Genomic DNA, 72,089 nt, shown 5'->3' with positions numbered 1-72,089 from the left:
AATGACATGAATTTTTTTTTAACCATTGTTTTCTAAACTTGGCTAAATAAATTGTGACCGATTAATAGACTGAATAAATGAAGTCTGTCTTTGAATTTAGTTATGTGGTTCATACTCAAAGGCATTTCTCCCCCCCCCCCCCACATTCCCCTTTGAAAATGATTACTCTGACGTATGTAGCTAGTACCTGCATGAATTGTTATCCTTGTAAAAAAATACATAATAATATATCTGCCGCGATTTATTTTTTAATGCAGACTGCCCCTGCTGCCTACAAGCAAAAGGAGAGGCTGTCTGCAACGTAGCTACAGAGCACACGCTTGGAGTGCTACAGCTTGGCTTCCGTAGGGCCCTTGTTTCAAATAAGGTCATCAAACATATATATTTATTTATATAGAAGGGTCAAAAATGTGGGCACACCAAATAGTACAATACATTTGTCCTTACTAGCTCAACGTTTCGGCTTCCTAATGGAGCCTTTATCGAGAGCTCCATTGGGAAGCCGAAACATTGAACTAGTAATGACACATTATGGTACCATCAGGCCTCTGCCAGGGTGGCGCTGAGTGGGTGCGCTCACGCTGGCCGCGATGAAACACATTGCGGCAATGTGTGTGGCTAGCGTGAGCCGCTCTGCGGCGCTTACCAGCTTGCAGAGCAAGCAAATTTGAAGCTCGCGCGTCACGTGAGCGGTTCGCCCAATGAGGGGCGAACCAGCTCCGTGACGTCTTGGCCGCGCCACCGCCACACCCCCGCGCGCGTACATAGCCGGCCACGAATCGCCCGGCCGCAACCTTAGGTGTGCCTGCTTTTTTGAGCATTCTACATAATAATAATAATCTATAATAATTGCATGTTCTTGTATAGTGCTGTGAGTTTTACGCAGCGTGTTACAGAGACATTTTGCAAACACAGGTCCCTGCCCCGTAGAGCTTACAATCTATGTTTTGGTACCTGAGGCACAGGGAGATAAAGTGACTTACCCAAGGTCACAAGGAGCCGACACCAGGAGTTGAACCAGGTTCGTCTGCTCCAAACTCAGTGCCAGACAGTGTCTTTACTCTCTGAGCCGCTCCTCCCATGGTACAGTTTAGTACGTTAGCAGAAGCACCCGCTCCAATCTTTTAGACTATTACTGTTATTGTGTGCCCTGACTCCTTTACTATATATACTGTGTATACAGTGGCGAGAGAAAGTTTGTGAACTCCTTAGGATTTTCACATATTTCAAACCTAAAATGTTATTAGATGTTAATCCAAGTCCTAATAATAGCTAAAGATAACCCGATCAAACAAATAACACAAAAACATGACACTTTTCCAACATTTATTTATCCACAAACGACTCAACATTAAATATCCATGTGTGAAAAAGTATGTGAACCTTTAGATTCAGTACCTGGTGGCGCCCCCTTGAGCAGCAATGACTTCAACTAAGCGTTTCCTGTAACTGCTGGTCAGTCTCTCACATCGGTTATGAGGAATTTTGACCCATTTCTCCTTACAGAACTGCTTCAATTCAGTGACATTTGAGGACTTCCTTGCATGGACAGCTCGCTTCAGGTCCTGCAACAACATTTCGATGGGGTTTAGGTCCGTACTTTGACAAGGCCATTCTCAAAAGTGGCATTTCTTCTTCTGCAGCCATTCTTTCTGCTTGTATGTTTAGGATCAATGTCTAACTGCATGACCCACTTCTGCTTCAGCTCACAGACGGGTCGTCTGACATTCTCCTCTAGAATCTTCTGATGCAACACAGAATTCATGGCTGTGTCAATGATGGCAAGCCAGCCAGGTCCTAAGGCAGCAAAGCAGCCCCAAACCATCACACTCCCACCACCATGCTTGACGGTTGGGATGAGGTTCTTCTGTTTGAATACAGCGTTTGGTTTCTGCCAAGCATAACGTTTCTCATGGAGGCCAAAATGTTTTACCTTTGACTCGTCTGTCCAGAAAAAATTGTTCCAGAAGTCTTGTGGATCGTCTACATGCACTTTGGCGAACGTCAGACGGGCAGCAATGTTCTTTTTAGAGAGCAGTGGTTTCCTCTTTGCTATCCTTCCATGCACACCATTCCGGTTCAGTCTTTTTCTGTTAGTTGAGTCATGAATGCACACATTAGCCGAGGCGAGAGTGGCCTGCAGATCCTTAGATGTTACTCTGGGGTTCATTGTGATTTCGTGGAGGATTTACAGGTTTGTTCTTTGAGAGATTTTGGAAGGATGACCGCTCCTGGGTAGAGTGACCTGTGGTCTTGAACCTTCTGTATTTGTAGACTATCTGACAGTGAATTGGTGGAGCCCCAAATCTTTGGAAATGTTTTTTTAACCCTTTCTAGACGGAGCATCAATAACTGCTTTTTTGAGGTCCTTAGAGACTTCTTTTGATCATGGCATGAAGTGTTTCCACACACCTGTATGGAGAAGACCAAACTCACAAAGTTTCTGATCGTTATATAGGTTGGGACCTCCCAAACGTACACCTGAAGATCTACCTAATTATTTAAAACACCTGATTCTCATGATCCCCTTTAATTTAGCTGAAAAAAACAGTGTTTCACTTATTTTTCAACTTACCCTGACTCTTAATTACTCATTGTTGGCCTAATTCATACATCATGTTGTTTCAAAAGACATGGACTTGGTTAATATAAACCCTATTGGATATTTAAGATAAGACTTGTTTTGATTCAAGAAGGTTATGGAAAAACTTCCAATATGACAAAAATACACAGTAAAATACTTATATATTCTCTTGAAAAAGGGTCATTTAGTTGAACTCTTTGGCCAAAGAGTCGTAAGCCTGTGAGCCACATCAAGGCATGACCCTGCTCACAGGTCCTAACACTACTAGATAAAATACTAATACACCTATACTGGGCTTTTTTTATCCTGTTTTGTAAGCAAGACCTTGCCTATTCATACCCAGTAAATCATATGAGAACGGAGGTAACCAGTAGTTTAAATATGTTGGCTAATGATTACTAAAGTCGTTTTTTTTTTTGGTTTTTCATCTGTTCTATGATAGGCTGTCCTAAAATTGTCGACACTGTGCTCGAACGGACTGATAACAAATATTCTCCTGCTGCTTTCCTAAGACGGCTGCGGAAATAATTTCACTCGGAAACAGTCATGACTAAAGCTCTATATATTTAGTTGCCTTAGACGTCACATTCATTTGAAATTGCCATTACCTTGCTGTGCCTCTATTTATAGACTAGACTGCAGAAGTTCAGAAGGATATATATACTTATATAAAAAAGGGATGGCTACTTTTCCAATGAGGTTTCCCCCCCCCCATGAATTATTCCTATCATTTGTTTTTCTATATGGAAACTGTTGCATTCATTACATATTACTGCCTTTTTAATGGTGAAGGAAAGATTGCAATTAGCCAGCAGTAAAGTTGTTAGCAAATAGACGTTGGATTAGCTGGTCTGTTGGGTTTTGGATCAGAGTATTCTGCTTTTCAGGATAAGGTCGAGTTCAGGTGGTTTATTTATAGTTACATGTGATTGCCAACAAGCTGAGCCGCACATTTTACCCAATGTTACCTAACTGTGATAGAAACATTTGACCCGTAGAAGTTGGGGGCAAATAAGATCACTTGGCATAACAGGTCAAGAGTCCCCTAGTGTGTTTATGAACTCTCAAGCTGTGAACAGGCTTGATACTGGCAAGTAATATAACAAAGCAATGGGAAAAGCCAGCAGAATATTAGATGATGTAGGAAGCAGAAAGAGAGAGGTAGCGACATCCCTATTACAGATCATAGGTAAGATGTAACCTCGTCACATTACCGAAATCAGAAATGGATGTGATTTTCTCTGAGGAAACCACGCATGTCCACTAAGCTAATTATATACCAACACAATGGGGGTTGTATATCTCTTTAGTTTAGGCTTAATATCAGTTTATTGTGGCATAATGTTGCGCTATCTTCCATTAACGTGACGTTAAGCTTGTCTTAACGGTACTCATATCAAAAAACGTGAAATAGGGCTGGAACTCACGTTGAGAATCAGAGGAGAGAACAGGAAAATAATGCCATGTTAGTTAACTCATTCTCAACAGTGGCATTATACCCATCCATACACAGCAATAGCCCTATTTCAGAGTCTACATGGGAATAACGCCAAGTTTCCTGTATGGCCTTGTAAGAGACTTGCAGAGGTACAACCAGGGAGACAGTTTAGGGGAAATTAAACCATAACTTTTATTCAGCCTGTCACTTTAAACAATACAGTTAAAGAAAATATACAAAGAATTAAACATCCTATCCCTTTGTAAGGGTAACTCACTTTCCCAGTCCCTATTTGCAGGTCTGGGAGGATAAGCCTCTTTCCAACCTATGACCCCAAAGAGGTACCTGTAAGGATGAGGCACTTTATGTCAGTGTCTGGGTTGGTGTCCTTGAGGGCCCTATGGCGGGTTCCAGGGTCTGCTGTGCCCTGGAATAGGTTGGGTTCCTGATGTCTTGCGGGCAGCACAATCCTTCTGTGCTCAAGACAATGTCTCTTTCTGGCAACACATTCCTGTGCTCAAGTGATCTCTTGCAGTTCAAGCATGAGGTTTTTCTACCTGTCTGATGAGCCAGATGGAGGCTGGTTAATTGTCTCTAGTTGCAATTAACCAGCTCCCTGCTGGATTCCTCTGATCAATACAAGCTTTCTATTGAAGCCCTTTTAGACACGGGTTACGTCCCTGTTACAGACCTCCTAACTAACGTTACATTTACTTTTGGAGATATGCAATGTTAGGGTAACTCCTAATTAGTATACCATTTGCATGGCATTGTCACCAGTAGACGTTATTGTTAACACAATGCCCTTGACAGGAGAAAATATGCCTTCGCATCATGTTATTGTCCTTTGAAGGCTGTTAGGCTTAACATGACGTGAAGTTAGGTTAACATGACATTAAATCACAGAGCATTTTTGATCTGGGCCCTAGAGCACTGTGTTCAGTTCAGGGGACCATATCTCTGAAAGGACATAAATAAATGAGAAATTGTGCAAAGAAAGGCAACTAAAATGGTACCTGGTAATAAAACATACTGTACAGAGACTGAAGGACTTTAATAGTTACAGTACAGCTGGAAGAGAGGAGAGCGTTTGACAAAATCCTTTCCGTTTTTTCACATTCCGGTTCAGGATTTTGCTCTTGCTCGCACTCTGTGACTGGATTGTCCATTTTTGCTCCTGGCAACTCCCTTTAAAAGGACAGCCCTGTAAGCAGGAAGTTGCTGAGCAAAGTTCCAGTTCATGCTGAGTACATGCAACATGCTTACCTATTGTATTCCTCGTTACCAGTCCTGGCTCACGTACCTCGACTATCCTTGATTCCAGCCAGCCTCGACCTCTGCATCCGTACCGACTATGTAACTCTGCTGCCAGCCCTGACCTTTGGCTTACGACTCACATCTCCATCAGGACTCTGTCCCTCGACTCAGGTCGGTTCTTTCACCTTCCTACCTCAGCCCTGGGGGTCCGTTTCCTGCTTGAGACGAGCATCGTTACATTTTGCTCGGCCCAAACATGGACCCCGCTGAGGTAGGGCGAGCCGTTACCAGTACTTGGGGGATCATGAGCAACGCCTTGCTCTACACGATCAACATCTGGCACGGATGTGTGATGCAGTGCAGGACTTAGTCATCGACATAGGCACCCATCAACCGGACTTGAAGGCTGCAGATGCAGTTCCTATACCGCTTCTGTTTTCTCCAGCGATCAGAGAACCTCGGATCCCGACTCCTCAACTGTATGGTGGGGACCCTATGGCTTGCAGGGGATTCCTTAATCAATGCTCTATCCAATTTGAATTATAACCGTCCATGTTCACCACGCACCGAGCCTGGATGGCCTACATCAACTACGGCTTACGTAGTTGACTTACGGCTCACTACTCTATCAGGAATCTGTCCCTCGGCTCAGGTCGGTTCTTCCACCGTCCTGCCTCAGCCTTGCAGGTCCGTTTCCTGCTTGAGACGAGCATTGTTACAATATGATAGGAACTTTCAGATACATAAAGGGGTTTGACAGAATACAGGCAGTGCCTGTTTAAGTGGGCAGGCTGACTAGCAACATGCCCGAGCGCCAACTGAAAAGGTGCGCCTTCTGCAGGCTACCGCCATTTGTGAGCGCACGCACACAGGACACTCAGCTTGGCTGCCAGCAGCCAGGACACGTTTTTTAATTTCCTGCGCAACTTGAGGAATTTTAAAATGTGTCCTGGGTGCTGGTGGCCAAGCTGAGTGTTCTGTCTGCGCGCACTCACAAATGGATCCGCCGCCACGTTAGGTGCGACTGGGGAGATCGAAGCAGTGAGGATACTTAAAGAAGGCAGCGAGGTGACCTGCAGCGATGGTAGCAAGGTGACCTTTGGTGGTGAGTAGTAGGGGCGCCAAATTTTTAGTCTGCCCGGGGCACAATCATGTCTTGGTCCAGCCCTGAGTACAGGAGGGAAGCATATTTCATAGAAAAAGAAATGTTACAACAAATGGTTATGCTCTGAAGCTGAAGGGTGACAGGCTCGGGAAACAGGAGCAAGTGCTTCTACACAGAAAGGGTGGTGGATTAATGGAATAGCCAACTGTAACAAGGACTTATCCCTGTTTAAATAAAGCAGCCTCCGAGCTCTGAGAATCCAGCAGAGAGAGAGTTAATTGCAGCCACTCAATTAGCTAGTCTCCACCTGGACTAATGAGAGCTCTGTAAAAAGGCTCATGTGAGACACAGGAGAGAGATTCCTTAGCTCACATTTTGGCTGGCACAGAAGGAGCGCAGAGAAGCCTGCACACAGACACTGTCTTGAGTACAAAGTCTGTGCTGAGATCAAGACACCCAGTGACCTATATTTCCTGGACACAGAACCTGCGAGGAACCTGCCAGAGAGTGACACAGAGGGCCACCTGCTTCAGGTACCTCCTGAGACTTTGGGGTGATAGGCTGGTAATGGGAATATCCCTCCAGTCCTGCAGATAAAGGGTCTGGGGAAGTAAGTGAGCCCTTACAAAGGGATAGGGGTTTGTTATTTTGTTGTTTTTGTATGTTTTGTCTGGATAAAGGAACAGGCTCAATAAAGGCCAGATATCATTTCACCCAAATCGGTCTCCATTATATGTACCTCTGCACACATCTCTTACACCAACCAACTGAGGTGGTAGAGTTGAATACATTAAGGGAGTTCAAAAATACTTGGGATAGACATAAAGTTATTCTAAATATCAGAGAAAGCCAAGGATGAAATAGGGTCCAAGGTTTTACAGCAGATAAGAGTAGTTTGGTGTTAATGTCACTGCCTATGAAGCAAGTGAGCATGGTTCAAATCCCAGTCCTAGCTCTCCATGTGACCTTGGGCAACTGACTCCATCTCCCTGCTCCTCAGAATTAAATTGTAAGCTCAACGGTGCCAGGACTCCATTTGCCTCCACAATTCTATATACGTACTCTTTTAGCCCTATATAGGAAAAAAATATCTTTCTATTATAGGAAAATGGCCAGGTTCTTATCTGCCATAAATTTCTATGTTTCTATATTTCAAGGTGAAATATCTTTAATGGGACAAGCTATATAATTATTAATTCCAAAGATGCTGCAGTTATTTTATACAGTTCTTTAGAATAATCTTTATACAAGGGGGAGTAGTATCTATGATCAATACATAACCCACAGAGCTACTGTATACATTACCAAGATAAGTCGGTGTAGAGGAAATAAAAGTAGTTGTTCTGAAAGGGTTGTCTTCCGTTGTGCACTAAGTATCCTACAATTAAATATTTCATGAATTGTATTGTCATATAAGGAGGCGCTAACTAGTGGGCAGCTTGGGGATGTAGTAATAAGGGTAATAGGGGTGTTCAAACCCTCTGGATTTCAGCATGGATGCTGAGCCCCTGCTCAATGTATTTTCAATTGGCAAGGATGTCATGTGATTTGCAATGGTTTTTAATGACGGCTGTTTCCCAGCAAAGGCCTAAACCAACAGCAGTCTTAGGCCTCCTCGCCCCCAGTGATCGCGACGGCATGCGCGGCGCGAACAAGAGATGGCCCTCTATGGGGCCGGCCCCAGCCAGTCCGTGCGTGTGCAGGCACAAAGCGCAATGGCGTGACCACATTTTGAAAAGTCAAGAAATTTGACTTGTGGAGCGGTGGACAAGCAATGACGACGTCACGGCGGCGTTCAGCCAATGAGGGTGAACCAGTCGCGTGACGTCATGGCCACGCCCCCGCTACACCTACCCTCGCGAGTGGTCTGAAGTGCTCAGATCGCTCGGGTGAAGGCTGAATTCTTAGCTCCCAAATGTCACCAATTTTCTACGATAGCCATAGTACTGTGTGCAGTGTTTACAGTGCAGACCTCGTCCCCCACCCCCCAATGCATAATAGAGTTGCTCACATGAATTATCTTCCACTGCATGTTAGAAAAGTGGATAGTTGCAGTACAGCTTATGGAAACAAGGTAGGTAACACCAACTTAAGATGAAAGAATCAGGGGGAAGGAGTGACAGGCCGCAACTGGAGATAAACAAGAAGAATGATTGTTCCAAGGAATGGGTGACACAATAAGGAGATAGGCATCCCTCAAAGACAATGGAAGGACACATCAATTAGTGAGAACTCCAGTGAAGAACACAACATTGTTTCTCCAAGATTAACCCCATCAGAGCTGGATGAAGCTGAAGCACATACGTCGGTAAACTGTTCTCTCCGGCATGGAAGGCATCAAAAGTAGACCAGGCAAAAGAAAGAAGAAAGAAAATCAGAGTCGGGTTCTATAGTTATAGTTTACAGTTGACATGTTTCAGCACCATTTCATTCTCAGAATGATGATTAATTTCTCTAAAAGGTTCTTTGGAGTAAGAGGACCATAACTACATCTGTGCTTTCCAGCCAATGTTACTGTGTATCCCGGTGTCAGCTCCTTGTAACCTTGGGCAAGTCACTTTATCTCCGTGCCTCAGGCACCAGACACAAAGATAGTAAGCTCTACGGGGCAGGGACTTGTGCCTACAAAAATGATATGCACAGCACGGCGTACACTCGACGCTGTACAAAAAATAAACTTCAATTATTATTAATTATGTGTATCGAATACCTAGCATTATGTGTGGTCTCCTTTAACATTTAACCCTGTAGCTCTGAAACACCAGTGCAGAGCTGAACAGTGCATTTCAGCCCACTCCCCCTGCCACAGAGAGGGGATATTTTTCAGTGCCAAAAAAACGTTTCTGAGTCCGAGCAGTGGACGAGGGGTTAACGGTATGCTTGAAGTATGGCTGACGCCGTAACCTTTCCAAGGCATGCCAGTAACTGCCACATTCTTCGCCATGTACAATGGCACAAAGCCTACATTGTTTTAACTCTGCAACCCCATAGATACGATCTAATAGTCCGTCCCTTCCTCTGCTCCCTTCCCTGAGCCCTGGCAACTACTCCCTGGCATTTGGCAGAGAGAGCCGTCTAATTATATAACCCCAGTTGGCCTGACTGGTAAGCAGATATGTGGAGTATTGTTTAAATGCCTGGTATTAAGGGTAAACAACGCGCTGGTCCCAGCTGACACCTAGGCTTCAAAACACATTCTTTGGCAAAAAAAAAAGGTCTTGGAAACAAAGACAAATAACACAATGCCATCTTACTGAGAAACTCAAAACCCTGCTGAAGAGATCCATGCAAAGTAGAGACACCAGAGGAATGACATTTCCCTAGTCCCCTGCCAAACTGAATGATAATTCCTCCACTCCTTATTAGCCTGCTCCTCACAAACACCTCTAGGCTCCTCAATGCTGAAGGAACATGTAACATGGGCTGCCACCCGGGCTGCAGATTTGTTAAATTGGCATAGGGGGTGGGGGGGTTGAAAACCTTAAATGAGTGAAGATGTTCTGGTGGGTTATGGGGCAGCTTTGGCCCATTCAGGCATTTAAAGCTACCATTTTCAATTCAAAACCGGGACTGGCTGGGCGGCAATGCAATGAGCCCAGCTTTGAAGTCAGAGAACGTTTCTTGCCGCGGTGTTCAGCTCCATTATTTTTAGGCAAGATTAAAGATCAGATTTACTAAGCAAGGCTATTCTATAAAACATTCTCCTGTGCCAGAAGACCCTTTACGACACATTCAAGTGTAGGTACTGTGTTCCCAAGGATATATGCAGAATTATTCCGAATAATTGAATGAAGAAATGGCTATTGTTGGGCAAAGATGGTACTCGACTGAATTCCAAAGAGAGATTAAAAGACCAAAATGACGACCAAAAGTAAGATGGGAGGGTGAAATCAGAAAATGTGTTGGAGCAACGTGCAGAAGTGAGACTTGCAAACACAGTACCTGGGAGATCACTGGGGAGGCCTTCATCCAGCAGTGGATCAACGAGGGCTGAAGATGATGATGATTCAGAATAAAGTTGTAGTCTTAATGATTTGAGTTTATTTTTCAGTAACGAGATTAGTATTTGTGGCACTTGAATAAGAGAAACTGCAGTGCATTGAAATGAGTTAGGATTAATAGTGACATATTTTCTGCAGCTCTTGGAGCCGATTGTGTCCGCTGCTCAGAACCGTTGCCGCGATTTGAATGGTAAAGATGGACTTCCGTTTAGGTCGTTCAGAAAGGAGGAATCCAGGGCCACTTGAGCCGTGTGGTAATCATCACTTGGCTGTGAATCTCTCTAGTACGTTGGCAATTAACGGGTTAAAAACCTCAATGGGCTCCGGTCATGATGTGACACCCATGTTCTCTTTATTTTCTCTGTTTTTGCCCATTTCCAACAGCCATCTTGATGTGTTCATAGCTGGTTAATAGGGCAGGTATTTGTAACTATTAGGTGCTTGTCAATATTTGGAATGGCCTGGGAAAGCAGTCACCCAGGAATTTCGCACCCTGGTTCTGCTTCTTCTGATCTTGTCTTCCACGTTAAACACAGAGGAGAGTATTGGAGGTCTTCCAGTTGCAAAACTGTGGCCAACATGGTGCTAGGAAACCGTACGAAAATGACCAAAGCAAAGCTGGCACTTGAAAGAAATCTTGCTTATGTTTGAAATGTGATGAATCTCTTGCTTTGTTTTAATATGTAAGAGGCAGGAGGAAGGGACAATGAGTTTTCTGCTGGTTGAAAGATCAGAACGCCGAGGGATTAGTGAACAATCTCAACACACGCCATCCAGCCTGTTGTGTTCTTTCTTTGTTATTAAATACATTACAAACGCTACGTGGTTACCTCCTGTACCCAAAGGAATGGCCACCTCAATCATGTTGTGTGGTATTTAAAGGAGCCATCCACCCTAACCAACCTCCATATTTTTTTTACAGGATTGGAAACGGGGTTCCTCCAAAGCTGAACCGTACTATTTTCAGCTCCGGGGGACGTCGCACTCCAGGCCTTGAGATACTTACTGGTGAAGTTACTGGTATTAGTTTTTGGTTTTTAAAGGGGATTGAAATGGCCATCCAACGGGAAGCCACAACTGATGACGTTGCAGCTTCCTATCGAGCCGAGATTCGGCATCCATTTTGTTTCCACTTAGGGTGATTTAAATCCCGTTCATTTCACCGGTAAGTATCTTGAGAACTGGGGACAACCCCCCGATTCCCACCTTGTAAAACAAATGGGAAGTAGGAGGAACTGCTCCTTTAAGTCTGCTCATTCATTTTTTAAGATTTAGAGGATTGTATATCAGTCCCTGGACTGCAAAACCAGCAAACGTCGAGCAAACTAACTGCACTAGCTCTATCAATGCAAAAAAAAAAAAAAATCTCCTCTTATTTTAATGGGGATTCTCTCCCTTCATTAAATCTGGTGCTGTTTTTGCCCCACTTCTGCCTTCATTTTGCAGCTGGGGTGGAATTGGATATATCCCCCTCAGAAGCTACTTTTACCCTCATGGTTACGCCTTGATTGCAGTGTGCATGTTGAAGCAGGAATGGGAGAGTGTGTCACTCTTCTCCTTCTCCTGCTCACAGTTGGCAGCGGGCACTGCCATCTGCCGTGTTTGGAGTGCTTTCCATAAATAAAGGGCCCTGCCCCGTGACGACTTTGAAGGCCTTGAAGAAATTGTGGCATTTTGTTTTCCGACCCCGGGATAGCATGCTAAGAAGGGTGTGGGGAGCTCGGGCACACGAATCCTCCCAAGGATAAGGTATCAGCCCGTTCCACTTTTAATCACCTCACTCCCTGTAGAGTTATGCGGCAGCTGTGAGGCAAACACGCATATATCTTATCCACAGGCCCGGGTTGAGGCTTCTGATTGGCTGCTAGGGTATCTCCAAAATTCAGCTCATGGTCACTAAGACTAGTGATAGGAATGCTGGAAACATTGTGAGGTCAGTGTGAACACATTGTAAGCATAGCCAGCGACTCGTGGAACACCCCGCGCGAGCTTGCAGCAAATGCCCATGTTTTATTTCAAAATCTGGCATGGCAGAGGGAACACACAGGATGAACCCGTACAGTCCTTCTAGATCAGCGGTGGGCAAACTGCAGTCCTCAAGGGCCACCAACAGGGCAGGTTTTCAGGATATCCCTGCTTCAGTACAGGTTGCCCAATCAGTGACTCAATCGTTGATATCCTGAAAACCTGACCTGTGTGTGGCCCTTGAGGACCGGCGTTGGAACCCCCCCCTGCTTTAGATTGTAAGCTCACGAGCAAGGCTCTCATTCTTTGTATCTGTTTGTCCTTATTTGTATGTAACTATCAAATCTCTGTAACCCTCTTGTACCGCGCAGCGAAATATACAGGCGCTATACATATAAACAGTAACAACAATACCTCACGGCTCAGCGCTTATGTATAGTATATGTCAGGGGAGCGCAAACTTTTGCAGCTGCGCCCCCCTGCCTTCCCTCCGCTGGTGCTCGCGCCCCCTCCCTTACATGGATGCGGCGTCAAATGAGGCCGCGGGTCATGTGATGTCACGTCACATGACCCCGTTGCCATGGACACGAGTGACGCCGGCAAGGTAAGTATAGCGTTGCAGAGGCCTCGGCATTTCATTTTAATGCCTCGGGGAATAGCTCGGGGCCCCTGCAACGGCCCGCGCCCCCCCCCCCCCCCAGAAAAATCTCCTGCCCCCCCCACCCTGGGTGGCGTGCCCCCCCACTTTGCGCACCGCTGGTATATGTCAATGTCTTGTATATAATGTATAACCCTGTTCACTTAATGTAACCATGTATTTGCAGCCATGTACTGTATCTGTTATCTTAACTCTGTGCCCAGTTCATACGTGAAAACGGGAGGTAACTCTCAATGTATTACTTCCGGGTAATACATTGTATAAATAAATATGTGGGAGGGATTATATTAACCCATACATGACTCCCTGCTATGGATAGTGGGCCATATATAGTGGGCAGTCCTGCCCCAGAAGACACTTTCCAGTACAGCTTAGCAAATACGGCCCAGTTGAGTGAATGACATGCAAGGTGTCTTATGCAGTTATACTTCTTAGGCCTGGGACATAGTTGTTTGGCGAGTGCGGAAGCGCGCTGAGGCCTTACACAGTGCGCCATCCGTGGGCGTGTCGGGGGCGGGTCTGGGGGCGGGCCAGTGACGTCACTGAGCTGGTTCGCTCTAATTGGGCGAACCGCTCACGTGACCGGCCCTGCGCTCCAGCGAGCGCTAAATTTCAAACCTCCGCCAGACACACGGTACCCCAAGCGTGCGGACGCGTGCGCGAGCCCCTGCTAAAGCCGCTCTCATTGCGGCTGCAGGGGCTCAGTGCCAAGCAGCAGCACGGGTCAGCACATAAGCGCTGACCATGCCCGAGGCCTTAGGCCGCGCCCATGCTAAGCACGACGGCGCACGCAGCACAAACAAATGGGCGTGCCTCAATGAGGATGGTCATGGAGCGCGCAGTGCGCGGGGGTGACAGGGCGGCCGATTTTTCCCGCGACAAAATAATTTGATTTTGTCGTACGATGGCCGGGAGACGTGAGCGGTTCAGCCAATGACGACGAACCTCTCGCATGACGTCACGGCCACGCCTCCCCCGTGGCCACAAATCGCTTATGCGGCAGGCACGCGTGATGGTATTGTGCGAAGCCGGCAATGAAAAATACCTGTCTTCCTACGGCAGTGTATCCACTGCCGACGCACGCGCCCACGGCAGAGAACGTTGGCGCGGCAGCTTGGTAGAAATACAAAGAAATTTGTATTTTCGAGCGGCTGCCGTGCCACGTGACACTGTGAGCTAATCACAGGGAGGCCTGCCCATGTGACGTCATGGCCACGCCTCCTAGCCGCACGCATCAACGTTTGCCCTATAGGCACAAAACGCACGCGCAACGTTGTGCGCAATGTCGTGCGCGCGCCAGCGCTTGGTATAATACATGCCTTATGTATATACTGTAGGAGACAGAGCAGAGGTTGAAATGGCATCTCAGCTCATTCCACCAGGAGAAAGGTGGAGATAACCTATGCTGCAGCCATAACCTTGGGATATATATATATATATAGCTCAACCCCGTTATAGCGCGATCCGTTACAACGCGAATCCGCTTATAACGCGATGTAAGGGTGGCTCCCAATTTTCGTATTTATGAATACTTTACAACATGATTATTGGTATCTTAAATACTTTATTGTACAATGCATACAATTGTACATTATTTCTAATGCGATCCGCTTATAGCACAATGTGATTCTTTGGACCCCAAGCACAGCGTTATAAGGGGGTTGAGCTATATATATATATATATATATATACAGTATATATATATATATATATATATATATATATATATATATATATATAGTTGCAGACCTGCCTAAGACATTCAGATGAGCATACAGTTATATTTGCATATATATATATATATATTAATATATATATATATATATATATATATATATATATATATATCTCTCAAAATCTTGTGTGTGAGTGTCTGGAGACCATTTGATTGGTCCGTCGGTCCGCCCGCCCTCCCACGGCTCTCATTGGCCGGTGTGTCTACCCCCCCCTGTGTCCCGCCCCCCCACAGCTCTCATTCGCCCCCCAGAGCACACTCTCTCCTGCTCTCTCCTCCCACAGGCCGCTCCCTCCACCCGGCTCTCACCCTTCCCCCCGGCTCTCACCTCCCTTCTGCTCTCACCCTTCCTCCGGCTCTCTCACCCTTCCCCCGGCTCTCACCCTTCCCCCGGCTCTCTCACCCTTCCCCCGGCTCTCACCTCCCTTCTGCTCTCACCCTTCCCCGGTGCTCTCACCCCTCCCCGGCGCTCTCACCCTTCCCCCGGCTCTCTCCTCCCTTCTGCTCTCACCCTTCCCCGGCGCTCTCACCCTTCCCCGGCGCTCTCACCTCCCTTCTGCTCTCACCCTTCCCCGGCGCTCTCACCCTTCCCCCGGCGCTCTCACCCTTCCCCCAGCTCTCACCTCCCTTCTGCTCTCACACTTCCCCCGGCACTCTCACCCTCCCCCGGCGCTCTCACCCTTCCCCGGCGCTCTCACCCTTCCCCCGGCTCTCACCTCCCTTCTGCTCTCACCCTTCCCCGGCGCTCTCACCTCCCTTCTGCTCTCACCCTTCCCCCGGCGCTCTCACCCTTCCCCGGCGCTCTCACCCTTCCCCCGGCTCTCACCTCCCTTCTGCTCTCACCCTTCCCCGGCGCTCTCACCCTTCCCCGGCGCTCTCACCCTTCCCCCGGCGCTCTCACCCTACCCCCGCCGCTCTCACCCTTCCCCCGCCGCTCTCACCCTTCCCCCGGCGCTCTCACCCTACCCCCGCCGCTCTCACCCTTCCCCCGCCGCTCTCACCCTTCCCCTGGCGCTCTCACCATTCCCCCGGCTCTCACCTCCCTTCTGCTCTCACCTCCCTTCTGCTCTCACCCTCCCCCCGGCGCTCTCACCCTCCCCCCGGCGCTCTCACTCTCCCCCCAGCGCTCTCACCCTTCCCCCGGCGCTCTCACCCTCCCACACACCACCCCCCCCCACACACACACACAGAGCACGCTCTCTGCGGATCACTTCACATAGGCCGCTCCCCCAGCTCCCCATCCCCGAGAGCGCTCCTCCGCCTCTCCCGTGAAGGGCACAGCACCTCCTCACCGGAGCGTCTCAGCCTCGCCGGGGGTCACGGACACCGCTGAGGAGCCCGAGGTGGAGGAGGAGGGCGGCCGGGTGCAAGGTGAGGAAACGCAGGGGAATGGGTCCCTGACTCCCCCCCTGCCCTTTGCCCCCTCCCTCCCCTCTGCCCCCTCCCCTCCTCCCTCCCCTCCCCTTTGCCCCCTCCCTCCCCTTTGCCCCCTCCCTCCCCTTTGCCCCCTCCCTCCCTGCCCTTTGCCCCCTCCCTCCCTCCCTGCCCTTTGCCCCCTCCCTCCCCCTTGTCTCCTCCCTCCCTGCCCCCTCCCTGCCCTTTGCCCCCCCTCCCTCCCTGCCCTTTGCCCCCTCCCCCCTCCCTCCCTGCCCTATGCCCCCTCCCTCCCTCCCTGCCCTTTGCCCCCTCCCTCCCTGCCCTTTGCCCCCTCCCTCCCTGCCCTTTGCCCCCTCCCTCCCTGCCCTTTGCCCCCTCCCCCCCGCCCTTTGCCCCCCCTCCCTCCCTGCCCTTTGCCCCCTCCCCCCGCCCTTTGCCCCCCTCCCTCCCTGCCCTTTGCCCCCTCCCTGCCCTTTGCCCCCTCCCTGCCCTTTGCCCCCTCCCTCCCTCCCTGCCCTTTTCCCCCTCCCTCCCTGCCCTTTGCCCCTCCCCCCTCCCTCCCTGCCCTTTGCCCCCTCCCCCCCTCCTCCCTGCCCTTTTCCCCCTCCCCCCTCCCTCCCTGCCCTTTGCCCCCTCCCCCCCTCCTCCCTGCCCTTTGCCCCCTTCCCTCCCTGCCCTTTGCCCCTTCCCTCCCCCCTCCCTCCCTTTGCCCCCTCCCTCCCCCCCTCCCTCCCTTTGCCCCCTCCCTCCCTGCCCTTTGCCCCCCCTCCCTCCCTGCCCTTTGCCCCCCCTCCCTGCCCTTTGGCACCCCCCTCTCTCCCTGCCCTTTGGTGCCCCCCCCTCCCTCCCTGCCCTTCCTGCCCCCTGCCCTTCCACGCCCCTTGCCCCCCCCCGCCCTTCCACGCCCCTTGCCCCCCCCCCGCCCTTCCACGCCCCTTGCCCCCACGCCCTTCCACGCCCCTTGCCCCCCCCGCCCTTCCACACCCCTTGCCCCCGCCCTTCTACGCCCCTTGCCCCCCCGCCCTTCCATGCCCCTTGCCCCCCCCGCCCTTCCACTCCATGCCCCCCCCCACCTTTCCACTCCATGCCCCCCCGCCCTTCCACTCCATGCCCCCCCCCGCCCTTCCACTCCATGTCCCCACCCCCGCCCTTCCACGACCCCCGCCCCTGCAAGCCCGGGCAACGCCGGGTATATCAGCTAGTATATATATATATATAATAAAATTTATTTTTAAAACCGAAAGTGAATCATTGCGCTTCTCCCATTGGGCTAATAATATCTGGTGAAAAATACACATAGTGAAACCTAAGTCTGTATGACAAAGGAGACTTTTGGTTGCATCTTTTGATCACATCATGACAGCCTGCTAACCAACATCAAGGTGAGTCTCAATAGCAGGTCCCTAGGCTGAATGCATACACATTCTAGTGAATTATGTCCTGAAGGGGTTAATAAATAACGCATATGTTTCTGTGACTTAGTGCAGTTAAAGACTGGTATATACCAGTAAAGATACTCACATATAGGCAAGTCATAAGACACTCACTACTTGTGAAGGGGAAAGTGACATAGAAAGTGAACATGCTGGGACCTTACTTGGGGAATACTGTATATACCTTGAGGGGAGGGGCTAAAAACCTCCAACAACTGATCCAAAAGCAGTATACAGGTGGATTGGCAAAATGCATTAATCACACCCTAATAGTGATGCCTGCTGGAAGCGTGCAGCTAGGGATTTAATTTGTCTCAGCAGATACTGTAAAACAAATATATATATACAGTATATTTGCCACGCTTCTCCGTGTAGGGAACCTGCAGCTGGCAAAAAAAAATGTCCATACATTTGTGAAATACAGAAAGTAAAACCCTGCGCTTCTACCATTTTCTTTTAGATAAAACAATTAAATAAAAAAGGTTTCACTATATTTATTAGGGCACTTCTGGTTTTTTAACCAGTTTAACTTACACACAGCACATATAGTGCTGCTAAATTGTAGCCCCTTAGGCACCGCATTAGATGTCACACATCCCATGCTGTTGGCTATATTATTGGTTTGTTTACTCTTCGCTCTATGCAGTGGAAGAAATACAGAAGACACTGTATAAACTGGGTGGTGTAGGACCTGCTGAGAGGGTGTGTGGGTGGTGTAGGACCTGCTGAGAGGTCGTGTGGGTAGTGTAGGAACTGCTGAGAGGGTGTGTGGATAGTGTCAAACTTGCTGAGAGGGTTTGGGTAGTATAGGACCTGCTGAGAGGGGGTGTGGGTGGTGTAGGACCTGCTGAGAGGGTGTGTGGGTGGTGTAGGACCTGCTGAGAGGTCGTGTGGGTAGTGTAGGAACTGCTGAGAGGGTGTGTGGATAGTGTCAAACTTGCTGAGAGGGTTTGGGTAGTATAGGACCTGCTGAGAGGTCGTGTGGGTAGTGTAGGACCTGCTGAGAGGTTGTGTGGGGGGTTTAGGACCTGTTGAGAGGTTGTGTGGGTGGTGTAGGACTTGCCGAGAGGGTGTGTGGGTGGTGTAGGACCTGCTGAGAGGTTGTGTGGGTGGTGTAGGACCTGCTGAGAGGTCATGTGGGTGGTGTAGGACATGCTGAGAGGTTGTGTGGGTAGTGTAGGACCTGCTGAGAGGGTGTGTTGTTAGTGTCAGACTTGCTGAGAGGGTCTGGGTAGTGTAGGACCTGCTGAGAGAGGGTGTAGGTAGTGTAGGACCTGCTGATGAGTCATATGGGTAGTGCAGTACCTGCTGAAAGGGGTGTGGGTGTGGGGTAGGACCTGATGAGAGGTCGTGTGGATAGTGTCGGACTTGCTGAGAGGGTGTGGGTAGTGTAGGACCTGCTGAGACGGGGTGGGTAGTGTAGGACCTGCTGAAAGGTCATGTGGGTGGTGTAGGACCTGCTGAAAGGGTGTGTGGGTGGTGTAGGACCTGCTGATAGGTTATGATATTGACGTGGTTGCAGCTTAACATGTTCAGGGCAAAAGATTGAACTAATTGACCAATAGTTTTGAGAAGAAAAAACATATAAATGAACTAAATCATTTGTCACATGTGCATTGGAGCTTGGAGTGTGTATATAATAGAGCCGGGAGGGTTGAGGCTAACCCCATATCTTACAACTTGGGGTCACCAGTAGAAAACAGTGACATAATCTGGCGAGGACATTGCAGAGTTTTTATTGGCCGAGAGAGGGAGTGAATGTCTGGAACTACAGAAAGGCGGCAAGAGGATATAAATAATGTGGCTGAAACCCGGAGGACCTCTCAGTGCAGACAGTGTTCAGACAGAACCCAGATTGGTGCTTTTAATGGTTCCCTGGAAAAGAGACACAAGTAGTCTTAATATCTGCAAGTAGAATCATTGAGAACGTGTGTCACTTAGCAACAATGTATCAAGCTGCTACGTACCAATATGGTCCCACTAGCGTCAGTGAGTCATTTGTGGAGTGGTTATGGGAGAAATAATTGAGTAGTCAAAGAATGCACCTATTATAATTGTATCTACCCAATTTTGCACCTACTTTGTGGGGGGGAGGGGGGAGAGTGTTGTGGTCCCTAAAGAGGTAGCAATCCCACCTGCCTGTTTTTAACTTTGATCGACCTTTTTACAGAATTCTAACGATGGTGTCTTCCTGGGGCTGAAACGATCTGTTTTGAACTTGAAAGACGCCCTTGTTACAGAGATACTTACTTGTTTTGTCGCTGGTGTTTCTCTCTTCCTCTTACGAACATCCACATGTCTGTCAAATCTCATGTGTCCTGTGGTCCAACAGGAAGCTGCAATGTCGTAGGGAGGGGGAGGCCTACATCATGGGGCCCCTGCAGTGCCAGACCCCGTGGCGTAGCAGGTACGTCTATAGGGCACCCCACCCAAAGGGTTAATCCTTCAAGCCTATTACATTGATAAGTTGTTTACAAATACCTCTTCTTGTGGAATTGCCGGTTTCATGCTAATGCTACAGGTATCTGGTATTTATTTATCTTTCCCATCAGTCTCTTTAAACCAATTATGCTGTCATCAGAAGCCAAATAAAACAGCAATGGGAGAAGAGTCTGGATCAACAGTTTCCGTGCATATGTAATAAGTTTACAAACAGTCTTTTTGCACAAAGACATCAGGTAAAGATGGTAAAATCCCCCTTCCCCCCCAAATGTATTTGGTTACTACTATGGAGAAATGAAAAAAATTATTTCACAATACTAAGGGGGTTATTTATGAAACTGCGATCTATTGACCCCATCAGCAGTATCACAGCTTAATGTATTAAAGTCCCTTAGACTTGTCTAAAAATAAAAGGAGACAATGACCTACTTTTTGGTCCAATAGGAACACTGCCCGTCCCCGTTTGCTTAAATCCCCCAGATCACATGCTCCAATAGGATCCACCGCAGCTTCCTATTGGCCATTTTGTTACCCCTGGGTGGGACGGTACCATAACTAAGTTTACAGGTTCGGTATCTCGGGTATGGAGGTATGTATCTCAGAAATCAGTGGGTCCTTGCAGCTCAAATTAACCCTCATTTCCCCCTATGTAAAGGGGGAAAAAAAGGGGGGGGGAACAAAATGAGTAGGGAGAACTAGAGCTTTAACCGCAGTGAGGTTGATACATAGATCCCAGATCTGTGCAAAAGTAGAACACAACCCTATTTTTAAAGTAGCTTATATGTCAACATCTGTTTGCTAAAATGTGTCTCTCCAGGGCACCTTGTGTGAGACTCTGCGGTGCATTGGTCAGGGATTTGAATGGTATTGTGATCCCAGGGGAAACCAGGTCATCTCTCTGTACCTTATCTTACCCTGGGATAATTGTGTTTGTGTGGTGAGGGGGGAAGGGGAGGCGGGACACAAGGAACTGTATTCCGTTCTGTATTCCGTCCGGCACCCTTTCTTAGGGATCAACTTCATATATGGATTATAAAATGATCAGGGATGGGGATGAAATAGAAACTGGGAGAGAGGGAGGTTTTATTTATTTTAAGTTGAATTCTTTGTTGTCGTTCTTGATTTGGTTTTTTTTCCCGCTTAGGCTTCCTTCAGAAACACCAGCGGCTAATGCGAACTCGAGTAGTAATAATGCTCATTCTCTATCCCTTATTTTTCTTTGAATGCTGCACTGTGCAGGCCAAAAATATGCTGTATGGATGCACTTAAAATGTAGCTTAAAACCTGTCTGGGATGGTGCTAAAACATTTATTTAATGAGGAATGCAGTGCCATAAATAAATAATACTGAACACCATACTTCCTGACGGTATGATAGATTTGCTTTATTGATATGATATTACAAATAAAAAAAGGTACAATAGGTGCAGAATCTGGGCGGTTGTTGAGTTGCATATAATGCTGAGTGCATATAAAGTTTGGGCAAGTTAGGACACACACGTATCCTTTCCTTGACATAAAAAAAAATCCATCACTTAGCGATATATCCATGAAGAGCCAGCAGTCCAATGCCAATGCATATAAAACATTTCCTTCATATAGTGCAGAGGCCAATAAGTCCGCCCACGTGAATAATGAGCGGTTCCAGTTCTGAATAGGCCTCTAGAAATGGCTGACGAAAAAAAAAATGGCACTGCGCTTTGGCTCTACCAAACATAGACCCTTGTAATCAGCTGCATCAATAGTTACTTTGCTTTCATTTTCCAGCAAGTAAGGCAGAACGTGTATGATACAAAATCGTGACATAACATTGTTCAGTAAGATTCAGCGGAAACAGAGAAAAGCCTGAAAATGTCAGTGAATAACGGATGCAGATGCTGTTTGCTTCTGTGCAGTAACCAAGTCCTTTAAACTGCTGTGTAATAGATAGATACAGTTTGGGTGCATATGACTCAAATTGGTCTTGGAGTTGAATTCAGCTGTCCGAATGCTGAATCTCCTTGTGTAAAGACCTGTCTGAAGCATCCCTTGCAGCATCAGAGAACTAGATCTGAGACATCACTTTGATAAGACCAACAAGAAAATGACTCTTCCCCCCCTCTCCATTCCCTGCCATAAGAGGCTACCACGTACTGTATAACATCGGGAAGAAGGACAAGTCCATCCAACAGTTAACGAGCGCTCTCCAATATCAAACCTGAAGGAAAGGTCACAATTTGCATTGCCCTTTAGAAATGGAAACGCACACCTGTAAGAAATCTGCATGCTGACTTCTTACAAAATTGAAATGGCTCAGACCTGCTATTTGGGCTACCAACACCTGTTTTTGCAAAAGTGTGACACGACCATCGCTATATGAAAGGTAACAGTTTAGTGAAACCCGGCCAGCAAACAACATTGTTTTTTTTCTCTCTCTCCCACCATTTTGATTTTGTTGGGGTTTTTTTTTTGTGTGCGTGTTTTTTTTTTTTTTTTTTGGTACAAAGCGTTGACGAAAGTTCTCTTTTAAAAAGTACAAACTAAAAAGTACAAAATAAGACATCAGGGGGGATAGAGGGGGGGGAGAGTTGCTCCCTCTTTCAAAGTTTTGATATTTTACACCTTATTTGAACTATTTTCTCCCCTCTCAAAATCCGTCCTCATTTTGTAACATCAATAAATAAGGCTGTTTTTTCTTTTTTCTTTATTCCTGTCATATTGCAGGGTCAGTTATGTTTTTTTTTTTGTGTTTTTTTTTAAATTTTATTTTAAAAAGGCATCATGGCTCAACATTGCAAGATAATAATATTAACATTAAAAAAAAAAAAAGATTACACAGTAAAAAGAACCTATTACACCCTCCCACCCAAGCCCACATTTCTCCTCCTCCACATGAAATATTATACAATTCAAGTAGTCTTCCCGGGTTTTTCTTTATGTGATGTAGATAAGGCAGCGAAGCAAGAACAACTAGTACATCAGCTCTGCCATCTACTCGCCCGCTTTCACGCTAGTGTCACTGACAGCAATGTGCTGTGGGTGGGCCCCTTCTGCCAGCGAAAAGGCCAGCAAAAGCATTGCAAAGTAGTGAAAACGTGCCTGTTCTGTAAGTGGCAGCAAACAGCGGGCAAGTAGATGGCATCGCTGCTCTAACACAAAGCAACAGGAAGTGTAATATAACGAATGAGTGCAATGCTACTGGTACAGAAGGAACATTATGATGTGAAGGTGCCTTCCCCCGTGCGGGAGATATTGGTCTCGTCCATTGGAATGGAGGTGAACTCTCCCCCAGCACGGGGAAAATGTATTCGCAGCCTATTGAGTAGGAAATCAGAGAAGGGTGAGGTGGTCAAAGTCCCAGTTTTGCCAGTACTTGAAATGGATTTGAAAACATTTTTGAAAGGCAACAGTTTAAAAAAAAAAAAAAAAGGCGAGAAAGGAGAACATGCATTGAACCGAGTCCCATCTCTGCAGGGAGACGAAACCTGGAGACGAGCAAAATATACGCAACAGTTTGTGATGTCGTCATTTCGCCGTTTTTTGGGGCGAAATGTAAAAAAAAAAACAGAAATAAAAGAGGACATGTTCACAGGTAAAAAAAAAAGTGCAAAACGTTTGTGAATTTTGCGCACAGATGGCAAATACACAAACTGCAACGAGATCGGTTGGCACATCTCTGAAGAAATCACTGCCCACCGTTCAGGTAGCTACCCTGTCTGCGCAAAAGACTATGTGCCTTGCATTTGATGAGCCCTGTCTTGTTACGCCTCTGAAACGCGCTGGGGGTTCAATGTTTTGTTTTGCTCACTGAAAGCAGCAGTTCTTGACTGGAATCTGCTTCACCGTGAAAAATGAATACGCAATCCATTCTTAATTTAATTTTCTTTTTGACATTTTTTTTGTTCATAAAAGGGAGACCACCCAAGAAGTTGGATTGAATGGAGGCATACTTTTGAAGATATTCTTTTTCCACGGATAGCAGATTCTTTACAGTACGATATGGTGGCTGCCAGACTGCTTCCTGACAGTATTAGCCACAACAGAAAGCAGACCAAAATGTCGCCACGAGGCGCCTCCATGATGAAAACGTACGCAAACCTCCTCTGAAGTCACCATCGACCTGGGATAGGCAAACATGGCTGCTGGTGACTTCACCTACATCCATCCAATTATTACAACAGGCATCCCACAAAATGCACATGACACTCTTGTGTTTTTGTTTCCCAAGAAAGAGCATTGGTGGGCTGGGAGTGCAGATACCCAGTCTGTTTATTATAAAACGGGGAGAGGTTTTGATCCAGTAATGGCAAATGCGCTCCATAAATGAGAACGTTAATAGTGAGGGGCAGAATTGAATCAAAGGGCCATAGTCCCAGCCAACTGCTATAACCCCATTTTTGGTTGATTGTGATTTTAAACAGGGCTACGGCCAAGCTTCTGCTTAATCTCATAAGTGCCATGGTGGCACGTTAAGCAGCCCAACGTTGTTACGCAGCCCAACAATTAGCGGGACCTGAAGAACTTAAAGAAAAAGCCGTAGCCAGTGATGGTAAATATTCTGGAGTTGGGCGATTGGAGAGCTTATTCCAAATCCGCCATCGGGTTCAAAATCCCAATGAACTTCAATGGGGTATTTCGGCCAAAAACAGAACGATCGGCTGATATAGAAAAGGCCCCTTAAAATCCTAACCTGGCTGAGGCTTTCAACTCCTGAAATTGTCAGTACTGGCTTTTACCACCTCCCTAATCCCTAATTAAAAACCAACACGGTCTCTTTAATCTGGTTAGGTGACAGCCCTATAAATTATATAATACAGACAACTTGCACCTTCTGACGTTTGTAATGTTGTCCTATCTAAGAACATTAGATCGCCGCTAGAGGTTTTTGTACGGTGGAAAAATATATATCTATCTGTATACACAACAGAATGAAATTCCCTTTTAATCTAGACACGTGGTTTATGGATGTCTATACAGTGACAGTGTGTATTCGTGTGACTACGAGTGGCTTTGTTTTTCCACATGACACCCTCAACATCATTCAGAGAAGAAAAAATAAAATATAAGAGTTATACTTTTCCTAAAACGAAAAGCCTCAATTTTTTCATGTTCAATGTATAATTTCCCTTCTGTTACTTTCGCTATGTTCCAAAATCTCACCCCCCACACCTCTTCCCCTCCGAAAGACTGTAGCACCATAACATATCGCGCTTAACATCACATCTCCCTCTTTTGCTGCTACACAAATAAAAAAAAGAAATTCCCATTAAAAAAAAAATAGTGCTCGTTTTTGTTTTGTTTTTCCCGTTTTGCAAAAAAAAAAATATACTGTATATAATATATATTATATATGTATAAAATCATCGCGATTTGTGGCACGTGCAAAGCAGACGGCGCTCCCACAAAAATAAAAAAAACGCCCTCTGCCTACTTTCCCCTCCCTTCTTTATTCTCATTGATTTAAAAAAGGTGCAAATACATTTGGAATTCTTGTGCTTAACTCCATCAGCGCCGGAGGCGGGGCCTACAACGCATTACATTGCAGACCCCGCTGACACTGAAGGAATTAAGATTTAAAAAGAAAAAAAACTAAAAAAAAAAAAAAAACCTTACATGCCCTCAATTCTTTTTAGGCATATAAAAGGTGCAAAGAAATCGAACATCGACATACAAAAGAACAGACAAAGAGTAGTGTACATAAAGGGAAGCCGAATTCCCCTTTCAGCACTGTTTTTTTTTTCCTCTTTTCATCCTATAAATCAAGGATTTGGGTTGAAAATTGATAATACTTCCACTGGTGAGATATGTGTGCATTTTGTGTTCCCCAACGGCACAGTTAAGTCACGATGTGCCACAACCAGCTGTTTTTTTTGTTGCATATTTTTGTGTGTATATGTATATACAGTCTATATACATATATATCTATTTGTGTGGTTGCATACATTTGTTCATACAGTATGTACACACATATGGATTTGCAGTTCGAAATGCAGGAAGAACAGAAAAATAACAGGACACAAAAATCCACAGAAAGCTTTCCGCCAAAACCACTTTTCAATCTTGTTCCTGATTTGGCATCTCGTTTTGCTCCTTCTGCTCCTTGGTGAGGTGCCATAAGGAGCTCTATAGCCTCGCCTCTGTTGCCCAGCCAGGGATATATAGAGAAGGGGTGAGGCCTGACCTGATCCCCCTTCCTTTCAGAGATGACGGGGGGGAAAAATAGAAAAACAAAAATGGATGGCAGTGGAATCCTACGTAGGAGATGTCCATGGCTCAATTGTGGGAGGAGGACTCGGAGCCTTGCTGGAGATGGAGAGGTCGCTTAACGGACAAGGTTGCAAGGGGACGGTGCAATACAGCCTGCTCTGATTCTTCAATCTGCTGCACCTGCCACCGGTACTGGCGGGCACGCACGATGGCGGGGACTCCTCTTCGCAGGCGCTGAGTGGACTTCCTCTGCCAGACGTCATATTTGGAGTACTTGGCGTGAGAATGCTTGTGGAACAAGTCCTGCATGGGCAAAAAAAAATGGGTGCGTCTCGGTTATCAACATTCTGGCCCTCTGTCCCTATTTATAAGGTAGTCTTCCTTTATAAGTCACTTATAAATCCAGAACGTTTAGTGCAGGGGTCGGCAACCAACGGCTCTTTCCACACCTACATGCGGCTTCTGCAGGTTGCTGACCCCCAGCTGCTGCCTCTCTCCCTCACTATCCAGGCGGTGGCTGCAGGGGGGCCCGGCCAGCACTGGTCAGGCCTCTTGTCACCTGCCCCGATGTCTCCCCAGCTGATTGCCTGCCTCTCTCCTGTACTGTCCCAAGCTGGAAACGAGCCGTCTTCACAGAGCCCAACCCCCTCCCCCCAGCAGGACAGTGAGGGAGAGAGGCCGAATGTGTGTGTGTATTATATATTATTACACATACACGCGTATTGGGGGGGTAGTGTTTGTGTGTGTATTTGGGGGGGAGGTTGTGGTGTGTATATTTGGGGGGGTCATGCAGATGTTTTGGGGGGCTATTGTATGTATGGTGTATTTGTAAATTTCACAGTTTTGCACAGAAAAACAATGAAAAAAACTAAATAATAAAGGGACTTATTGTGAGATGCATTTTATTCCCCCACATATGTTGTTGTTTGTTAATGCTTATACAGTATATACCTATTAGCGTGTGTAGAGTATATGTATGTGTTTGTGTGGGTGTAATATTCATGCATGTGTTGCGGCTCTGGGAATATTTTGGAGAAAGACATTTTTTATAAAATGTCTCTTCTATCTTTTGAGGTTGCAGACCCCTGATTTAGTGGGTACAATGATATGGCAATACATGTTGAGGCTGAAGTACACAGCTGGGACCATCCCTTGAAACGTTAGGTACATCAGTATAAAGCGATTCTAAATAGATCTACAAATGTGTAAGCATAACTCCCTCTGTTTAGTGACTAGTCCTAAATGAAAGCTGGTTGTTTTGCCAACAGATACACCTACTGCCCAACCGCAACAGTCTAATCCGTGGCAAACACCTTCAGCTTAACCTGCACTGCCCTCCTCTTGTGCACAAGTACATCACGTACTGAAACCTTGTTAATGACTTAGCAGATGCCTACACATATAGCGCGGCCACGTTTCCCCGAGCATCCCTCCGAACACTTCCGTATAACCACCCACATCCCCTCACCTTGCTCAGTGGTGGCATTACAGTGGCAGGCGCCGTGGATAGGTCCCGCTCATTCTTGGCCGGTTTGGCACAGTACGTCTCCAGCAGGTCCAGATCACAGCTCCGGAAGCAACATTCCTCCACAATCCCCCGGCTTGACCTGCGATTGGAGCGCCCATTAGACCTGCCTGGGGAGGAAGCAGGCAGACAGTTTACAACCAACGTCTTTCCAGGGGATTATGCTTTTGTGGATATTTTAATACGTAGACCTACTGTATTGCTTCATTTTTTATTTATTTTAATAAGATCTATTATACTAGATTTCTGCATATGCACCCATATACGGTAAATGGTCTTTGGCCAAAGTTTTTAGGATTGAGTTTTCTAAACTCTGCTTACAACATACGGTATATTGTTGCATGATAGATACATTACATTGTAATGGTTTATATGCCTCCATCTGTAATGAAGGCATCAAAAAAACTTATGTTTTCCTCCTTTTTTTTTTATTATAAAAAGGAAGGTTGTACCACTTCCAGGTTTTCACTCCAGGCCTTTCCCCAGCAGCCTGTAACAAGTGCAGTTACTGTACTTCAGCATCATGATCATTTAGATCAAAAACTGAGGCCATCATCACGCCATTCCTTGACGAATATGAATGATGCTTCCTTCCAGAACGATTAGAGCACAGAAACATACGTGTCATATTGAGAAGAGGAACCTCCGAAGTGAAAGACTGGCTTCTTGCAACCTCAGTTTATTTAGAGTGTAAGCTCTAACGGACAGAAATTTCACCCTACCCTCCACCTAAGCAAAGCCTGAAGAACAAAAGGCATGTCCATGTCCCTTGGCTCCGATGGCTGATTACCAGCAGAGCAGGCCATGTAAACAGCAGGCTTGGATTTCAGCTATGGATAGGGGGTGTCAAACTAAGCCCAGTCAGCTCTTTTTCATTATCTTCTATCCTGTTAGGAGCAAAATTAACTCATTATCTGCTCAAAGGGCCTGTAATGTACACCATCTGCACCTCTGCAAACATTAATACATCGAAAAAGCAGCCATTCCACCATAATAGGTCAATCCAGGTTTCACATACATTATTCCATAGTATTACAGCTCAACACCGTTATAGCGCGATCCGTTACAACGCGAATCCGTTTATAACGCGATGCCCGCGTGGCTCCCAATTTTTGTATTTATGAATACTTTACAACACGATTATTGGTGTCTTAAATACTTTATTGTACAATGCATACAATTGTACATTATTTCTAACGCGATCTGCTTATAACGCGATGCGATTCTTTGGACCCCAAGCACAGCGTTATAAGGGGGTTGAGCTGTACTTGAAACAGTATTTACAAATAATTGTGTGGGAAACTTTACATAAAAAAGTAAAAGTTTGTATATGTTGTGTGTGCGTTTAGAGATTTGTGCGCCCCCCAAAAAACACAAGGCTCCCCATTACAACCTAGATAATAAAACTACTTGCATAAGCGCAAAATGCTATTATACTTCAATAGTAACAGCCAGACATTGGTAACGTTTTTTTTCCTAAGCAAATCAGTCTGGAATCCTGTATGGAAGTCAAAAACCAGGAGTATCTGACCCCATGCGAAAAGCCACATGAAACATCCCTGTGATAAACATATATAGTCCCTCCACTTGTGATCTGTAGAGAGGTATGAAGATAAAGGGGTAATACCATGGGTAGGCCATTGCATTTGAACCCCATCACTGCCAGCAATACATTGTAAAGCCATATATTCATAACATGCAAAGCAACAAAACAAGGTTTCTATATAGTTTTAAAAATTATACACAGATAGATATATATCTATATCATACATACTACAGCTCAACCCTGCTATAACACTGTGCTTGGGGTCCAAAGAATCGCATTGCGTTATAAGCGGATCGCGTTAGAAATAATGTACAATTGTATGCATTGTACAATAAAGTATTTAAGATACCAATAATCGTGTTGTAAAGTATTCATAAATACGAAAATTGGGAGCCACCCTTACATCGCGTTATAAGCTGATTCGCGTTGTAACGGATCGCGCTATAATGGGGTTGAGCGGTATCTGTAATGTCTTTGTCCACAATAATTAAATGAGAAGATATTTTGGACAACTCTGATCCCCCAAGTAAGTTTTATTTAGTGTTTGATGTACAGCACTGTAGGATTATTTAATGTCTTTGGCACGGCCCCATCTCCCCATGCACCATTTGGCTTCTAGCCAACCCAAGTCTCCTTGCTTGACTCGAGTTGGCTTCAGCGACCAGTATACTTGTCCCAGGTGTCAGCTGGGGAAATGGGTCAGTAAGACATGCTACCGATTCCATGCCGAGATAGGAGCTTTGTGCACCGGAAAATGGAATAGCAGCGATAACAGTAAAAAGGATTAAAAAGGGTAAAGAGCTGCACATCTACAGCAAGCAACATCTTCATCAAAGAGGCAGCAAACCATAGCGGAGAAAACATTATAGGGGTTGCACCAAAAACTGTTTGGATTGTATATCCAGTGACATTTGCGGTGTCCTTCAGAGTTTCACAGTACACTTTTGCACAGGTATACAGGGATATACCAAATAAGTAAACATGGGAAGGATGTTGATCCAGGGATAAATCCGATTGCCAATTCTTGGAGTCAGGAAGGAATTTATTTTTCCCCTTAATGGGGTTTTTTGTTTGCCTTCCTCTGGATCAATAAGGAAGTATAGATATAGGATAAAGTATCTGTTGTCTAAATTTAGCAGAGGTTGAACTTGATGGACGTACGTCTTTTTTCAACCTCATCAACTATGTAACATGCAATCCGTACTAAGCTTAAGGGATGCAGTGAATGGGGTTGAGTTGAATGAGTTTCTTAGAGAATTCATAGTGGCATACATTTTTGTTACATCACTATTTCTCTGCAATTAAAAACTGCTGGAGGACATGGCGGGGGAAGTATGTAATTAGGATAAAAAAGTAACATCATTGTTTTGAATTATCTGCCGAGTGCTCTCAAAGCAGTGAAATTCCATGAGTTCACGCACAGCTCCACTGCGCTTTCCAACTTCTCAGAGTATCTCTATAAAAGCAGCTCTCCCATTCAGCAGATAGAATGAGGTTGTAGCCTAGAGTTTTATTTCATTAATATTGTCCCGGTGTGTCAACTTTAAAGATACACTATTGAGAGAGGTTAACTGGTACCAACAAACTCATATTGATTTCTGAGTTACGAGTTGTCGGCTTGAGCCCTGTAGGGCAGACATCTATGTCCTGTTGGCTTCTTTGATATCTGGGGAGGCAGCCATCTTAAATGTAACCACAGAAATTGACAGGTCCACCAACAAAGGAGACTGGCCCTTCCATGAGCGAGACAGGCCCACCAACAAAGGAGACTGGCCCTTCCATGAGCGAGACAGGCCCACCAACAAAGGAGACTGGCCCTTCCATGGGCGAGACAGGCCCACCAACAAAGGAGACTGACCCTTCCACCAGCGAGACAGGCCCACCAACAAAGGAGACTGGCCCTTCCATGAGCGAGACAGGCCCTTCCACGAGCGAGACAGTCCCACCAACAAAGGAGACTGGCCCTTCCATGAGCGAGACAGGCACACCAACAAAGGAGACTGGCCCTTCCACGAGCGACACAGGCCCACCAACAAAGGAGACTGGCCCTTCCATGAGCGAGACAGGCACACCAACAAAGGAGACTGGCCCTTCCACGAACGAGACAGGCCCACCAACAAAGGAGACTGGCCCTTCCATGAGCGAGGCTGCTTCTCCAGCAATCAAGACTGCATTTGAAGGTGCAGGAAAACCGGGTTTCAATCCCAGATTATTTTCAGCTTGGACATCTCCCTACTTCTTACGCGCTAAAAACTAGATTGTAAGCTTTTTACGGCAGGAAAACATGAAATGTATAGTGTTGTGACAATGCAGCTCGCAAAGCAACTTGTGGCTGCCCTCCAAATTCAGAGACAAATCGGTACGTTTATTGGGGTCACACACCCGCCCTTTAACCAGCGAGACATGACTGGCCTGTTGGGGCCATACAGATTTCCTGCATGCTTCTATCTTTCTCAAGACGTGTGAAGTAAGTATCCTGCCGATTTCCTTTCAGCATCCGATCCTTGTCCCTCTTTTACCTCAAAACATCCTCCCTCCCCCCCCCCCCTCTTACCAAATCAATCAAACCGAGTTAAAGGGGAATTAGAAGTAAACAATCCCCCTCCCCACCTCTACTCTCCACTGGAATGCGGGAAGCAACAAAGAGGGTCTTTGTGGGGCCTGGCGCACTGAGCCGCTGTCCCCCATTCTGCCTCCTGCCTGGGTTCTCCTTTTCTCCCCTGCCAGCATTATGGAGGAGGACACACAGGGTAGGAATGTGCACAGTCAGCACAAGCTGCACAGAACAAACTCTTATCAGCTGTTCAGAGAGAGAGAGAGAAAACTTAGCTCTGCTTCCCAAGGTTCTGCATCTCATACATCCATAGCTGTCAAGGCATAGGGGCCCACATAAGTGAGACTGAAAAGACCTGGAACACTTAAATTACAATTTTATTTGAAGGAAAAAAAGGGGGGGAAAACCCCTGTGACTTCAAAGAGTGAGAGCCTGTTGAAATGTAAGGGGTCACTTGCCAAAGCCTCTGCTTCAAAACGGGCACAATACTGGTTTCAAAAACGGAAATCGTCTGTAGGCAACAGCCTCTTCAACAGGATATTTACTTTAATTATACGAGCAAGTGACGATTGCACATGCAGTGGATCGCCCCCTGTATCTCATTTACACCAGTTGTGTTGTTGGTTTGTGACTATGTCACGTTATTTTGGCTTCCTAGCTCGTTGTCAGACAAATGCCCAGAGCCAGGAGTTCCATTTTTGGACTCTACCTTCGTCCGATCGCAATGTCTCCAACCTAGCCCTGACGTCAGCATGAGATTCGAGTCCAGTGCCAATTCTCAATTTCCCATAGAAATGCAGAACCAGAATGCACTGGGATTAACCTCTTCACCACCACTTGCAATGATTTGCTGACTTCTCTGGCAACAAAGTGGTTAGGTTTTCACAGTATCTGGTGACAGACCCAGGCTGAAGAAACTAAAATTACACTAGGAGCAGTTGGTTGACGACATTTAATATGCCTATATTTTCTATACACTGTATTGGTATTCGGAACAAAGCTCTATCCTGGATCTCATCCTACCTCTCCCATCGTACTTTCAGTGTCTCTTCTGCTAACACCTCCTCCTCCTCTATCGATCTCTCTGTGGGGGTACCCCAGGGCTCTGTCCTGGGACCTCTTCTCTTTTCTCTGTATACACTCTCTCTAGGTGACCTAATAACATCTTTTGGGTTTAATTATCACCTCTATGCTGACGACACACAAATATACTTTTCAACACCTGACCGTACACCTGCTGTACAAACCAAAGTTTCTGAATGTCTCTGCTATATCATCCTGGATGGCCCTCCGTCGCCTTAAACTCAACATGGCTAAAACAGAGCTCCTCATACTTCCTCCCAAACCTGGCCCTACTACCTCCTTCCACATTACTGTTGGAACTACCATCATTCACCCAGTAGCCCAAGCACGCTGCCTAGGGGTCACGTTCGACTCCTTTCTCACATTCGCCCCTCACATTCAAAACATTTCTAAAACCTTTCGCTTTTTCCTCCGCAATATAACAAAGATACGTCCTTTCCTCTGTTGCTCGACTGCTAAAACTCTGACTCAGGCCCTTATTCTCTCCCGTCTTGATTACTGTAACCTCCTGCTGTCCGGCCTTCCTGCCTCTCACCTGTCTCCCCTACAATCTATCCTAAACGCTGCTGCCAGAATCACTCTACTCTTTCCTAGATCTGTCTCAGCATCTCCCCTCATGAAATCCCTCTCCTGGCTTCCGATCAAATCCCGCATCTCACACTCCATTCTTCTCCTCACTTTTAAAGCTTTACACTCTTCTGCCCCTCCTTACATCTCTGCCCTAATTTCTCGTTATGCACCATCCAGACTCTTGCGTTCTTCTCAAGGATATCTTCTTTCTACCCCCTTTATATCTAAAGCCCTCTCCCGCCTTAAACCTTTTTCACTGACTGCCCCACACCTCTGGAATGCCCTTCCCCTCAGTACCCGACTTGCACCCTCTCTATCCACCTTTAAGACCCACCTTAAGACACACTTGCTTAAAGAAGCATATGAATAGCACTGTGGATATTCTGAACACATGATACATAAGCTTGGCCCCCTGCAGACGCACTTACCAGAACTCCCTCCTACTGTCTCTGTACGTTCTCCCTACCTACCAATTAGACTGTAAGCTCCTCGGGGCAGGGACTCCTCTTCCTTAATGTTACTTCTATGTCTAAAGCACTTATTCCCATGATCTGTTATTTATATTATCTGTTATTTATTTGATTACCCCATGTATTACTACTGTGAAGCGCTATGTACATTAATGGCGCTATATAAATAAAGACATACAATACAATACAATATGTGTTAAATGTATTAACACTTAACTGATCAGAGATAGATAGTTTGACTTACTAAAATAGAAGCCCCTGTCTCCGCAGACAAACTGTAGCGTGTCGACCAGCTCCCCTCCGCATAGGGTCTCTGCCGTCCCGTACGCTTTAGCAGAGTCCAGTGTGTACGCCAGGAAGGCGAAGGCAAGCAGAAGAAGATGCCATGTAACTGACATTTTTGGCAGCTGGAGAGAGAGAGAGAAAAAAATATATACGTTTAGTGAGGGCAGCTCAGTCACTTATTAAAACTTCATGTACAAATATCTAGACATGCACCTGTATTTGGCAGGTGTTCAAAGAACTCTTCTGCTGCATGATAGATACAGAGAGGGACAAGGAGACTGGGCAATCAAAGAAGGGGTGTTTAAGGGACAGAGACAGAAAAGTGACAGCTATCTGGAGAGAGGACATGCAATGCAGTGGTTTGGTATTCTGTAATTTGTGACAAATTGGTTACCCTAAACCCCTAAATCACAGTGGCACATGTCTTCTGTCACCAAATAGAGTTGATATCTTTTGGAGTCAGAGATCCCATAAGTGAGACTTACAGACCCAAGTTAGAATACAGAACCAAAAAGATTAGAACCAAAGCAACTATGGAGCAGCACTGCTTTGTAAATATGGCCCTGATACACATTGCTTGGTAAATATCATGCTTTATGGACCATTTACTTGAATGGGGCCGTAAAAGTATCTTCCATATTTGGCAGCTGAAGAGAGAGCACAGAAGGTGTCTTAATATGGAGTAGCACCACTTGGCAAATAAGAAGGTACTTATTTTTATTAATGTAATCAATTCTTCAGCGAAACGACTTTATCTCCGTTTGCTTTGGGCGCTAAGAGAAAGATTGTAAGATAATTAAGTCTGTTTCATTCTGCCAGCACTTATTTATATACTGGCAGCACCATATAAAATAATATTATTCCTAATGGAATAATTGGCTAAGAGGGTTCCAGCTCCCGGTTTGCAGTGCCTAGAAATCTGTTTTACCAGCAACTCCATCTTAATCCACTCGCTTGCCTCCTGATCCCAATCACTAACCAACCAGAGAGAAATGTAACTCGCGCCAATCAGCAATTCTATAAATATTCTTAGACAATTCAAATCTTTTCAAGTACTTGATGCTACTTACTTAAACATTTACATTGTAACATGCTTTAAAATCTGGCCAGTCAAACTTCTGGAGGCATTTTTACACGGAGAGTATTCAGGGTCACACTGCGAACCTTTGAAGTGGGTTATCCCACGTACCAGGATACATTATTATTTTTTTTTTTTTTTAAAAACACTTAAAAATATAATTGGCTCCCTTAGAAAGATTCAATCAGCTTTATTATAACGAATGGACTTTTTTTGCACCGTTAGAAATTAATGTTACCGTTGTCTCTGGTGAGTTCCAGATTAGTACCTGTTCGACTAATGATGGCTTTGTAATTACCATTAAAAAAAAAATGCCAACAACTATTCACCTCTAGTTTTAAGTTCTGATAAATATTCGTAATATTATTAATTATAATCAACGCCCAGAACATGAAATATAGATTCTTAAAAGTTTAAAAAAAAAAATATATTGAAAAAATAAAATAAGGAAGTCTAAATCGGCTCAATGTAACCGATTAACCTATTTCCAGTATCGGGAGCTCTGGCACTTCAGGAGACACCCCATGACGCGTGAGTGATCACATGATGCGCCGGGGCCCTCGATGGCGTAAATGAGGGTGGAAGAGCTTCACCAGAACGGTCCGTCTGATTAACCCCTTAAAAAACCCTGGACTGTCAAAATCGCCTCTGTCGCACCTGGGCCCAACCAGGTACTCTAAAGGTTAAACATGTTGCTGTCCTTATTAAACATGTCGATGCCATTCGTTCAATAAGTTAAAAGGAGGCGATTGATACCTTTTTTTATTTTTTTTTTAGACATGACAAAAAAACAACATTAATGGTGTACTGCTTTTATCGTCTTCATTCCTCAATGGGCATCTGATAAAGAAAACGCATACATCTCCTCGTCTTTTCTTTAGAGTGGAGCAAACTAAATTGAATGTCACCCTTTCGCCACCACGCATCAAAGCCAGCGGTGGACTTCCAAATTTACCGCCCCCAGGCACTTTTGCCTGTGTCTGCCGCCCTCCTTCCTGCCGCCCCCAAATTTTACCGCCTTAGGCCCGGGCCGAATAGGAAATCAGACACTGATTAAAGCGCTCCAACTAAAAATGGAGAAACAAAATGCACCATATTTTTACAGCAAAAACAATTCCAGTGTATGCGATAGGACCGTTTTCTTTAATAAGATGTTTACCAAAGAAAGAAACGTGGGAAGGGTGTTTATGCAGGGAAAAATCTGATTGCTAATTATTGGAGTCAGGAAGGAATTTATTTTTCCCCTTGGGAGATGATATTTCACTGGGGGTTTTTGTTTGCCTTCCTCTGGATCAATAATACAGATATAAGATAAGTATCTGTCGTCTACATTTGGCACGGGTTTTTTCAACCTCATACTATGTAACTATGTAAATCTGATGCAGAGTTTATAGCCCAAGTTTGCAGCCAGGAGACATGGCTACATAGTCACTCAGAGCCCTCTTTCAGATGAATGGAAACAAATAAATGTCTCATTATCTGATAGGCCATCCTGATCGGGTGAAAGAAAAAAAATATAAGTTACAATACTACAAATACTACAAATACCTAAATAAAACGGGAAAGAATCTCTACTAAATATTCATAACAACAACAACAACAACTTTATTTCATATAGTGGTTTTCTCCCACTGGGGAATCAAAGCATTTCACAGTGACCATATAGAGGACGTACACACCGCACTAGCGGGAGCAGAGCCCGTATAAAAGGAATTGGAAAAGGGACGGGCCTACCCGCTATTGTAACCCACAATAACATCTGCTACTTCTGTAGCATGCGAAATGTATCACTATACATAGAATGAGGCGGGGGCTGTACCTGAACCAAAAGAGAGTTTACAATCTGTGTTTGGCGCCTGAGGCACAGGGAGTTCAAATGGACTTGCCCAGGGTCACACGGAGGGGACACCGGAATTCGGACAGGGCTCCACGGTTTCAAAGTAAACATCACTGTTGTCAGAGTCAGTGCCTTTACTCACTGAGCCACTCCATTGTTTTCTAATAAACAATCATTCTTTTTCTCTCTCTTTAAACTGGGCTGCAATGCAATTTGTTGCTGAACCTACTGCCAGCAAAGGCATTAACCTCCCCCGCTCCCCCATCTCCAGACACAATGGCAGTGCACCGTATGGCCCCAGGAGTCAGACAGGAGTTCTGTTGGCCAATAGAAAGTCACGACATCATCTGGCTTCTTATTGGTGACCCCCACAACCATATTATTGTGAGAAACTGGCCCCCCAAAAAATACAAATGTCTAAAGGAACTAGGTCGGGAAGCTGCAGATCAGTTCCAGTGGGATCTCCCAGTTCAGGTCAATTTAAAATTTAAAAAAATACAATTAGATTGTAAGCTCCCCGGAGCAGGGACTCCTCTTCCAAAATGTTACTTTTATGTCTGAAGCCCTTATTCCCAGTGGTCGACAAATCACCAAAAAATCTACTCGCCGAACAAAAAAATCTACTCGCCACCTAGTACCACACGTGTGCTACTTGGGCCAATAGGAGCTCGCCACGATGTTAAATCCACTCGCCCGGGGCATGCAAATGTATAGGTTTGTCGACCACTGCTTATTCCCATGATCTGTTATTTGTATTATTTGTTATTTATATGATTGTCACGTGTATTAGTAATGTGAAGCGCTATGTACACTAATGGCGCTATATAAATAAAGACATACATACAGTACATACAAGTAGGGGGGAGGAGGGGGAGGGGATTGCTGCTTAATTATGCACATGATCTGAAGGCAGTAAAACCACAGTTCCCAATAAGAGAAAACAACAAAACCATTTAATTCAAGATAATTTAATAAAAGAAGAATTAGAAAAAGACAGTATGCAGATGTTTCTTAAAAGGCAACATCTGCAAAAAATAGTTTTTTTTAAAATAGGGTATGCACCTTTAAGCAGTTAGAACTATTACTCAGTTCTCAGTAGAAGTGAATAACTGCAGGTTTAAATAAACAGAACCTCATCCCACTGGGGCGGCAGGCCTAAAATTATTTCCTTGAATCAATATCGGTGATGCAAATGTATTTTTTTTTTTTTTTTTAAAGAATCCATGGAGGATTTTGCAATAATGTATGTGTTTCGGATAACAACATGGAAATAAAGCAATTTAAAAAAATGTTGCTTAGGCAGATCAAAATATATTATTCTTGTACAAATGATATTACCTGGCAGGGCACAAAACATGCCTAAATACAGTGTAGTCGATGAAAGTACCCGGCATATCTGCTTGGGAATTGTAAGTAATATACGGAGATTTATAAATAATTACATTTGTTAGTTTCTTAATGATGAAAAAAATGAAGTATTTATATTCTAATGTTGTTGGGTAAAGTATATTTTTGGTTTTTCGATCAGGGCAAAAAACATACAAATCAGTTGTCATTGTTGATGTCTTACTGTATGTGATGTCATTAGTGATGTCAACAGCAAATGAGGGGGGGGGGGGGCAGTTAAGGTTGCAAGTCACCTCAATATCGAAATTTCCAGACCTTTGAAGGGTTTGCCAACACATCTTAACTACACTTTAACAAAAGTTTTTTTCAATTGAAATATATATATATATATATCTCATCTGTCTGTGTGTATGGTGTGTCTGTATAGATTGTAAGCTCATCTGGGCAGGCAATGTGTCTGTACAGTACTGTAAATGCTGCATACCACACACTATACAGTACTGTAATTCTGAAGCACTTTGAGTCCCACTGGGAGAAAAATGTTATATGAAATACAGTTATTAGTATATGTGTGGTAATAAAAGAGCCGGTGCGTCTGTCTGGTAGAGCCATAGCTCAAAGACCATGAAACATAGACATAGATATATCAGAATCCTGATGAATTTGGATAAAATCAGTGCCGTTTTGAAAGGTTTACTTCCGCCATCTTGATTGAAACAGACAAAAACCTGCTCCTTGACCTCAGGAACCATCATGCAAAATGTGGTTACGATATCTTAAGAGGTGTCCAAACGCGTAGCGAACAGGCGGACAACTTTCCAAAATATATAGTAGATACAAAGTAATGTGATTAATTAGCCTGCTTTTGATTTTTAGTGTGTTTATAGTCATTTTTGCTCAAATAAATAAATATATATTTTTTTACATCATTCAAACCTGAATAGGTTATGAACCGTGTTCTTTTTAGTCCGATCCCCCCCATGTTCTTGAGATAATTACCAGTGTAATTGCTGGTGTCTCGGCTCCAATTAGGGAGATCAAAATGGCCGCCAAATCCCACGGGCCAATAGAAAGTTGCAACGTCATGCGAGAGATGATAAATCGGGACTTTCCTATTGGATGACTGCGGGGCACCATCTTTAAAAATCCAGGCAGTAAATCCAGCACCTAAAACGGTAAGTATCTCGGGAACTGCAGGCCCACCCCCACCCCCACATCCCCCAGCTAAAGATAACGCGGTTGAGCTGCCAGGAACACCCCACTTCAAATTCGGTAACACAGATATGTAAAAACGCACGGGATCGCGGCTTCAAGATGTGATTAGTGCACGGAGCACAGTAAACAATGCCAAGCCAGACATTCGTAAAAAAAACAAATAATCTTAATTATAACCTCAAGTAAAAACAGTTTGTCACAGACCCTCTTAAACGGAGTTATAAGTCGACACTAATCACAGCAACTGTGGAATAACTGCTGCATTCCTTGTTATGAGCTTGTAATTAGTAGCAGGTATTTATCTAAAATTATCATAATATCAAAATTTAGCATAGGTTGAACTTGATGGACACATGTCGGTTTTCAAGCTCATCGACTATGTAACCATGTAACTATGTATTGTTTATTGCATGAGCTTTATTATTTAGCTATTTGCGGGCCGGCTACTTAGCCTAAAATTGGCGAACTTATCGTCAACTATAAAACAGACGTTCGAATGAGCGACAAGGTGTTGCACGCAAGAGGGTTTAGGGGCCTGGACAGGATTCTATGCTCCCATTACAAATTAATAGATTAGGCCAAGAACCGCATAACATCACAGCTCACGCAGACGGTAGCGGTGGAGCATTACATCAAGGTGGCCAGGATGCAGCGCTTCAGGAGACTCTCTAAGCCCCCCTCTCACCAACCTGACATGATTCATGCTTGTGGCTCAGATAATTACAATCATCAAATCCTGTCACAGGGGAAGGAGGGACGATCCTTTTTTTCCGCATGCACATTGTTATTCCTGCAATTATTTAATTGCTCAGTTTCAGATGATTTTAGAAGAAGAAGAAAAAACAGCATCGCCTCTTGATTTTGTTTTCGCTCTCTCCAAAACTATTAGGTATTTAAATCACACCAGTACATGAAACCATAATGAACCAGGAAACTGACCTAAAAAAAAAAAAAGGGGCATAGTGTGCTAATGGCATTGGGGTCATGTCTGGGTGATCGTTGCCTTTTTAACACATATCATGTCATATCATGAAATCATGTTTGTAAACACGGGGAGAGGAGACTTGGGAGGGGTTGGATTTTCTTTGGCTGCACCCTTTTGCCTGATGTTACCGTGTTTGGCAAGATATTGCACAGGCAATGCCGCCCCCCCACCGTAAGGGCCCTATGATAAGGACGTAGTGGGATAAAGGTAAACAAAAACACATGACAAACACTCCCCCATTCAGAATTAGAACGTGATGATTATCACACTGTTGAAGTTGTGTGATGAGGTAGCAGCTGTAGTAAACCGCCTACTATATACACAGGCGGATAGGATCTGCTGACAGGGCCGGCTTGTAACTTGGCGGGGCTCGGGGCTAGGTGAGTGTGCTGGGACTCTTACCTTCTCTTCGGCATCTCCTCGTTGTCACGTTGTCATGGCAATCACAGCGACGTCGCTCTCAGAAGATGCAGGAGGAGGAGCCGATGAGAAGGTAAGAGGTGCTTACAGAGGACCCACACTATCTCGCGGCAATCAGTTTAAAAGTTGTGGGGAAGAGTGCGAGGTTCGGTGCGACTGCACCGACGGAACCGCCATGACGTCTGCCCTGGACCTGCATACAAAGTAGGTCCTGTCATACATGCTATATTACATCCTTTAGCAAATACAGCTCAACCCCCTTATACCGCTGTGCTTGGGGTCCAAAGAATCGCATCGCGTTATAAGCGGATCGCGTTAGAAATAATGTACAACTGTATGCATTGTACAATAAAAGTATTTAAGACACCAATAATCGTGTTGTAAAGTATTCGTAAATACGGAAATTGGGAGCCACGCTTGCATCGCGTTATAAGCGGATTCGCGTTGTAACAGGGTTGAGCTATAATTATATGTACACACACACACACACACACACACACATATATATATATATATACACACATATATATATACAAACACACACACATATATATATATACATATACCCACACACACACACACACATACACACACACACACAAAATCCTGAGTCAGGTTCATGCCAGCTCTGGCCTGTTTATTTATTTGACACATGAAACATGACCTCCAAGAGATGCAGAAGCCGATATGTGTATTGCTCAGAAAAACAAGTATTTTGCAAGCAGCCCAATATAATTATCTCCCGTAACCCTTTTGCTGCCAGAGAAGCCAGCCTCCTAAGAGCATCCTCTCCCAAAATCCAACTGTTGCTGCTGTGTTTTGCAGAGTGTAATTGCCCTCCTTAAACAAACGCAATCATACTTAAAGTAATCATGTGGCTGTTGTTGCTCCTTTTTGGAAATTAAAAGGTTTTTTTTTTTTATTCCCCCTCTGGCCCTTTGAATAGGGAGGCGCTGAATTAAGTGTTTACTCAACCTCCCGACCACCACCCCTGATAGAGCCAATAAAGAGAGGTGGCTTTGCCTGCGCAAACTCCTGATAAGCACATAGGGCTCTATGTATCAGGGAAAAATGATCTTGTCGCCAACCCGCGGTAAAATATACTCAAGGCAGACCGCCTACGTAATAATCTGGCTCACGCCATTTTTGGCGACATCTGCGCCGAAATGAGGGATTGGTGGAGCAAGTGGGAAGAGTTACAGCTGCATATTGGCGCCCGTCTACGTATTAAGGATTGTGCGACTCGCACAACATTTCTTAATGGTTTTCTGTCGCCTTAAAAGGTGGCGCGGGTTTCTTTCTTTTTAACGCCGTGTGCGGCAACAGTAGAAATACACTTCATAATGTCGCATGTCAGACTTTTGTGGACAACCGCGCCTGCGCACACGTACTTCTTGATACAGAGAGCCCGTAGTGGTATCGCTCAGCAGGGATCGTGCCAGGAGGAAATGAAGCCAGCCTCCGCTCGCCTGTTTACAAACTCGCCTCATTCAAAAACCTGGGTTCTTGGCCCCTCTGGCAAGAAATGGGTTTAGTGAAAAAAAAAAAAAAAAGGTTTCCTAAAAGTTATAACCGCGCCCAGCTGGGAAGGAGGATGACATCAGCGACGCACGTCCTGTAACGCGGTTATTAGGATTAAAACGCTAGGTCATTTACAGATTAATGGCAATTAGTGTAGAAGGGAGAAAACACCCCCCCACCGAGACACAGGAAAAAAAGCAGGGCCTGATAGCCAGGGAAAAAAAGGTCTGACGTCAAATCTTGCTTAATTGCATGGGTCCTCTTTTAAGTGGTGTTTTTCTAAATATATATGTATATATATATATATATATATATTTATTTTTTTTAAATTGTGTAACAAGCTTTTAATTGGGGGAAAAAAAGGAGTGTTCTTTATACACAGGTGAATGTGATGGGAAGCTGCCTCTTTCCTGGTTCCCAGCATGCTTCGTGACTGCAGTGTAACTGGCGGCGGCCTCCCCCCCTCCTCACACACTTTTCCATCTAACATGGCAACAGTTCTGCAGCCCCTAATGTCAACCTGCCTCGTGGCGGAGGAAACTGGCAGGTTCTGTAAGTGGTTAATATAGTGTAATTTGTACACTTAAACCTGTTAAGGTGCAATGATCCCGATGTGTTTGGTCTGGGATGGAGACAAAAAAATATATGGTGTTATGGAATTGTGACACGGTGAATGAGCGTAAACACATTTAACCTCTTTAGCGCCAGAGGTGCGTTATATTTGCTTGTTGTGTGCAGGCCTCTCCATAGTCAGGAGACATTCAGTACTTTCCTCATTTGAAATCATGTCTATTCTTGCCACAAAATTATTTTAGCCTCACAGGATCTAAGGCAGGAGCGGCCAACTCCAGTCCTCCAGGGCCACCAACAGGTCACAGTCCTCCAGGGCCACCAACAGGTCAGGTTTTAAGGATATCCATGCTTTCAGCACCTGAGCCACCTGTGCTGAAGCAGGGCTATCCTTGAAACCTGCCCTGTTGGTGGCCCTTGAGGACTGGAGTTGGCCGCCCCTGATGGAAGGGATTTATTTACTGCAGCTCAGACAGACGTTATCCACGGTCAGCAATGTTAACACTCGATAATGACCATCACAAGCTGGTAACACAAAAGTAACACTTATATTAGTTGATGAAATGACACCCTCCCCCCCCCCCCCCCTTAGGCCTAGACTTGCAAAACAGTGCCAAACATCAGTGCACCTTAAGTCACTTCATATGCTAGGGTTTACAATCTCAAAATCTGGATGTTATTTAGTAGTTCCTGCCCTTTCTTGTATCTATTCTCTTAAACTTTTATTTTTTATGCTTTGATTGCATTTGCCCCTCCTCCCCCCCCCCCCCCCCAATATGTCTGCGAATTACAATGTAATCAGTCTTTGAAAACTTCTGAGAATCATCACATAGGGGCTGATCCTATAAGTGCCGAAGCGGCCGTTTTCAGACGAGATTCCCCAATCGGCCATATAGGATCAGCCCCTATACGCCATGTAAACTATCGCAGGGTAACCGGGATCACTGGAATGCCTTCGCAGGTAATATACAGGCTCCCCGTCAGCGCCAGCGTTCAGACTGAAGCTTAGAAAGGCTGGTTAAAAGCTTGGTGTGTGCATTTCGAACCCCCATTGGGTGGCCTGCTGTGTTTTGGTGCAAGGGTGGCTAAAGAGTTGGCTACTCTGCAACGTAGCTAAATGTCGCAGCGCACTGCTGCTTTAAGTTCGATTATGACATCGGAGTTCTGTGAAAGGGCTATGAGGTCGTGGCTTTGCTACAGTGTAAGGCCAGATCTGGATTGCTCCTATAGATGTGAGTGTCCTGCAGCCAGTCTGTACATTAGGGACAGTGTACAGGAGGGGATGTGAGGTGAGGCAGCCAGCAATCTATCTGATCCCAGCTGTTTGCGCAGAGAACTTTACACTTCAAACAGCCTGCCAGGGAGGGGTTACCAGGATCAGCTCCATATAAACACACAGGCCCTGCCGTCCATCCTCTCGTTAACGCTTTAGGAGGCTTCTGAAAACCTGAATCTCTCTCATGCGTCCACGCACTACTCGTAAGTCTCACTTCACGGGATGAAGTCTCATTTACTCTTAGTCTCGCTCACTTGTGTTCTTGGAATGCAGTCTCCCTCACTGCGAACACCGTCTCAGTCGCACGCATCCCTGGCAAGCCGGTGTCACCCTCTGCCAAGGCGGCCTAGCTTATTTGCACCATTGGAAGGCAGCCTCACTCCCAACATTAGACTTCAAATGCACCACCCCCATCGAAATACCATCTCAAATACCTGCGTCCCCCCCCTCATGCCTGCGGTGTCTGTGCAGCTGTTCTCCATACCTCTGTAGCCCTTGGTTCTCTTCCTCTCTGCACAGCTGCCTACACCCCTCAAAAGCTGCAGAGACTCCGGATTCTGTGCCCCTGGAAGCCTCTTCCGTTCCCTCTGCTCCCCCAGTGATCCCATCTGACCCCACAGCCTTCCGAACCCCCTGCCTTTTTATCATTGAAGCCGTCCCATCCTGCAGTCAGACTGTGTCTGCCCCCCCCCCCCTATCATCACAATCATTGAAGTGACAACAGGTGTAAGGGCCATGGGGTGTGAAATGGGTTATGGTATAACCTTTGGGGAGACTCAAGAGTCCAAAAGGGGCTTTGGTTGCATTGAACATCAACGGGAGCAGAGTCCCGCAGCCCAGCAATGAGGTGTAGAACGGGGCAGGAAACGCAGCCTAAAAGTAGAGATAGGTCAGCAGGTGAGATATTGTAAGCTCTGTATGAGCAGATAATTCCTTCCTATTGTCCGTTTGTCTACACTTACGTGCACTCTTATTGTAGTATAATGTTATGGCCCTCCCTCCACACATTGTACTGCGCTACGGAATGTGTTGGTGCCATACAAATAAAATAATAATCATTGGAAGATTGTGCCGTGCTGTACATAGAATTAAAGAAGCACAATGAAAACACCTGTACTTATGTCTTCACAATTACATTTGCCTTTCAGACGGCTTTTTGGAGCTGCGATGGAGGTTAACTACAGCAGGGCTGGCCAACTCCAGCCCTCAAGAGCTACCGACACGTCAAGTTTTCAGGATATCCCTGCTTCAGCACAGGTGGCTCAATCAGAGACTCGGTCTGCAACTGCACCACCTGTGCTGGAGTAGGGATAGCCTGAAAACCTGATCTGTTGGTGGCCCTAGAGGACTGGAGTTGGTCAACCCCTGGCCTACAGAGTCATTAACTGCCGCTCACTGCCCACGAGACGTACAAAGCAGTGGCTGTTGGGTAGGCAGGGTATTAAATGAGACTCAGAGGAAGCTGATGAGGGGCGGGGGGGGGGGGGGGAGAAAGAGCACACTTTTTACACAACGAAAATAAAAAAATCTCCACAAACAGGATTGCCACAAGCCGTAATTAGTCTGAACTAGCAAGCGGTCTGTAACATGGATGTGTACACGGGCGCGCCAGTCTGCCCGTATCTTTCCTGCAGCAAGAATAACGTGCACATGGTGCCCACGTGTTCACGCCTCACGGGGCTTGTAAACCCAATTGGGTTTGCTGACCCCCTCGGGCGGTGAAAGGGTTAACCAAAGCATGGCGTTGCATGGAATGCCGCATCTCTTACACTGCCTAGCACGCGTGACACACGGAAGGCAGTAGGTTTACGTGGCCGAGTGCAACAGCATTATTTCCAATACCAGAGACGTGAAGGATAAGCGCGGTGCCAGAGCCAGGAGTTGCAAGGCCCCTTCTGGCAAAGGAAAGGGCCAAGGAGCGGACACTTTGGTACTTATATTGGAGATGCAATGAAGGGAAATCCTTGTGAGGGATGGGTGGGTGTGTATTCATTAAACTGGGAGCACATTGACCTTTAGCGGGAGTTTCTGTGCGATAGCGCCCTGAGTAGCGCAGTTGCATTTTAAGGAATAACCCCTGCAGCCTTGCAACAGCTCCACTGTCTTGTTGAACATGTGTGCCATATTTTAAGATATGTTTCCTGCTTGGCTCCTCAACACTAAAAGGGTTTAAGATCTGACTCCCCCCCCAAAAAAAAGAAACCCACAAACCATTCTTTTAAAGTCTGACAACCAAAAGTGAGACTCAATATGATATTAGTGGAGGGTTTCACAAGGAGTGACCTGGGTAAAAAAATGAGAAATAGAAGCACTTTGCATCAGGAGGTGTCCTTTGAATTTGGGAAATCCCTCCCAATTAATTAGTATTGAAAATGTTAATGGGGGTAATTCTACATACGCCGAAGCAGCCGTGCTCATCGGTCGAAAGTCCCAGATTCGGCGTATGTAGAAAAAGACCCTTAGTGGGAAACCGTCAATTTGCATTTCATGTTTCTAAAGTGAGTTTTGCAGAAGAGAACAGCAACAAAGACCCGACTGCTTGATACAAAGTGGAGGAAAATGGCAGCAACATACACATACATTCATCCTATCGCTCCATATAACCCCTGCTATTGATCCATATAACCGCTGCCTATAACACCTCCCATTGCTCCATATAACTGCTCCCTATAACTCCTATTGCTCCCTATAAACTCCTCCCTATACAGTAGCTCCTATTGCTCTACATAACTGCTCTCTCCAGCTCCTAAATCCTCCCTATAAAATCTTCGAGTTGCTCTACATAGTCACTCCCAACCTCCTCCTAATTTGCCATGTAACCCCTCCCAATAAGCATGGAAAAGGCAAAGCACGTTCATGGCAGTAACAGAGCACAGGTGACAGAGCATCAACTAGTCTCAAAGAAGGCCGGTGTGAGAACCTGCCTTCACGTCCACTGGTGTCCATACGCAGATCTTTAACTCCTAAACTAATGCAAACTTCCTAGCGGCCCTCCCTCTGTATTCCTAGACTCAATCCGGATCAAATCACACACACCGCCTGTGTTTTATTTTAAATACACGGCTAGGCGAGAGAAAGAGAGAGAGAGCTTAAAGGTGTAGAGCGAAGAAACGGGAGAGTCAGCAACATCTGCTCGCTCGCTGCTACTCCTGCATGTTAAAAAGTTCCCTCATATGCCCCCTTATTCCCTGTTGCTCAACAATGCAGAAGCCTTTCCAACTCTGCTCTCTCTCTCTGCTACTCCAAACAATTACTGCAGAGAGAAAGCAACTGGGAGAGAAAGAGGGGGAAAAAAGAATGAAATAAGCAAACAACAGACTTTGCAGTGGGCGCCGTGCCAGCGGTTAACTCTCAGTCCTGGCCGCGCTCGCTTGTTTTGCCTCAATATTCTCTCCTCTGGGACATTAGTATGATGAAGGTTTTTTTTTTTTTGGTTTCTCTTCCCTGTCCAATTCCCCCCCCCCCATCCCCTTCCAGACTCTTGCACTCTCTCTGTCCCTTCCCCCTGTATGCAAAAGGACGCACAGTGCCTTCTAAAGTAACACAAGCAGAACCAATCTGGAATTATGCACTTAAAAAGTAGCAAGCGATGTCTTAACCCTGCAACTACTAGCGAGTTTGGTTCCACAGGCCCTTATTAACCTGCAGCGCCCATAACTCGGTGAATGCAGCCTATTCTACTATTCCCCTGCGTGTATCAGGGGCAGAAGAGCGAGGAATTTGGGTGAGAAGAGCGGGCAGACAGGTGACACAGAGCAAAGAGTCACTTTGTGAAGGAGCAGAGATGACAGACAGACGGTTGTGGCAGTGATAAGTCACATTGAAAAGCACAGAGACAGGACAAATACAGTGACGAAACATACAGTGTTGGACTATAGAAATTCAATAAAAAACGTATATATCCCAAACTCCTTCATCCTTTGGAGTCAGGAAGTGTCCTGTCTTGGATTTGTGATGCCATTTTTGATACTGAAAGTGTCAGAAGCTGTGGGGCATAAAGATTCCTCTGGTCTCTGCCTCTTCTGGAACAGCAACAGCTTGGCCCTCTTTTTCCCCAGTGTCCCAAACTACAGCATCTAGGGAGGGATTTAGGAGAGGTTTGTGCTGTTACAGGAGAAGCCGAACTCGCAGTGAGGAATCTCAGCAGAACGCACCCTCTCTGAGACCTTGTGTCACAAATCCAGGTCATCTGTTTCCTGACCACAGAGAGAAGTTTGCCCCATATATCTTCGGTTTCTTTTACAGTGGTTATTTAGTCATCTGCTAGAGAGGGATAGTTGTATATAATTTTATCATGGAGGGATACATAGTGATCCCTCATACTTTAGCATCCAATGAACACCTGGACGGGGGGGGGGGGGGGGTTATAAAATACTTACACTAATCTGCACTTTACATCGATCACCAATAAATAATCCCAGCCATGCACTTTTATACACACACACACACACGTGTGAAGACAGACTTCTGTTTTTTGCCCAAAAAGTTCTGTTTTATGGGGGGGGGGAGGGGGGTGTACAATCGTTTGAAACATTGATAAAGTGTTGAACATTTTATACAGATCTCCAGCCAGAGAGATTAACGCCACATCAGGTCACTCAATATGCTGTGAAAAGGCTTCCCTGTGTCCGAGAAGGGATCAGCGCCATTCAAATGAATGGGATCAACATCTTCTGACACAGGGAAGCCGTTTCATAGCATATTGAGAGTGACCTGATGTGGCGTGAATCTCTCTGGCTAGTGATCTGTATGAAATGTTCAACACTTTATCACTGTTTCAGGCAAGCGATTGTACACTTTCATGTGATTGCAAGCAGATAACAACAAAATAAGAGTTGAATATAGGTTGAAGCGTTTACTTTTTGGGGATGCGTGATACAAAAAACTTCTACATTTTTTCTCCCCATAAAACAGAAGTCTGTCTTCACACCTACAGGAATATATATATATAATGGTTGACAAATCACCAAAAAATCTACTCGCCACCTAGTACCAAACGTGTGCTGCTTGGGCCAATATTTACTCGCCCGGGGGTTAAATCCACTCGCCCGGGGCGAGCAAATGTATAGGTTTGTCGAACACTGTATATATGTATATATATATATATATATGTATATATATATATATATATATATATATATGTATATATATATATATATATATATATATATATATATATGTATATGTATATATGTATATATATATGTATATATATATATATATATATATATATATGTATATATATGTATATATATATATATGTATATATATATATGTATATATATATATATATATATATATATACATATATATATACACATACAGTAGGGCCCCGCTCATACGGCGAGTTCCGTTACAGGCCGCCGTCGCCGTAAAGCGGGGCCCTGCAGTACTGTATCTTTGAAAACAGAGAATGCAGAGCTGTAACCCGACTGTTTCGCTAACAAATGGCATCTGACAAGGAGTTGCGCAGGCGCTAAAACTGTTGCTTAGTGACAGCCGGATACTCGGCTGCTGAGCGCGTCATGCCGAAAATCGCCGGAAAAACGGAACAAGCACCGAACCTAATGAATATGGGTATACATTGGGAAACGCCGTATGAGCGGAACGCTGTAAAGCAGAGCGCCATAAAGCGGGGCCCTACTGTATATACATATATATATATAATATATATACACACACATACACACGTGCATGGCGGGGATTATTTATTGGTGATCGATGTAAAGAGCAGATTAGTGTAAGTATTTGAAACCTTTATTCTCGGTGTTCATTGGATGATGAAGTATGGGGACTCACTGTATCCCTCCATGATAACATTTATACAACTCCCCCTCTCGAGCAGAAGACCACATAGCAAGTATGAAAGAAAGAGACGATAGAATGGTATTAAGCCTCTCAGAGCAGGGACCTCATCACCTGTTTCACTAGGTTTTTAAAGTGTGTGTGTATATATGTGTATATATATATATATATATATATGTGTATATATATATATATATGTGTATATATATATATATATATATATTATGTTTTGTCCCCCCCCCCCACATAATTCTCCACTACTATATAAAACAAAAAAGATAGCGATTTATATCTTCATTTTCAAACACTTCCTAGACAGTGTTTGGAAGGAGTGGTTCAGTGAGTAAAGACACTGACTGACACTGAGATTGCTGCAGGGGAGCCTGGTTCAATTCCCGGTGTCAGCTCTTTGTGACCTTGGGCAAGTCACTTTATCTCCCTGTGCCTCAGGCACCAAAAACATAGATTGTAAGCTCTACGGGGCAGAGACCTGTGCCTGCAAAATGTCTCTGTAAAGCGCTGCGTACAATTAGCAGCGCTATACAAGAACATGCTAAAAAAAAAAAAAAAAAAAATTTTAAATAACATTACTGCTTCAGATTCTTCTAATTTTTTTTTTTAAAGACATTCAGCTGCAAAATGTAATCAATGAGAGCCCTGCCATGAGTTCACCGTCTGTATGAGAAGCAGAGCGGTGTGCTAGGAATCGTTGAGTCAGCAGTTTGTTGGAGAAAGTGTGCGTGCTTTACCTGTGACACTTTAAACGGTAACAAGCATGCTCTGCGAGGCACGTCACAAGGGCTTAAAAACACCATACAAAGCAGCACTTCAAAGGGCAGCGAAAACAAGTACTTTCCTAGAAATGAATTAGCTGAGGAGGCCCTGAATAGTGAATACACACACACACAGACTCTCAGATCAGCTGCAGTTCAAGTTACATTCTGCCTCAGGGGTGCAGACAGAGTTAAAGCAGCAGTTCACTTCCAGGGGAAAAAAGAGGGGTGGCATTTTTTCCCCTACCTGACTGATAAAAATGACTATGCTGCAGTGTATAATGATTCTGCGTATCTATATACTGTACCTACTCCTGAAATATAATGACGTGTAAGGGTCCCAATTAATGTCTGTGTTTATATATGATGTGCCCACAAGGGATTTTTATTTGCTATATACAGAACTGTGCTCTCAACATACATGTACACGCACACACACGTGCAATATTTATGTTTTTGTGGTGGAGCGGAGTTATGAACCTTTTTTACAGATCAACAAGAATGTCTGAAACTGTTGGTAATACGGCTTAAATAGTGTGTGTCAACCTTCGCAATGCTACATTACATGTACTCAGTGTCGACTTATAGTGCTTACATCAAATACTACTTTTCTATCATCTTCGTCCAACATTGCACAGCTTTCCCACGCTAATCCCGCAGAACGAACTCCTAACAGCACAACAACTAATATTACTAAACCTAGAACCGATAATACACCCAGGTGCCAACAAAAAAAAAGCAAAAAACGAAGAATCCCCCAAATATTAGAAACAATACACAAAAGTATATAAAAAGGATCTTGGAACACACTACTTTATTATGGGCTCGTACGCTGCAGAGATCAGAGCACCAGAAGCCGGCTTTAGAATAATTACTATGGCAGCCATTTTTAAAAGTCACTGCAAAAAAAAAAAAAAAGTTTTTTTTACATCAATATTTTTCTGCTGGAGAAATAGGAAATCAGGTTGGCTATAAGTCACATATATATATATATATATATATATATATATATATATATATATATATATATATATATGTATATATATATATATATATATATATATATATATATATGCAAATACAACTGTATGCTCATCTGCATGTCTTAGGCAGGTCTGCAACCCCGCCTTTCCCCATTATCACCCAGCATACAGCACTTCCACTGCAGCAAGGGATTCTGGGAAATGACATGCAAATGAGCACACAGTGTCACTTTTTGCCTCAAAAAACATTTTTAACATGGTTCCCTATAGGCTTAAGCTTATATATATATATAGATTTTTTGTTCCCCTCTCTCTAATGAGGTTTCTTAATTCACTGCCCCAGGAGAATGTTTTTTTTTTTTACATACATACACACAGTATTTATTTTTAATTTTTTTAGGAAAGCACAGAAAATCAGTTTCAATTGTCTCCTGTAACTCCAACGCCCTCTGGTGGAAAACTGTGGGATTTTGTTAAATTCTTTCTCCCCCTTTTTTTTTTTTTTAATTTCACCGAAACGCCTGCAAGGTTTGCTAGCACCTTCCCTGCGAATTCTCACACAGAGACCGGGAAATGACGCACCGTTACTGTCAACAGTTAGGCAGGAGTTAATTGCACCACTTATTAGATTGAAAACTATTCGGGGCAGGGGCTCCTTTGCCTAATGTAACTGATGTGTGAAGTGCTTATTCCCATTCAGTGTTCTGTATTATGTCCCGTGTATTACTGCAGTGAAGCGCGATGTACAGGGATGGCGCTAATTAAATAAAGATATACATACTCATTTTATTTCTAAAAATGTTTTACCAGGAAGTAATACATTGAGAGTTACCTCTCGTTTTCAAGTATGTCCTGGGCACAGAGTTTAGATGACAAATAATACATGGTTCCAAATATATAGTTACATAGTGAACAAGGTTATACATTATATACAAGACATTGCATGCACAGTTAAGATAATATATATTATTGCCATCGCAGAGGGAGCAAAGTTAAGACAACGTAAACTTTGCTCACATACCCTGATAGCTGCCGGCTCACCCAGTGAAAGTACTGAGAGTGCAGCCAGTATCCTAACTCCCGGATTGTCCTCCTGCAGTGGGAAGCAGCCGAGAAGCTGGAATGAATGGGAGCCTGCATGCGGCAGTGCGCCGATCGCCGGCTGATGGATAACCCTCGTAGCAGAAAAGGGGTCAGCAGCACAGAAAGGGGGCAGCAGCATTTGTAGTTGTTATTTATATGATTGTCACGTGTATTACTGCTGTGAAGCGCTATGTACATTTATGGCGCTATTTAAATAAAGACATGCCTAGAAAGGGGGACCTTTAACGGAGCAAAAAGGGGCAGAAGGACCGAGACGCGGAGCAGGGACAGTCACAATGAGGAGGAGAGGACACGCACTACTTCATAGTGGGACTTTGTTTCAACATCTGCTTCCCCATCTACCTTTTTCCATGTTAAACTCCTTTGAACAGAAATCGCCGAACCTATTGCTGTGGGTTACATGTTGCCATTCCAGCCATTATTATCACTGCCCTGTACCAGCTCGGGTTACACTGTAACCTTCCTGTGGTTGTTTTTAACTACATCAGAAACAGAAGAAGCTGAAGGCAGATTCAGCACCTCTACAGCATGCACAACGGTTCGGGCTGCACACCTCTGCCCTGCACACCTCTGCCTCTGCAGACCTCTGCCTCTGCAGACCTCTGCCCTGTACACCCCTGACTCTGCCCTGCACACTTCTCTGCACTGCACACCTCTGCCCTGCACGCCTCTGCCCTGCACACCTCTGCCTCTGCAGACCTCTGCCCTGCACACCCCTGACTCTGCCCTGCACACCTCTCTGCACTGCACACCTCTGCCCTGCACGCCTCTGCCCTGCACACCTCTGCCTCTGCCCTGCACACCTCTCCCTCTGCCCTGCACACTTCTGCCTCTGCCCTGCACACCTCTCCCTCAGCCCTGCACACCTCTCCCTCAGCCCTGCACACCTCTCCCTCAGCCCTGCACACCTTCCTGGCTACTGACCCCTTTTAACAATCACACGGCGCTTACCTGTACACTCCTGCTGCCCCCATGCCGGCAGACCTGGGGTGCTGTGCTTGTCTCCACGCTGCTGCTGCTGCTGCTGTTCTTGCACCTTAGCTGTTCCATTTCTGTACTTGGTTCTATTACAAAATCAGGCTTTTAGCTCCTCTAGAGTCCAAATGATTCAGTTTTCCTCTCTCACTTATGGTCTTCTAATAGCCCCCCAAAGCCGGATAAGAGTGTGTTTGCTTCCCCCCCACGTTGTGTGTAAGTTTGGATGGATGTGAGACAGAGACGAGGTGGGGGATTGGATGCCTTTTAAAGTCTTGTCTCACCCAAGCTGGGATATTGTTCTCTGCTGCTCCAATCCTAAGGAGACAGGCTGAGAAGGCAGCCTGCTCTTTCTTTTATACACCCTGCCTCCCCCCCTCTGCTGCTCCAGTGGGCATGTCCTGCTGCATCCACTCCCCTTTCCCCCCCACCACTCCCCCCCAAAAAGAAGAAAGTTTTAATAAAGATCACATAAAATAAAGGACTTAGCTTTGTTTGCAAAGCAGTTGTTTTGGTGATTGAAGACAAATACTAATGTAGCTACAAGGACTAAGGGTCAAAGTTTTTTTGTTTTTTCCCCCCCCTGTTTTAGAGGAAAAGTTTTTGAAGGTGTTTTTGTTTGTTTGTGTGTAAGGTAGGACATAAAAACAAATATGGAGAAGTTATTTTAAAACCTCTTTGCGTAAACACCCGGTATTTAAAAAGGATCCGTTTCAGCACAGTACTGGTGCTGAAGAATATGGGAGAGAAACGGGGTCTGATGGACCCTACAGAATGTGCAGGAAAGCACACTGAAGTTGGGTTACCATCCGATTTATAGCAGATGCCCCTTGACTTTACCGCATGATAACCTAACTCCTCTGACCTCTTATCTTTTTGTGTTACTAGAAAAGTTGTTACAAAAAAAAAAAAAAAAATCTAAGAAAATGTAAAAAAAAGTTTTAGAAATATTTTCTGGTAATAATATCCAGTGCCGTACTCTGTATTATATATTTGCTTTTTAAAAAAATGAGTATTTGTCTTCAGTTTTCTGAGAATCTGCGTGTTAATCGCCAGTGAAACCAGAAGTTCTCGCAGCGGAGAATTCGGATGTATTGGTATCGTTCCTTCCGAGAGATAGATGACAGTAGGCATCCCTGGACCGCCACGACAAGACAAAGAAATCAAGGTAGGAACTCGAAAAAAAGGGTTGTATGTATTCAGTGGTCGACGTCTTCAAAACATAAGTGATACAGCGGCCAGCTTAAATAAAAAAAAAGGATGTACGCTTATTATATAATGGGGCAAAGCAATTGGAACTGTCATTTAAAGTTTCTTAAACAAGATTGAGGCTTCATAAATGGGCAAGCGGCTTTATAAATTAATCGTTAATAATAATAACAGCATGTTGTTGTGTAGCGCTGCGAGTTATACGTTGCGCTTTACAGAGACATTTTGCAGGCACAGGTCCCTGCCCCGTGGAGCTTACAATCTGTTTTTGGTACCTGAGGCACAGGGAGATAAAGTGACTTGCCCAAGGTCACAAAGAGCCGACACCGGGAATTGAACCAGGCTCCCCTGCTTGACACTGAGTGCCAGTCAGTGTCTTTACTCACTGAGCCGCTCCTCCCAAAAATAACAAGGTTTTTAATACAAATGCAGTAGTATTCTGGGAGTGAACATAACAAAGTCACCTCGACCCCTGTGTATAGTAACAAAACTGTATTGTTTTTAATTTAAATACTGTTAAGGTTAAACACACTCCAAGCCTCCTATCTTAATCCCAATGCATTGCAGCCTTGTCTGGCAACAATGGGGCTGACCTGCTTTGCTAAAGAGCATAACACTTTTCTTTCAACCTTTAATTACTTATCTCCCACTACACCCCTCCCCCTCGTTGATTGCAAGCTCTTGACAGTAGGGGAATCCTCTCTCGCTCTTTTAATTTTCAGGAGGGGGGGAAGGGGGCATCAAGTCCTGTGTCCACATTGTGCACCTTCGTGCTATCAGTGTTCCCATTTGATATCGCTGCCTGGTCTGTATTATGTCATACAGGCAAATAATGTGTGAAACAGGAGAAGGTGTCACGGGAAATCAGAACGTAACGCTACGGGATGCACCTCTTGGAACAGGGACGGGCCCCAGTTTGCACGGCCACAAACGGGGGAAGAATTACCGTAGACGGCATAAAAGCCTCGATAAACGCCATTTCTCTCTTCGTCCCTGCTGTGCCAGTACAAACGCATGGGGAATTTAGCCCTGCCCAGTTGAAGGAAGGACAAAACTTTCAATGCATCAGGCTTCCATTAGCCCCTATAAGGCTCCCTGCTCTCCTCTTCACGGCAGTATTTTTGTCCTACCGTCCTAGGGGGTAGGTTCTCTCCTTTTCTTGTACATCTTGGTACGGCGTCTTCGGGCTTCCCTTTTACAAACAAAGGAGAAGACTTGCCCAAAGTCCTCCGAGGCCATGATACGTTTGTTTGGCCAGTGGGAAGCAAGCAGGTGTGGGCTTTACACGTGGTCCTAGCCAATTGGGATCAAACAATGCCCCCCGCCCCCCCCCCCGAATGTGTGGTATGCAGGGGCACTGGATGCGCTCCTGCTTACCTGAAGAGGATCTTGCTGTTGTCGGAGGATTCTGCTGCTATCATTTGATACTACTCTGAATGGGAATGTAAGGGACACCCATATGGGTATGTTTATATAATAGACATACAGATTGTATTCATCATGAGTAACCACCTGTATGAGAACATGCTGTGCTGGTGAATCCTAGTATTCCAAAGGCAGGGTATGTCTTCTATAATCTTTGATTGATTAGATCCTCTTTGCAGAGTTTTGTGCTGCTAAAGTTTTGTTGTTTTTGCCTGACCTGGGGTGTGGCCTCCTATTGCATGAGGCTCTCCTTTTTAGGCTAATTAGCCAATTACATCACAGAGTAATTGTTGGGCCTCCACCCTGCCAGGGAGCTAGGCTATGAACCTTGCGTACGGCATTTGCTCTCTGAGGCAATGTGCTCTGCTGTCATCTGCCCAGAGCCTATGGGCTCTTCTGCCACCACCTTACCCGGAGCCTGCGGGCTCTGCTGCCACCGTTTTTACCCTGAGCCTGCAGGCTCTGCTGTTATCACCTTACCCTGAGCCTGCAGGCTCTGCTGTCACCATCTTACCCTGAGCCTGCGGGCTCTGCTGTCACCATCTTACCCTGAGCCTGCGGGCTCTGCTGTCACCATCTTACCCTGAGCCTGCGGGCTCTGCTGTCACCATCTTACCCTGAGCCTGCGGGCTCTGCTGTCACCATCTTACCCTGAGCCTGCGGGCTCTGCTGTCGCCGACTTACCCTGAGCCTGCAGGCTATGCTGTCACCATCTTACCCTCAGCCTGCGGGCTCTGCTGTCGCCGACTTACCCGGAGCTGTGGGCTCTACTTCCACCACCTTACCTGAAGCCTGCGGGCTCTGCTGCCACCACGTTACCCTGAGCCTAGGGCTCTGCTGTCACCACATTACCCTGAGCCTGCGGGCTCTGCTGCCACCACGTTACCCTGAGCCTGCGGGCTCTGCTGCCGCCACCTTAACCTGAGCCTGCAGGCTCTGCTGCCGCCACGTTACCCAGAGCCTGCTGGCTCTGCTGATGCCGCCTTACCCAGAGCCTGTGGGCTCTGTTTCCACCACCTTACCTGAAGCCTGCGGGTTCTGCTGTCACCACCTTACACGGAACCTGCGGGCTCTGCTGCCACCACCTTACCCGGAACTAGCGGGCTCTGCTGTCGCCGCTTTACCCAGAGCCTACGGGCTCTGCTGTCACTGCCTAACCCAGAGCCTGCGGGCTCTGCTATCGCTGCCTAACCTGGAGCCTACGGGCTCTGCTGTTGCTGCCTAACCTGGAGCCTGCTATCGCTGCCTAACCCGGAGCCTGCGGGCTCTGCTGTCGCTGCCTAACCCGGAGCCTGCGGGCTCTGCTGTCGCTGCCTAACCTGGACCCTGCGGGCTCTGCTGTCGCTGCCTAACCTGGAGCCTACGGGCTCTGCTGTTGCTGCCTAACCCGGACCCTGCTGGCTCTGCTGTCGCTGCCTAACCTGGAGCCTACGGGCTCTGCTGTTGCTGCCTAACCTGGAGCCTGCGGGCTCTGCTGTCGCTGTCTAACCTGGAGCCTACGGGTTCTGCTGTTGCTGCCTAACCTGGAGCCTGCTGTCGCTGCCTAACCCGGAGCCTGCGGGCTCTGCTGTCGCTGCCTACCCGGACCCTGCGCGCTCTGCTGTCGCTGCCTAACCCGGACCCTGCGCGTTCTGCTGTCGCTGCCTAACCCGGAGCCTGCGGGCTCTGCTGTCGCTGCCTAACCCGGAGCCTGCGGGCTCTGCTGCTACCTCATTGCACATAGCTTATCTGCTCTGCATTTTCTTTTCTATTGATACACTTTTGTTGCTGTGGTAGGTGGTCTTTTCTCCCACCCCGAGTACGGTCCCACCCTTTGGTACGTCCCCATTCATTTGTTCGGGCTTAGGATGGACGAAGAGAAAAAAGTAGAATGATTCTTAACGGTAATTCCTTTTCGTCTCGCCCCTCTATGCAAGCACAACGTTCTCTCCCCGGTGCGGTTCTCACTGTTGGTCGCCTCGACAGATAACTGCTGTGAAAGGAGCAGGGAGCCTTCAAAGAGCTGATGGCATCAGTCGTGGAAAGTTTTGTCCGATACTCAACTGGGCGGGGCTCAATTCCCCATTCTATACTGGCAAGGAGGGACATAAAGAGGACTATGGTTTAACGAGGCATTTATGCAGTCTACAGTTATTCTTGACCTGTTTGTGCCCGTGCAATCCCCGCTGAAAACCGTCAATATCATTTACGCTGGCATGCAGGGACAGGAAGAAAAGACTCCTAACACTTAATCAGAAAATGCTGGCCTATGAAGTGAGCGACATCATCTCGTGTTGATGCCTGTAATGTAATCCCTTTATTTCCACAGCGTCTCCGCCGCACATTGCTGGCCCCTCTTGTAATGAAGAATTAGGGGCATATGTATCAAAGCACAAATGGTGTAATTATGAGGTGGAAAAAAAATCTGCATCATATGTAGCAAAAAAAAAACAAATAAAAAAACATCCCGAAAAATAAAGCCGGGAAATTGTTGAGCAATATGGGTAGAAAACCTATGAAGTCAAACCTTATTCTGAGAATAAGGGGAAAAATCGGGAGATATCACTACTAATCCTAGAGAGATAAATAAGGTTTTTCAAAATTTCTACCAAACATGTATACCAGTAAAATCAATATAGAAAAGAGGCACAGTGTGGCTTTCTGGGGGAAATGAAGCTCCCTAAGTTAGACAGAGTAGAGCAGTTGATGTTAAATACTCCTGTAGCCCCCTGTAAACAGCACCGGTTATACATATCTTTCTCCTACTGAGGTAAGTCCTGATAAGGGCAGGCACCAGTAGTAATCATGGGTTTTCCCCCCTTCAAACCCTGCCCTGAGTGATAGATGCAGGCCCCTGACTCTGCTGCAGGCGTGAGACAGAGGGGAGGTCCTGTTGACATAGGGGGTGGGGCTAAGACTATTTAGCATCCCATTCCTGTAAGTGACAGTCTACTCTGGAGTCCGTTCTGATAGGACTCTGGAGCTGTGTTGTCCTGGGAGTTGGAGGAGTAGACCAAGCTCCGTCCTGGGAGCAAGCGAGCAAACAAGAGAGAACTCTGGCCTATTACATTTGGAAAGCGAGCCGAGTTCAGGTGGACCAATGCCCCTCACCCTGATGAGGGGGTGATGGGAGAATCCATCCCCCACCCAGAGGATACCCTCTGAGGTGGGCAGTGGGGTATTGAGGCCCAACCACAGTCCATCCTGTCGGAGTGCGCACTTGGAGGGAAGGAGAGGAGGAAAGGCCTGTACAGAGTGGAGGGTCGTGTGTGCTGCGGAGATTGCTGTTGTTGCTGCAGCTGTTGTTGTTGCTACTACTGCCGAGCACGGCTCGGAGAAATAAAGAGAGACATTACCTTTTACTAAAGACTGTTGTGTGATTCTGGAGCATCCACCCTGGGACCAGGGGTCACTCTTCTATACGGCGCTGCACCACCACTAACAGAATGGAGGCTAATACACCAGAAGCCTGGTCCTGTCTCCCCCACAACATCGCGGAAGCTCAGCCCCTCCTGTTCCACACAGGTATGCACCACCCAGTACATGTAATCCGCCCTCACACACCCCAGATATGTCCGATGAGTCTAGGGGGGGGAAAGCAGGGTTACACTCCTATAACAATTGAAGAGAGAGAACATTCTATTAAAACGCTTAGAAATGGGAAAGCCAGGCCCAGACGGATTCATAGGAGAATTTTATAAAATGCTATTGGTGACATTGGGGGCCCCCCCTAAGAGAAGTGTTCAAAGAAATTCTAGATAAAGACGAATATATAAAGACGGGTAAATCTGCCTTTTGTAAGAATAATTCCTAATGAAGGGCGAGACCACTCGAACCCAGGATTCTATAGACCAATCTCTCTCTTGAATCAGGACGCAAAGATACTATCAAAAATATTGGCCAATATTTTTAGACATGTTGTTGTGACCACATAGTTTTTGGTTCTCCGTCATATCAGACAGATTTCTGATATGTGGCCCAGGTGTATTAACACCAATTAAAAAGAACATTATTTGAAGACTATCTGTCTACTATACTGTATTAGGAATTTTTGGGCTGAGTACAGATATGGGTAATTTTTTTTGATCCCTCTTGGATCACCGTGTAAATAGAAGTATTCTATTACCCCACACACCCCATAGATCTAGATACTTCATTGTTACTTGTTTATTAAGGTTGAGCGGTTAGTATTTTTCTGAGTGGAGTGAGATGCAATATAAGATACTGCATAGGGCTTATTATGCTTTTGATATCAATTATAAGGGGATAGAGAAATCTAAAAAATAAATGCCCCAAGTGCTCCCAGGAAAGAGCAGATTGAAACCGCTGTTTGTGGGATTGTCTGGTTATTGCTGGTTTTTGGGATAAAGTTCTGCAGTGTATACAAGAAGTTATTGAGGTAACTACAATAAAAGCCTGGCTGTTTGGAAATATGGAAAGTTGTGAAGAGGTCAGTGTAAGGGACAGTGTCCCCAGGCTAGCAGAGATTGTCTGTTTACATCAGGGGTGGGAAACCTTTTTTCTGCCATGGGCCATTTAGATATTTATAACATCGTTCGCGGGCCATACAGACACAGACAGGCAGGCACACGGCAGGCACACAGCAGGCATGTAGGCACACAGAACCCCGCCCCCTACCTCTGGTAGTTGCTGCTGCTGCTGGGGAGATCGTGTAGGGCGGAAGCTGGGGTAAGTGCGGGGGGGAACAGCTGGAGAAGCATGGGGGAAGTGCGAGGAATGCTGCGGGGGGAGTGCGGGTGAAGTACGGTGGCTTCTGGGGGATCGCTGGGGCTAGTACGGTGGCTGCTGGGGATCGTGTAGGACTGCCGGCGCCTCACACCACCTCCCAATCGGGCGCGCGGCGGCCATTTTTTTTAAAATTAGCGCGACCCCGGTTATAGCAGTTGCCTTAGCAGGGCCAGACCAAATGATTTCGAGGGCCTTATACGGCCCTCGGGCCTGACGTTCCCCACCCCTGGTTTACAGCAAGGAAACAGTGATGGTGAAATTGGATAAAGTCTGAACCCCCCACTTTAGATATTTTAAACGATTACCTGAATAAATTGATGACGATGGACAAATTAGACAAATAAAGAATTAAGAACCGAGAATTTTTTTTAAAAATGGGAAAGTGTATTGACACTATGTCACAACAAGATAGGGATTGAATCATACAGACATTTGAGCGCACCTCTTGGGGTCTCCTCAGACTGATTGCGATGGGACACAGATAATTTTGCCCTTGAGGAAATATGATAGTATATTGTTGATGGGGGAGATGGTGAATGGGGAATCTTATGCCAGATTCTGTGTGGTGATGGCTTTGATGTTAATCTTTGAAAATGCTATTACAGCAGGGCCCCGGGTATACGGCGGGTTCCGTTCCAGAGGCCCGCCGTATAGTGAAAATCGGCGGAAAGCGATTTTCAGTGCTGCGCATGCGCAAACCGGCATTTTCGCCGTTCTGCGCATGTGCGACCTGCGGTCCGCGCGCGCAACCGACGGTCTGCGCATGCGTCGGCGTGCGCACCCGCCCGTTCTGCGCATGCGCGATTTTAAATTCAACATGGCGGCCCCCTTCTCGGTGCCGCCGTATCAGGGGATCGCCGAGAAGCGGGGCCCTGCTGTATCTGGTTTTTTTTTCTTTTTATTATGATTGGTGTTACTGTGTTGAATTTTGACATTACAAGCATGATGAGCAATACTAAAAACAATTGTGTGTAAAAGGTATGTTTTTCTGTGTTTATTTATTTTTTTCTTTTCCTGTATTGTAATGCCGTTGTTTAATGTTTGTAAACCCAATAAAAAAATCTATTTAAACAACAAAAAAAACCCATCCCGTTGGAATCAATAGGATTTGTTTTCTTTAATACATCCGGTGCAGTTTGCTTTGCCCAGAATTGCACCACTTTTGCCTTGGAGCATTGAATTGTCAGCCCTGGAGGGAGGGTGAAGACGATTCATTGCACCTGTTGTGCGGCACAAGCTGCAGCCCTCGCAGCATACTTTAACAGTTAACGAGATCGTCACAAGACAATGACATTCATGAAATGTATGTGGTGCAGCTACGTGCGGGGCCAGCATTTATTAAAGGAAACGTCCCCCTGAAATGGCAAACTCCACACTGGCGCCGGCTCTGTAAAATGTCCTGACGTTCTGCGCACACATTAAATTAAACATAAAGCTGCATACGCATCTTCACATTTTCTGATACTGGCACAGACAAGAGGTAGAAAGCCATTAATACAGGACCGTGGACGCCGTCACGTTAAAAATTGGGGATTTTTCACCCCCCCTCTCCCTCTGCCTGAGCAGGTCGTGTTTAAAATAAGATAAAGCAAGTTTTAGGTGCAGAGTTCAATGTTAAAAACCGCTGAGCCGTCATTTTAATTTTAACGCTTTACAGGTACGAGCGACGACTGCTTTTGCCCCTATTATATAGTTAGAAAAAAGCACCTCAAATCCGTTCCCGTTTAAAAAAATATATATTTTTTTTTTCTTCGAATGTTGAGAATACAGTAGATACGCAACATTGCACAAAGAAAAATATAATTACAAGTATAAAAATATATCAGACTATACTTTTTTCTATCTTATCTCATCTATTCCACTTTAAGTTCACACCTGAGACTAAGGAACAGCAGCTCACCGTTAAGAAACGACGGGAACAACATGGATACACATCCATAACTATGGATCTTGATACTGTATGAAAATATTTGATATATTGTGTACCACCTTTAAGTTGATGTTCCCCTTGCAATGTAAAGATGTGTATGTCTCAAAAAATACAATAAAAAAGATTGAAACAAACAAAAAAATATATATAATAGAACACACAGAAACGTACATACCTAAAAGATATGCGCACAAATTAAAATACAAATCCCTGCGCTTGATCGCTTTACTTAATACTGCAGCTGACTGTTGTGCATCTTGTTAAGGTTATAATCTGACACTGGGGTTATATATAGTGATCGCTCTAATGGTGAACTGATGTTTAAAAGGAGTGCAAGCTTTCAGGACCACTCGGGTTCCTACATCCAGCCCAATACCTTAAGGACGCTGACTTTGTAGGCGGTGACGGGATACATTTGCGTGTGGAATTTCACAGTGTCATCAGAAATAAATTGTCCCTTTCTGCCCCCCCCCCCATTAACACCTTCACTGCCAGCACTTTGTGTTTACAAAGGTGACAGAGGGACGGCTGCCCCACTCCCCCTCAAATACATGGCTGTCGCCCCCGCCTGACATTCGCTCGAAAACCTTCGCAGTGCAGAGAATAGCAGCCCGTCGCACGGCAAGTCTCTCCGGTAACGAAGGGGTTAACACGGGCTGTGAATCATTATTATTTTTTTTAAATTAATTATTGGTCTACTTATTTGCAGGGGGCATTGCGATCCTTTTCGGAGAATTTCCAAGTGATTTAAAAATAGAAACGCTTGTTACATGGGACAAGAAAACGCTTGATCGGATAATTAGACCCGGGGTAGCCAACTCCCAGTCCTCAAGGGCTACCAACAGGTCAGGTTTTCAGGATATCCCTGGTGGCTCAGTGCTGAAGAATGGATATCCTGAAAACCTGACCTTTTGCTTGCCCTTGAGGACTGGGGTTGGCTACCCCTGTCTTCGTCCATGTTGCTTCCTCACGTTGAACCCCACCAGTGGCTTCCAATCATTGTTCTGTGCAACCCTGGAATCCGGGAGAGGATACCTGATGATAAACAGAAATAAATGTGGAAATGGGGATTTTTTATTTTTTTTTCTCAAATGCTGTTGTATTTTTAAAGAAAATACCAATTTTTTTTTAACATTCTATTTGATTTAGAGCATGAAAACCCCTACCACAGCAATGCTATAGTATTATCATAATTACTGGACCGCTACTGCAATAACACACGCTCTCAAGTGTAATAACACAGGGTGGCTGTTATAGCAAGGTAGGATCACGAATGTAATGACACAGGATAATAGCACAGAAGCACTAATATAAGAACACAAGATCGTAACCTGAGCCTTCCAGGGGTCTGGTACAGTAGCTTTAACGTAGGTCCTTCCTCAGGGCTTACAGCAAAGTGCTTCTGGTCGATAGAAGATTGCAGCAATTTGTAGTCGAGATCATATCACATCAACCTGCCTTTTGTTACATTTATTTTGTTAAAGAGTATAGTACAAATATCACAATTTTTATGAATGTATAGTAATGTTTTTGGGGAGGGGGGACACAAAGTTTGCCAGGAGTTTTGCAAACTGAATCTTGGACAGTTTGTCCACCATTTTTCGGTACTGTACCACCCCCTGAAAATAAACATGCTACAGTATAGAGAAGTACAGAGTATGACTATGGCGGAGTATTCCAAACCGCTACAGCTTTCTGTAGTTCATGGTCGTGGGTTTATAGGAGAAATCATGATAATGACAGATGCTCTCTCCCATAAGCTAACCCTACTGAACTGGGGGTTATCTGGGTTCAGAGGCTTACACCCCAAAATCATCAGAGCCATAAAATTGGCCTCTCTGCAGCTTGACAACCCCAAAAAGGCTTTATAAGGCAACGTTTCACTTCTTGGTGTCACCAAGTAAGTACCATTCTTCCTATTGCCAGATTGTCCACGTTCGGGCAACTTACCTGGCCACGTATGTCAAAGTGCTGAGTAAGTGGGATTGCTGCCTCAGAGGGCAGATGAGGTGTCCTGTGGGGAGTTGGGGGGGAGGGGGTAGGGGGTGGGAGGAGAGAGGAGGGAGGATGAATGTTGCACAGAGTGGGGCGAGTGCCAGAAATAGTTCTCTATCGAATCCAAAGTTCGAGTTAAGGAGTTGGAGTTAACGCCGTTAAATATTTCCTGAAAAGCAGCAGTGTGCGGGTTCATCCAAGGAGTTCATGTACCTCTCTGTCACCTTAACCTGAGCTAGGATCAATTCTTGTAGAGCACCCACTACAAACTCAGCCATTTGTGGTACAATGGAGATTGCTTAATGTGTGTTTTTAATGTGTATATATAATGTGTGGTTTTAATGTGTATTTATAATGTGTGGTTTTAATGTGTACGTATAATGTCTGTTTTTAATGTGTATGTATAATGTGTGGTTTTAATGTGTATGTATAATGTGTGTTTTTAATGTGTATGTATAATGTGTGGTTTTAATGTGTTTTAATGTGTATGTATAATGTGTGTTTTTAATGTGTATTTATAATGTGTGTTTTTAATGTGTACGTATAATGTCTGTTTTTAATGTGTATGTATAATGTGTGGTTTTAATGTGTATTTATAATGTGTGGTTTTAATGTGTACGTATAATGTCTGTTTTTAATGTGTATGTATAATGTGTGGTTTTAATGTGTATGTATAATGTGTGTTTTTAATGTGTATGTATAATGTGTGGTTTTAATGTGTTTTAATGTGTATGTATAATGTGTGTTTTTAATGTGTATGTATAATGTGTGTTTTTAATGTGTATATATAATGTGTTTTTTTAATGTGTATGTATAATGCGTGTTTTTAATGTGTATGTATAATGCGTGTTTTTAATGTGTATGTATAATGCATGTTTTTAATGTGTATATATAATGTGTGTTTTTAATGTGTATGTATAATGCGTGTTTTTAATGTGTATGTATAATGCGTGTTTTTAATGTGTATGTATAATGTGTGGTTTTAATGTGTATGTATAATGCGTGTTTTTAATGTGTATGTATAATGCGTGTTTTTAATGTGTATGTATAATGTGTGGTTTTAATGTGTATGTATAATGTGTAGTTTAATGTGTATGTATAATGTGTGGTTTTAATGTGTATGTATAATGCGTGTTTTTAATGTGTATGTATAATGTGTAGTTTAATGTGTATGTATAATGTGTAGTTTAATGTGTATGTATAATGTGTGGTTTTAATGTGTATGTATAATGTGTAGTTTAATGTGTATGTATAATGTGTAGTTTAATGTGTATGTATAATGTGTAGTTTAATGTGTATGTATAATGTGTGGTTTTAATGTGTAATGCGTTTACAAGTGTCTCTTCTCCACGTTGCTCCCAATATACTGTTGGTCGTCGTCTTGGTCTTTTAATTTCCCATTGGAATCTAGTTGAGTAGCTTCTTTGACCAACGATGGTCATTTCTTCTTGCGAGGTGTCCGGCCCACCGCCCCTTTTAATCTCTTCACCCTTGTAACGAGGTCACAGACTTTTGTTTTGATTTCGAACCCATTCATTCTTTTTTCCTGTCTCTTCGGGTAATAACCAGCATACATCTCTCCATATTTCTTTAAGTTGTCTGAAGCTTCTGAATTATCTTCTCATTTAGGGTCCATGTTTCACATCCACACGTGACCACTGGCAGAATGCACTGGTCGAAAACTTTCCCCTTGAGGCACAGTGGAAGGGTGACTGTGATGCACAGCACACCTACCTGTGAGCACATGACCTGCATATGGGACAAGGGTGAACACACAGCTCTCTAGCTGGCCCACTTTTCACCACGAAGGTCCCTCAAATTAACAATATCTCCCCACATTCCATCCCAATATACCCTCTGTCACGGACAGAACACCTGTAAGCATGTGACTTATACTGTATACAGTATGCAACCAAGGTTAACACACACGGCTACTCCAGCCAACTCACCTTTCAATGAGTTAATATTTACTCGTTTGCAATAATACCACCGCCATTGTGTTGTGTCCACTGCAAAATCCCACTCGTTCCCTCTCTAGGCAGGGCGAAGTCCAGAGTCTGTTGCAGCTGAGTAGTGAGTATCTTCGGACAAATCTTGTAAGTGATTGGAAGTTGACTGATTGGTCTGTATTTCTTTTTCAACTTTGATTTGTATTGTGATTTTATAATGAATGGGGGTACAGAAGGAAAGAGGGGAGCCAGTCATAAAATAATACAATATTGTACATAGTTATACAGTATCACCAACATTTACTTAACCATCAGCTGTTGTTTCTTTCTTTATTTGATTTTTTTTTTCCCCCTGAACTACATTCTTTTTCTGATAGAACTAAAAATGGGCGATCATATGATTTTAGAGGGAAAAGGGGAGGGGAAGGAGAGGGTAAATGGTTTATGGGAGTAAGGAATCGTCCTTTGCGATGTGTTCCCTCCTTACCTGTCGCCGCACAGATCTCCGCTCTGGCACCAGCGCACGCGCAGCTCTTCTAGGCTGCCACGGAGCTTAGCTCTGCCCCCTCGGCCTCGCTGCGTTTCTTGCGCGTGGCGCGCTCACGTGACGCCGTGCACCATCCCCCAGCTGCGTGGCAAGTATTCCTGATGCCCACTTGTCTCCTGCAGCCTATCCTAGCCTCCGCAGAGGCCGCGCCTCCGCTCCGCCTTCCTTGCAATTGGTTCCTGTCTCCTACTTATACCCTGCTCTCACTCCAAGTCATTGCTGAGCATAACTGGTTGTAGCCTTGTGCTCCTGCGTTGTTGTGCCTTACTCCTGTTTTGTCGCTCTTGCATTTTGGATTCTATGTGTACCGACCCGGCTTGACTTCTGAACCCCTCTGGACATCAACCCCGGCTACCCTCGACTCTGCGTACCTCTCCAACCCAGACCACGGCTATACGGACATCTACTATTCTGACCTCTCCAACCCCAGACCACGGCTTAACAGACTTTGACAATTCTGACTTCTCCATCCCAAGACCTTGGCAAGTATCTGGACTAACCCGCTCTCTCCAACCCAGACCCGGCTACGTTGACAATCTGCCTGCCAGGCACGCTTCCGCTGCTGTGGGTGCCTGGTTCTATGCTTCCCCACCTCAGTACCAGGGTCCTGTCTTGCTCGTGGGCAGCGCAAGCCTTTCAATGGGACAACAGGGGGAGAGGCGTAAGTTGGGGTGCACAGGTACAGATATGGATGTTCAGGCTTTGTCTGGCCTATTCATAGAACCTGTGCATCAGGTTTCCGCTAGACCAATCCATATTTTAGTCTTCCTGCTTGTACGTCTTGATTATAGTAGAAGGGTTGGCCTATCAAATGGGTGAGTAGGTTTTGCTAGCCATGGATCCCAGATCTTGGCGAATCTTTCAATAGTGTCATTGAGCCATGCCGTGAGCTTCTCTTAAGTTTAATATGTTCCATATTTTGTTCATTACTGCAGATATTTTAGGGATGGGTCATCTCCAAGCAGCTGCCACAACATAAAGAACAGAAGAAACAGCGCACTGCCAGGGAGCCAGGTGGTGAGAAAATAAAATCCTATTTATTCAGTGCAAAACAAATAAAAACATCACCCCAGGAGGGGGACAAAGACCTCCTACGCGTTTCGGACCCTTAGGTCCTTTATCAAGGAGTATAAGGTCTGGGGCAACCTAAACCGCTTATATATACCTCTCATAATTAAAGATAATTGGAAAAAAGAGGCACACCCCTCCACTGCGCATGCGCGTGATGTCACGCGAGGCGCCGCTACTTCAGTCCCTGCACCGAAGAGCGGAAACGCCCCCCGTCCCGTCAGTGCATGCCCATTAGCGGGCCGCACTTGATTCACATCTCTCTAGTGGTCTAACAGCTCGCAGTGAGTCCCCGCCCCCCAGGACACACCTCCCGACCGCCCACTGGTCAATGCGCCGTCACTCAGCTACTAACCATCGGGCGGGGACTCCCTGCGAGATGTTAGACCACTAGAGAGATGTGAATCAAGTGCGGCCCGCTAATGGGCATGCGCTGACGGGTCGGCTGTCTCCGAGCAATGGGGACAGTGGGCAGCCCTGTCTAGTTCTGTTTTTTTATCGGGAATTGTTCTGAGATTTGTTCGCATTCTTAATAAAGGCCTTCGGGGATCTATATAGCAATCTGATCCAATTAGCAAAATCTCCTTCGCGTCCAAATGCTCTTAGGGTGGTAAAGAGGTAAATCCAATCCACCCTATCAAATGCTTTTTGATGTGTAGTGATACCCAGATACCCGGATGTTCAACCGGAGGTAGGTTATCTTGACACAGCAAGTCGCACTGTGTGTAGTGTCCTACTTCATGGTCATACTCTACGCGTTCCAACTTTTCATCAGGAGTCGATGAAAACTTAAAGTTGAAACGCGTAGAGTGTAAATGGGTATCCAGTCCCAGAAGCGGGGTGTAAGGTGACGCGAGCACAGCAGAGTTGGAGGAGAGGAAATTTGTTTCCAGTCTTCAGCCGCCGGCGTCAATCTATAGAACAATATGCAAACAAAAAAGAATGGAACCGGGCGCTTCTATCTATAAAGTGACTTAAGTGGTTTGATGGTGATAATAACCAATAAAGTGTGAACATATATATAAAAAAATATATATATAAATAGATAAATAAACGTGGATGTTTAACCTACACCCAAAGGTGATTAGTGTAATAATATAAGTGAAATACAGGTATAAGTAAACAAATACAGCAGCTCTACACCCTTGTAATGTACTGTCCAGGTCCAATAGAGTCACGCGTTGTCTTCCAGGTAAGGGGAGCGCTGTAGTTCTCAAGATGATATGTGAAAAATAAGAAAATATACAGATAATCGTACAGATGGTAATAAAATTATTGATATTCAAAAAAATTCTGTGTTCAGTATCACTCACAGATTTCTTCAGATAAAACAGGCGTATCAGAGACCCATCTCTCTCTGATGGGAGCCCTTTGTGTAAACCCTCAAGGGGTGGAAGCCTTATGGATAGTGGTCTTTAGACAGTAAACTTGCTTTGTAATTGAACAGGTCAGATTCTTATATATTCCTCCCAAAGTGTGAAAGAAAGAGAGAGCGCACAATAGTGTGATATAATAATATGGGTATATTGCACATATAGAACATAGGAATAATGATAAATGATGAAGCACCAGCGAAACGCGTAGAATCAGCTGTTGGAGATCATTGAACTGCTGAGGAATAGTGCGGGGAGGTGCTGGCAAGCTACAGAAGCCGACCGAACTGGGCAGTTTCTTCCGCCCTCAGTCGAGCTGTCACAGGACGTGACGTACGCGGAAGCGAATGAGCGGCTGAGTGTACCGGCGTTCTCCTCCAGCAACCAGCGGTTCTCTCCAATGAATTGTTCTTATGCCAAAATGTGAGTGCATTATTCCTGTGTTCTATATGTGCAATATACCCATATTATTATATTACACTATTGTGCGCTCTCTCTTTCTTTCACACTTTGGGAGGAATATATAAGAATCCGACCTGTTCAATTACAAAGCAAGTTTACTGTCTAAAGACCACTATCCATAAGGCTTCCACCCCTTGAGGGTTTACACAAAGGGCTCCCATCAGAGAGAGATGGATCTCTGATACGCCTGTTTTTATCTGAAGAAATCTGTGAGTGATACTGACAGACATTTTTTTTGAATATCAATAATTTTATTACCATCTGCACTATTACCTGTATATTTTCTTATTTTTCATCATTTTGAGAACTACAGCTCTCCCCTTACCTGGAAGACAACATATAGATCAATATGTCTGATTTGAACAGACACCATGTGAGTGTGTTTTACCTATGCGTATCTTACTATATATTTCTGAAAGCGTCATATGTTTCCGTGTCTGTATGTGTCTCCCTGTGTCCCTCCCTGTGTCCCTAGCGGCAGTCCCATTGGACCTTGGGCCAGGCCAATGAGATTGCTCCCTTGGCCCGCCCGCCCCCGCACACTTCTCATTGGCCTGAGGCGGAGTGACGGGCCAAAGGAGAGAGACACACACACACACACACACACACCACCCCCCCCACCCCCCTCCCCCACGCTCTCTGCGGCTCTCCCCTCACATAGGCCGCTCCCCCAGCTGACCATCAACGAGAGCGCTCCCCATGGCTCTCACCACCCATAGGCCACTCCCTCACCCGGCGCTCTCCCTCACCCCCCCCCCCCCCCGCTCACCCCCCCCCGACCGCCCACCCCCCTCCCCCCTGCTCTCCCCCCCTCCTCCCCCACCCGCTCACCCCCCCCTGCCCGCTCACCCCCTCCCCCCTGCTCTCCCCCCCTCCTCCCTGCTCTCCCCCCCTCCTCCCTGCTCTCCCCCCCGCTCACCACCCCCGCTCACCCACCCCCCACCCACACACACAGAGCACGCTCTCTGCGGCTCTCCCCTCACACAGGCCGCTCCCCGTCCCAGAGGGCGCTCCTCCGGCTGTCTCCGCCTCTCCCCGCAAAAGGCGCAGCACCTCCTCACCGGAGCGTCTCAGCCTCTCCGCTGAGGAGCCCGAGGTGGAGGAGGAGGGCGGCCGGTACCCGGAGGAAGAGGAGCGCGGCTGTGTGCAAGGTCAGTAAACGCAGGGGAATGGGTTATTAAACGTGTCCCTGACTCCCCCTGCCCTTTGCCCCCTCCCTGCCCCCCCTACCCTCCCTACCCCCCCTACCCTTTGCCCCCTGCCCTCCCTCCCCCTGCCCTTTGCCCCCTGCCCTCCCTCCC

The 72,089-nt window shown here is 45.5% G+C and overlaps 1 protein-coding gene across 2 annotated transcripts; it reads right to left on the bottom strand.

The window, feature by feature from the left end:
• Window positions 1–21,362: 21,362 nt before the first annotated feature.
• IGF2 (insulin like growth factor 2) lies at window positions 21,363–54,427 on the bottom strand. Of its 2 annotated transcripts, none has more exons than XM_075566911.1 (4): window positions 54,079–54,427; window positions 34,173–34,335; window positions 27,649–27,815; window positions 21,363–26,483 (listed from the first exon to the last, which is right to left on the bottom strand). In XM_075566911.1, exons 1-4 carry the CDS (start codon window positions 54,175–54,177, stop codon window positions 26,247–26,249), a joined length of 666 nt encoding a protein of 221 aa, XP_075423026.1. In that variant the 5' UTR covers window positions 54,178–54,427; the 3' UTR covers window positions 21,363–26,246. The 2 variants fall into 2 exon arrangements, with proteins under 2 accessions (XP_075423026.1, XP_075423027.1); XM_075566912.1 differs by lacking the exon at window positions 54,079–54,427 and adding an exon at window positions 41,078–41,238.
• Between the last annotated feature and the right edge of the window lie 17,662 nt (window positions 54,428–72,089).

Source organism: Ascaphus truei, chromosome 12 (assembly GCF_040206685.1).
Source record: "Ascaphus truei isolate aAscTru1 chromosome 12, aAscTru1.hap1, whole genome shotgun sequence".
In the NCBI taxonomy this organism is placed as follows: Eukaryota; Metazoa; Chordata; class Amphibia; order Anura; family Ascaphidae; genus Ascaphus; species Ascaphus truei.
Note: the sequence above shows the minus strand (reverse complement) of the source record. Positions and strands in the feature narration are given on the sequence as shown.

What these genes read in the sequence shown, in the direction of transcription:
- IGF2 (XM_075566911.1), bottom strand. Translation starts at nt 54,177, where the DNA reads ATGGAACAGCTAAGGTGCAAGAACAGCAGCAGCAGCAGCAGCGTGGAG. An exon ending in GGGGCAGCAGGAGTGTACAG is followed by an intron (nt 34,336 to 54,078) that starts GTAAGCGCCGTG and finishes CTCTCTCTCCAG; the next exon opens with CTGCCAAAAATGTCAGTTAC. An exon ending in TAATGCCACCACTGAGCAAG is followed by an intron (nt 26,484 to 27,648) that starts GTGAGGGGATGT and finishes TTGCCCATGCAG; the next exon opens with GACTTGTTCCACAAGCATTC.